The sequence below is a fragment of the Bolinopsis microptera genome, chromosome 5 (assembly GCF_026151205.1).
Source record: "Bolinopsis microptera isolate Bmic1 chromosome 5, MBARI_Bmic_1.0, whole genome shotgun sequence".
Taxonomy (NCBI): Eukaryota; Metazoa; Ctenophora; class Tentaculata; order Lobata; family Bolinopsidae; genus Bolinopsis; species Bolinopsis microptera.
This window is the reverse complement of record NC_087076.1, coordinates 18,943,271-19,015,359: the sequence shown is the minus strand read 5'-3', so window position 1 is coordinate 19,015,359 and position 72,089 is coordinate 18,943,271. Positions and strand designations below refer to the sequence as shown.

The following is a 72,089-nucleotide window of genomic DNA, read 5'->3' as shown; positions in this document are numbered from 1 at the left end:
TAGATATCGGGTAATCCCTTCTCTCCACCTCAACTCTTAGATATCGGGTAATCCCTTCTCTCCACCTCAACTCTTAGATATCGGGTAATCCCTTCTCTCCACCTCAACTCTTAGATATCAGGTAATCCCTTCTCTCCACCTCAACTCTTAGATATCGGGTAATCCCTTCTCTCCACCTCAACTCTTAGATATCGGGTAATCCCTTCTCTCCACCTCAACTCTTAGATATCGGGTAATCCCTTCTCTCCACCTCAACTCTTAGATATCGGGTAATCCCTTCTCTCCACCTCAACTCTTAGATATCAGGGTAATCCCTTCTCTCCACCTCAACTCTTAGATATCGGGTAATCCCTTCTCTCCACCTCAACTCTTAGATATCGGGTAATCCCTTCTCTCCACCTCAACTCTTAGATATCGGGTAATCCCTTCTCTCCACCTCAACTCTTAGATATCAGGTAATCCCTTCTCTCCACCTCAACTCTTAGATATCGGGTAATCCCTTCTCTCCACCTCAACTCTTAGATATCAGGGTAATCCCTTCTCTCCACCTCAACTCTTAGATATCGGGTAATCCCTTCTCTCCACCTCAACTCTTAGATATCGGGTAATCCCTTCTCTCCACCTCAACTCTTAGATATCAGGTAATCCCTTCTCTCCACCTCAACTCTTAGATATCGGGTAATCCCTTCTCTCCACCTCAACTCTTAGATATCAGGTAATCCCTTCTCTCCACCTCACCTATTAGATATCGGGTAATCCCTTCTCTCCACCTCAACTCTTAGATATCAGGTAATCCCTTCTCTCCACCTCAACTCTTAGATATCGGGTAATCCCTTCTCTCCACCTCAACTCTTAGATATCAGGTAATCCCTCTCTCCACCTCAACTCTTAGATATCGGGTAATCCCTTCTCTCCACCTCAACTCTTAGATATCGGGTAATCCCTTCTCTCCACCTCAACTCTTAGATATCGGGTAATCCCTTCTCTCCACCTCAACTCTTAGATATCAGGTAATCCCTTCTCTCCACCTCAACTCTTAGATATCGGGTAATCCCTTCTCTCCACCTCAACTCTTAGATATCAGGTAATCCCTTCTCTCCACCTCAACTCTTAGATATCGGGTAATCCCTTCTCTCCACCTCAACTCTTAGATATCAGGTAATCCCTTCTCTCCACCTCAACTCTTAGATATCAGGTAATCCCTTCTCTCCACCTCAACTCTTAGATATCGGGTAATCCCTTCTCTCCACCTCAACTCTTAGATATCGGGTAATCCCTTCTCTCCACCTCAACTCTTAGATATCGGGTAATCCCTTCTCTCCACCTCAACTCTTAGATATCGGTAATCCCTTCTCTCCACCTCAACTCTTAGATATCGGGTAATCCCTTCTCTCCACCTCAACTCTTAGATATCAGGTAATCCCTCCTCTCCACCTCAACTCTTAGATATCGGGTAATCCCTTCTCTCCACCTCAACTCTTAGATATCGGGTAATCCCTTCTCTCCACCTCAACTCTTAGATATCGGATAATCCCTTCTCTCCACCTCAACTCTTAGATATCGGGTAATCCCTTCTCTCCACCTCAACTCTTAGATATCAGGTAATCCCTTCTCTCCACCTCAACTCTTAGATATCAGGTAATCCCTTCTCTCCACCTCAACTCTTAGATATCGGGTAATCCCTTCTCTCCACCTCAACTCTTAGATATCGGGTAATCCCTTCTCTCCACCTCAACTCTTAGATATCAGGGTAATCCCTTCTCTCCACCTCAACTCTTAGATATCGGGTAATCCCTTCTCTCCGCCTCAACTCTTAGATATCGGGTAATCCCTTCTCTCCACCTCAACTCTTAGATATCAGGGTAATCCCTTCTCTCCACCTCAACTCTTAGATATCGGGTAATCCCTTCTCTCCACCTCAACTCTTAGATATCAGGTAATCCCTTCTCTCCACCTCAACTCTTAGATATCGGGTAATCCCTTCTCTCCACCTCAACTCTTAGATATCGGGTAATCCCTTCTCTCCACCTCAACTCTTAGATATCGGGTAATCCCTTCTCTCCACTTCAACTCTTAGATATCGGGTAATCCCTTCTCTCCACCTCAACTCTTAGATATCAGGTAATCCCTTCTCTCCACCTCAACTCTTAGATATCAGGTAATCCCTTCTCTCCACCTCAACTCTTAGATATCGGGTAATCCCTCCTCTCCACCTCAACTCTTAGATATCGGGTAATCCCTTCTCTCCACCTCAACTCTTAGATATCGGGTAATCCCTTCTCTCCACTTCAACTCTTAGATATCGGGTAATCCCTTCTCTCCACCTCAACTCTTAGATATCAGGTAATCCCTTCTCTCCACCTCAACTCTTAGATATCGGGTAATCCCTTCTCTCCACCTCAACTCTTAGATATCGGGTAATCCCTTCTCTCCACCTCAACTCTTAGATATCAGGTAATCCCTCCTCTCCACCTCAACTCTTAGATATCGGGTAATCCCTTCTCTCCACCTCAACTCTTAGATATCAGGTAATCCCTTCTCTCCACCTCAACTCTTAGATATCGGGTAATCCCTTCTCTCCACCTCAACTCTTAGATATCGGGTAATCCCTTCTCTCCACTTCAACTCTTAGATATCGGGTAATCCCTTCTCTCCACCTCAACTCTTAGATATCGGGTAATCCCTTCTCTCCACCTCAACTCTTAGATATCGGGTAATCCCTTCTCTCCACCTCAACTCTTAGATATCAGGTAATCCCTTCTCTCCACCTCAATTCTTAGATATCGGGTAATCCCTTCTCTCCACCTCAACTCTTAGATATCGGGTAATCCCTTCTCTCCGCCTCAACTCTTAGATATCGGGTAATCCCTTCTCTCCACCTCAACTCTTAGATATCAGGTAATCCCTTCTCTTCACCTCAACTCTTAGGTATCGGGTAATCCCTTCTCTCCACCTCAACTCTTAGATATCGGGTAATCCCTTCTCTCCACCTCAACTCTTAGATATCGGGTAATCCCTTCTCTCCACCTCAACTCTTAGATATCGGGTAATCCCTTCTCTCCACCTCAACTCTTAGATATCGGGTAATCCCTTCTCTCCACCTCAACTCTTAGATATCAGGTAATCCCTTCTCTCCACCTCAACTCTTAGATATCGGGTAATCCCTTCTCTCCACCTCAACTCTTAGATATAGTTTGGTATCTATAATTTCAGTAGATTGGTTCAATGCAATGGAGGTCATGCTCAGGGTGGCACCAGACAGGTTATAATTCAGAGTGTAAGTGTAACCCTCCCAGATTTGAATTGTGTTGAGCTGCCCTGATCCATACGCTACAAAGGTGGATAAGATGGGTCTTATAAGTAGGTACATCCTCTCACAATTCACATGTATATATAATGGAGGACTCGATTTTAGCTGAATAAATGTGGGTCCCTACTGGGTTGGCTTTTGCATTAATTCATTTCGAAGTCCTGAACGGAAGCGAGCAGTCTCCGCTCCATGCTTTGAAGCCATTGCTCTTTGCTATGACTAAAAAGGGACATTGTGATTAAGAAACCATCTTGGGACCAGCTCACAGTATACTAAACTAGCTGCAATTTAATTTAACCTTAATGTCGTTTACTGTTCTGTGTGGAAGTTAGCCCATTCGACAACCAGATTATCCGTTGAAATGAACATGATGATCATACTTGTAGCTTTCCAGTTGACTGGAGCTCAACTTCAGTACCTTCTACCACGGTCACCAGGGCAAATATCACCAATAAGAGTAACGCAGTCAAAGACTTTAAACAATAATGATAATGCTTATAAAGGAACCTTCGCGATCGACAAAAATCTAAAGACCCTGTCAATGGCCGAGCCTGTCAATGGAGAAGTCTGGTTCAAAGTGGTGTTCGGGAAGAGTCACTTCATTCACAAAATTGTGATCTACCAGCTCTTTTACAACAATGACTGGACTGATTACTTAAAAGGCGGCAATTGGTGCGTCCAAAGCAACAGCAACTACAATAACTGTAAGGCCAAGGGAGCCAAACACGATAACGTCAACTTATCAGTGTACCAAGGAGAAGAACTGCGGAAGTCTTGTGGAACACTCCAGCTGACACAGGGACTGGAACTGGCAGATCAGATCTACACCTTTCCCTGTCGCGTGGTGGGGGACACTGTGAGACTCTCAAAGACCACTGGACATATTTCAGTTGTTGAGATCGTCGTCAGCAGCTTACAAGGTAAGCAGTGAGACCTCAACTTACGGGCCCTTCCGGCCTTCCCCTACCCAAATCTTATCCTCGATCAAAGCCGTGCCCTATTAGGTAACTTCGCCCCATCCCGAACCGAACTTTGTTAACTTTAACTCAGATATAATATTAAATAATAGGAAATTAAATAAACTCGTTTCAAACATAGTGGGGAAGCAATGAATAGCTTAATTAAATACTAACTAAACTCGGGGATTCTGTAACCACTTACCGATAAGACTAGCTTTGACTTGAGAGGACTGAAGCTCGTACCGACCATCGTAGTAGGTTACTTTACAACGGTATTGTCCAACGTTTTCCTCTTTGATATCGAATACTTTAAGGACGTTGTTCTTTGAAGTCGCTGTATCCGTTATTGTCTAAAAATTGTTCATAGATTCAGTCATGATAACAAGCACAAAATTATTAACGAAACGAATCAAAATCCAGAAAGTAAAAGTAAATCAATATCATCTATCAAATAATTATAAATAATCAATTATCTATATTAATAATCTCATTAAATGTGTATGTCTGTCTGTCTGTAATTTACGAATGGTTAAATCAAGAAAACGGTAAGAGATATGGGACTGATGTTTTCGGTATAATGCCGACAAAACTCTGACGAAGCCAAATGATAAATGTTTTTTAAATCGGTCAGTGGTAAGTGTAATGAACCTCGGAATTTCCAGTCATTCTGTGCTTGAATGATTTTATGTTTAAGATATATCTCCTTAAGTTTAGCATATCCACAATTAGATCCACAATTACCTGATCTGACGAGGGCACATTCGCATTTCCGTCCTTGTCCCACGAGAATGCAATACTTCCGGCGAAGCCCTCAGGTTTTTCTGCGTTACAGAACAAGCTCATGGACTTGCCAGTTATACCAAGCGTGGCAACTGGAGCTTGAGTTATCTTCAGCTCGTACAGCTTAGCTTCGTTTGTTGGAACTTCAGTCGTGAAACTGTACAGAAATAATTTAGTTGCTTAAAAATGTGTTTTAACAAGAGGTTATTCATAAGTAGTTTTCCGTGGATCATGAGCAAATATCATGGCGTAAACTCCCTATCAAATAAAATAAGTTAACTAAAAAACTAACCGATCAAAATAAGCGACAGCCTTGTATATGCCAAAGTGTTCAGACTTCACAGACGCGATTGCGTAGAGCGACAGCACCTTCCCAGACAAGGGGTCGAACTGGATGGTATTAGGGTCGGTTAGGAGCTGGCCGTTTCCGTACCACAGTACCTCGTCAGGTTTCTGTGAGGTAGGCATGCTACAAGTTAGGGTCACTGCCTGGCCGACTGGTGCGTACGAGTTGACAAGTTCAGCTGCCACTACAAACAAGGAGATCTCTTGCTTGACAGGCCACAAGTTATCGGCCTGTGTAACAAGCCCTGCAGCACAGTAATAAGCTCCGCCAGATTCTTCCTGGATGTTTTCTATAATCAGTTTGGTGTAGACCTTTTTGTCTTCTTTGTTGTAGTATGACCTCCATCCTGTTAGCTCTTCAGTTCCCCTGAACCATGTCACCTGGACAATACCAGAAAGGACACTGCATTCCAAAGTGACCGTTGAACCCACGGTAGCGTAAACTTTTGTTCCGTTTGTTGTCTGTATTGTGGGCATGTATGCTACGTAGGACGGGGAAGAGAAGTGCTCCGCGGCCGCGTCCACACCAACCACAACTGTGCTCGATGCTATCATGATGGAGTGATAGGTGGTTATGAACTTGTAAGAAGTCTCGGTAGCGTAGCTAGAAGATAGCTTCACAGTGGTCTCACCATCTGCTTTTGCAACTGATGGGGATCCCATGAATGCGTTAGTCAATGTTCCTGCCCAGTTTGCGTACTTTAGAGTCGGTGAGGTTGACAGAAGACCTGCCTCGCTGTAAGCTCTATCAGCGTTATACTCTTCTGTGGTAACTTGCGTATTCCAGACCACTTGGCTTTTAGTAAGGAATGCGTCGACGTCCGTGTAGGAAGTCATGTAATCTAATGGCCAAGTTTTAGCATAGGCTGCGGAAGTAGCAACAGTTCTCACGACAAAGCTGGCGAATTGATTGGTCTTACTTTCGTCGTTAAACTTGTAGTCGCACTGTACAGTGACATCTTTACCTTCGGAGTGCGTTGCTATTGTGGTTAACGGAGCAGTGACTTTCCATCTGGATGCCGTTTCAAAAGGTGAATTGTCTTTTTCGATTTTCAGCGTACCCATTGTAGCTATTTCCACGTCGCTTTCTCCCACTTTCACTGTTGTAGGAGTGACAACAGTCTCGCCCGTTTTGATCCCTTTGATCGTACAAGTGGTTCCGGTAATTGAATCGAGCTTCTCAGTCTGGAGATAAACTGACAGGGGCAAGTCCTCGCTTGCTATCTTTGTGAGATGAAGTTTATTTACTTTCCCTGCTTCTGCCTGGTTGTAGTATCTATACATGGAAGATCTGTAGATTCCAACATAGGCTACGTTAATTGGTAGTGAAAAAGTTGGTTTGATGAACGGTTTACTGTACTCAAACAAGCAGCGGAACGGAGCAGAGTCCGCCCAGTTACCGTCCAACTTCAGAGTCGACAGCACTTCTTGATCGGACTTAAACTCCTCGCCATCCTTCACTGGGTCGGTTCCTTTGTACCATGTTATCTTCAGAAGAGACTCTTCAGACACTTTAGGATGGTCCGCAACACATGACAACGTGTTCTCTGTACCTTGAACCTGGATAGGTTGTGCCTTGGAGGTCAGGTTAAAGCTGTAAACATGGATCTGTTCAGCTGTCAGATTCAACCAATTGTCTTTTTCTAGCTCGATTCGACACTGGTATGTCCCTGAGTTGTTAGTGATCAGTTTATCGATCTTGTGCTCGAAGATGTATGTTTCTCCTTCCACGCTAGAGGCTGATTTGGTGAGGTCGATGAGTTCCGTACAGTTTGCCGGAATGTAATCCTGAAAAATAGTAAGCCATGAAAGAAAATCGGAGATCAAAAATAGCGTTGCCGATAACATTGAGATTTAAGAACCATATCTATTTATCAAAGTTACTAGAAACGTTACATAGATGAACCAAGGTGAAGACTAACGGGGGATGTGATGTTGGTGCAGTTTTTCCACTCCGCATCAGATTGGTACTTCACTATAACTTTGACAGGTGATACTGGGGAGTGACTAGAACACGTTAGTGTCATCGAGGAGTTGACGGTGAAATATTTGCCTGATATCGCGCTCATACCATCTGTAGGGACAATCCTTTTAGATGCGTATTAAGACTACTCATAAAATAGAAGTTTATCATACTTTTTACCCTATAGAGGATAATTATCTAGAAATCGTTATTAAGTTTATTCACGTGTTTAATTGGAAATGGTACTTTTGATACGTTTTCATAAAAAATGTATTTTGAACATGCTAATACTATGGCTATTTTATGCTTATATGTTCTTTTAAACGTATTTGTAAATTGTAGTCGTATTTTAAACGTACTGTGGCAGTCAGGGAGTTTGTTTGTTGTGCTGTTACACGAGCTTGTCGTGAAAGCGTCTGATTTGTTGAAGAAGTAAGTGTTCTTGCATAGGACGACGACCGGGGTGCCGTCGGCGACGACAGAGCCAGCCGGCGGTGTGGTGATAGCGTACTTCAGAGTAGGGATAGTGCATTTCTCTGGTGAAGAATTCGGTGTTCATTATTATTTTGTCATATTATGAGAAGTACGTCAATACTCAATAGCCTAAAATCTCGAACTTCATGATGAATTCTGATTGTTTGAGCACTCTGTCTTATGAATTTGCCCATAAACAATCGATGAATAATAACACATTTCTTACGATGTTACCCATAATGTCAAAAAAATTATAAAAGAAACTAACTAATACAGTCGCTGGCAGAATCAGACCGTGAAGCGAACGTCTCCGTTCCGTCGGGGCAAACTTTACACTTGTTGACCTGGCCAACCTGGTCCATGTACTGCATCATCGGGCAATTTGAACACTCCGTTCCGGACTGAACTGTTCCCTTCTGACATTGCACTGAAGTGGTTGTTGTTACAAACCGTTATCACTGACAGTGGCACGCCGTGCATTTATTTAAACAGACGGTAGAAAATAAGGCTGTAAATTACTTGAACTCTGAAGCCTACTGAATAGTGTATCTCTATATTATATTTTAAACTTGACGAAATCTTCCCGGCAACGGCATAAAAACAGTTAACTTTGGCCAAAAACCGACCTTTCGATGTTGACAATTTCAGCTCGAAAATACAGTTGAAAACTCGCGATTTTTAGCAACGTTGCAGAAAAATGAGATGTAGCTATTATTGTCATTTTAGAATTTTGATTTACAATCTAAAGCCTATAAATAGGCTTTAGATTTTTTATGGCCGGAAGAGTATATAATAAATATTATATACGGGAGAGACTTGAAGTTGCACAGCTCTAGGAGTACGTACCACATTTAGTGTTGTCAGCGGTACTAGTCCCGTACCCAGCTGGGCAGATGTTCTCCACACCTTTATCAGAGACCTCCTTTACCTTCCAGTCCACTGTCTCTTCTCTCTTTCTTCGCGAGACAGGCTTGAACTTCTGAAATAAGAGGAGAAGTTGTGATGAAATGATACTTTTTGGGATCTATGGTTATTCATGGCCACAGTCTAGAGCATTAAAGCTAATGTTAGCTAAATATTAAGAAGTATATAATTAGTTGTATCAATATAATACTTTAAACGCTTAAGTATTAAGATAATCTACGACATTATAAAACTTACGTCTTCGATCATTTTTTTGAATTCAGCAGCTTTCGTATCATAATCGGTGGGATATTCAGCAGTCGGGACTTTGACCTGCACATTTAAGATCGATAAATGACACCATATAAAACAACAACATGATTATCAGGACTTTCTCGAACAAAAATGACAGTGGGTATTCGAAATTTCCCTATTTTCATTATAAGCATCTTTCACTCTGCTTCTATACCTACATCCAGAAACATTCATGGTACCAAACTCCAAAGATAAAATGTCTAAACGACCAAAGCTTTTTTTTGGGCATAAGACCATTTTGGGGGAGGTACCGCCACTAGACTTGTACGAAATTTTAAACTTAGTGGATGCAGGATTCCACAAAACTGGGACAGTACCTCTATGTTAATGTCACAGGATTCAGCAGTAGTGGGAGTAGCGATGATAAAGTCGTACTGACACTTCGGGCAGGCTGAGGAGAGCAGGGCGGACAGAGCATTCTTCATGTTGTTCACGTGAACTTCCTGGAGACAGACAAATCAGGTGGACTGTGGTAACTATGGTATGTGGAGTGTGGTAACTATGGTAACTATGGTAACTATGGTAACTATGGTAACTATGGTGACTATGGTAACTATGGTAACTATGGTAACTATGGTAACTATGGTAACTATGGTAACTATGGTAACTATGGTAACTATGGTAACTATGGTATGTGGAGTGTGGATAAGCATTCTACAGCATTGTCAACTAGTAATACGGTTATATTGTGTGTTTTTAAAATGTATGTAGAGAGGCTATAACACACATAACCCCGGCATGCGCAGGGATTATATTTTAATTTTTCCCGCGACGCGCGGGAAAAATTTATAATAATTTCGAGTGCGAAGCACGAGGGATTATTATGAAAATAACCCCGACGTGCTTTAGCACGAGGGGTTATTTTAATATAACTTAAGCGTGCCGGTGTTATGTGTTATAAACCCCTCCGGGTTAGTGCTAGGACCAACAAATTTGACATTTTACTCTTAATTCTAGCTATATGAGATCATGATCAGTATGGAAAATATGAAATGGAATTGGGGACTACCAAATAAATACAACTAAGGTACTATGACATTTGAAATTGGCGTTATATCTAAACATTATTCCTCAGTCAGAACGTAGAATGAATATCGATAAGGGGCGTCGAGTTAAGCCTGGCAAGCGATAAAAGGTGGAGCTAATAATGATATCGTGTCATGATGATGAAGTTCATCAAAGTAGACGACTATCATACTGATACATGGCTTATATCATGTATCAAACACGACAAAATTAACCGGACAAAATCAAATGTAACCGTCGAGACAAGTTCTGGAACTGGTCCAATTAATGTAAGAGTATTAGTAATGTAAGCAGTGTACTGGAGTTTTGCCAGCGCCTGCAATTAGACCGATACGTAGATCAAGTGTATTTATAGTTCTTACGTCAAGCCAATAGGTCACGTGACATTTTTTACCAATGCGCGTCGTAGTAGTTAGTCACGTGATACACGTCATCAAAACACGTGACAGTGCGCGGTTGAAATTCTCATGGAATATCAAAACAAAACAAATCTTGTTGAGCCAAATTAGCGGGGCGGGATTATAGGAGCTGTGCCGGGGTTATTTATTCAGCGGGAAAAAACTAACAGCGGGAGCCGGGATTATCAGAATCTATTTAGCGGGAGCCGGGATTATCAGAATCTTATTCTAACCCGGAGGGGTTTATAAACTGTGTAGTCATTGATCGACTATCGGTCAGGAGACTCTAAATCAATGCTAAAAACTTTATGAGTTAAGTAACGTGATCAGTACCTGGCTTTCTACGCTGTTACAAACTAGCTCAGTCTTGAGAACAATGTCAAACTTCACATTAGACGGTGTATCTTGCTCTGAAAATGCTACATTAGCCGACAGAGAAATATATTTTGAATCAGCTCAATCGTCGAGACACAGCAACATCACCAATAATTCCAACCAAAGAAAATTAACTGGAGGGTGTTGTAGAAACAAGCAATTTGTTCTTTCAGAAACCTTCAAATAACATGCGTTAATGGCCTTCAGTTGCGAATACTAAAGTAAGTCTAACTAAACCAAGACTACACTCACTGACGCACTCCCCGATGGAACCGTCTGGGTTATTGGGGCCTACGTTGTCCCATATTCCCGTGGTCTGGCACGTGATCTTGGCGGGACTCTGACTGATATACTCGTACCCCTTGGCACACGCTACAGTCACAGTCAGAGGGTACGTTGTCGCAGCGAATGTGAAACTGTACTTAGGATCTCTCTGCTTTGCAACTATTTCTGTTGTATCACATTGTGCTGAGAGAAGTAATTTTGTAAGGGGAATTGAATAGGAAATTGAGGAAGAATTTGATTATATTTTTGAGGGAACATGTGATATAATTATACATCACAGCTGATTGCAGTGCAATAAAAATGTGAAATATAACAAGAATGTGAATACTCACGATTAACAGTGATATTAACAGAGGTGGAGAACGAGTTTGATTTTGTAACATCACTGTCCTCTGCCAGTAAAAGGGTACATTTGTATGTTCCAGCAGAATTAAAGTCCACTTTAGCAATAGTCACCTGGTAAAGTTATCAGGGTTACCAATCTACCGGCTCTAAGTATCTGAGAACATTTAGAACTAGTTAACTAGATTACTTTTATTTAGAACTAGTTAAAGCAAATAATTCTACTAAATTTTACCTCGACAGTACCGGTTTGTACTGTGTTAGGTATCTCCGTCTTCTTCTGTAAGCTCAGAGATGTTAGCGTTTCCTCGGAAGTGTTACACTTTATCGTGACACCGGTCTGACCGTCCCAGAACACAGTTTGAGGCGGGTTGACATACATCTCGGGTAAACCTGATTATTTACTCTTAATTTACTCATTTAATGATTTTTGTCGCGGAGTTTGGTGTTCCTGACAATAAAAGGAGGATATTTTTATATTACACAAGTTAAATGTTTCGAGAAACCATCAACAATGTTGATCACAAACCTTTCTTAACTTGCATGGTCGCCTTATCAGTGTCGGAGGATATAATGGAGGTCCCCTTGATAGGTGACACTCAGAGCTGAAGCTGTAGGACTGTAGCTGTACGACGCGTAGCAGTTTACTTTAGTGGTCTCTGTGATACTGGATAACATGACTGTTGAATCAGTTCCAACAGTTGTGGAGTTCGTGAGCTTCGTTTTCACGTCCCCGACTGTGTACTCCCTGTGAAATAAAACAAGTGTTACACGATGATATTATGTAATAAATATTGGTTGCACGATCACAAAGAAAGAAAAATATTATATTATAATAGTTATAAGAGAATTATAAGAGAAATTACCATTCAAAGGTTGTAGGGGGTGGTCCATTGACGGAGCAAGAAAAGGTCTGTGAATCTCCCGCGTAGGTCGTTATCGAACCTTTAGGGTTCATCGCGTTCATTGCTGAAAGATAACGTCATTAATGATTGAACGTCCGGCGGCCGACCCTGTAGTTGTAATCAATCTAATGATATTGTTTATGTATAATCTGTTCTATTTTGGTCATTTCTAACACTAACTATTTGTAAATGAAACTTCTATATTATCTAAGAGCTGACAGGAGAACTGACAATAAAACGAGATAACGTCATTAACATACATATCGTTTTGAACGTGGTTGTAATCCAATCCAGTTTCAAACTGGTCTCTTTATTCTGAACATAACATGTTACAGACAAGCCATCAATTGCAGCATCCACCCCAGACAGAGTCACCGTGACAGTATGCAGTGCCGGTAACTTCTTCTGATCTTCTGCAGTCTCAGGGTCCGTGACTAGTGTTATCTTATCGCTGTTCTTGTAATCATTGAGCTTGCCTGTCCAGCCTCCTTCCAAGAAGGTCACCTGATCGTGGGCCGTGTTGACGCTTCCAACACACTGAACTTTACTTCCGCCTTGTTACCTATTGTGACCCATACAGTTGGTGGAGCGGAGACAATGCCCGCTAGATTGAGTGTTGCTGCTGTTGTCACACTGAAAGGGAGGGCAGGGTGAAGATATGTGAGTGCTGAAAAATATCCACAGAAAAGGAATCATAAATATAGAAGGAAACCGAACAAAAAGGGAAACATTAATAAACACATAATATCACAGTGACAGTAATACGTCAAGATATGCGTACTCGAACAAAGCACAGACCTGCCAACATTGGGATACACAGCAGTGCAAACGTAGGACCCACTCTCAGCAGGGCTCATTTCCGCCATAGTCACTACGGACTTCTGCTCTGGAAAAATTTCGGAGTGAACTGGTGCACATTTAAAACGCAGGACCAACAATTATTTCCACTGTTACAGCTTAATTCTTAAATATTGTGAAGCAATAATGTAAACTCACTGCCGTCAGCTCTTGTGCTGGTAACGGTGGTGGCGGGTAACAACCCGGCTCCATCCAGGGACCAAGCGATCGTAGGTCGCTCGGTAACATCCATGTCGTCACTTGACTTGGTCTCACAAGTCATCGTCAGCTTTGCACCCCTGCCAAGTCCCGACGTGTCGGTTGGGTCCGTTATTATTGCTGTTATTGCGTCTGGGAAGATGCAGAGTTAATACTTCAATAAGAATGATACGTATTCTGAAGTTTTAAGAATTGGAGAAGAGTTTACGTAACGGTGTGGCTGAAACGACCGAGTGTGTAAAAGCTAAGGTTTAGGAATCTTAACATTTCACAACATATATCAGACCTTTCAATTCGACGAACTGTATTGCAACTGATTGTAACTTTACTGTGTCCAGATCCACAACAAAATGACCCGTTTTGGTGTTGTCAGCGGCCACAAACTGCTTCTTCAACGTCAACTTTACGTTATTTGATCCAAATACAGCCACCACTGCCAGCTTCTCCACAATTGCCTCAGCTTCTCCCGATTTCGGCCTGGTTTGGTTTGGTTTATTACATGACGTGTATTGTTATAATCGGAAAGCCATAAATGATGGATGATCATCCCTATCACTCACTTTTGCCAATTGCTATACCTGGCAGGCTAAAATCAAAATATTGATTGAACTGTGTAGGCCTTTGCTACGGCCTTGATTTATGATTGACCGAATAAAGGAACCGAGTAGCAGAAAAGTATAAGTTTGTTGGATTATTTTTAGGTAATAACGATACAAATTCCAAACAAACACCCACGTGATAAGATTGAAGTAAGATTCTTTAGGGAAGCTAGGTGTTTCAACGGTGGCGGTCAGTGTTCGCTCTTGCCCGTCGAGGAAGTAAGCATTTCCTGACAAGGTTGTCAAGGTCACAACTTCTAGACTTTTTGTCTCCTTTGATCTGAACTTGTATTGAGTTTCGTAGGTAGCTAGGCACCTGTACTCGCCAGTGTGTGCTGTGATACGTGTTATGGTCTTTAAACAGGTGTGAACTAACGCCTCCTTGGTTTCTCCTTCTCCCAGGGTCGGCTCCTTACACTCCTGAAAAGATGAATGGAGATTAGATTGCTATATAATATCAATGCCCTCAGCTGAATTACATAACGTAAAGGAATATCTGGATATTTGCAGTGGATTGCTACTGGATATCCAGAATGTTGTGCGACAATTTCCTGTTTGTAACTAATTATCTCACCCCAATTCCAGCACCAGCTACGTCAACCCATGTGCCATCGGAGGTTCTCTTTTCCAGTGAAACGACCGGAGTTTTACCACTCTTAAACTGACACGTGATAGTCTCCGAAGCACCAGCGTTTTCAATTACAACAGAGTTGGATATGTTCATGAACGTGCCTGTGGAGGGTGAGTTAATAAATATGATCAGCTGATAACGGAGGGTGCTGTGTTTACAGAAATATTGTTTTGTCAGTTTTAATTTGACCTGACTTGTAGGTGCCTCTTTCAGAGGCAGAACCACTTTGACACAGCTAATTGTTTAGAAATGTTTTCGTACAAAGTTACCAGAAAGTAGCCAGAAATAAACATTTCTCACCAATAACATCGACATAAGTCTCCTTGGAAGTGAGCTCCTTGTTCTCCTCTCCCTGCGAATACTCCACCTCTACATAATACTCCCCTCTATTGTCCTTGCCAGCGTTAGTTATGGTTACAGTGCTGAACGCTTCAAGCGTCGCTTCACTGTAGCTGTCCTTGATTGTGATCCCACCGACCCCATCAGTTATAGCAACACCGTCTTTCTTTTCCTCTTCTTTCGTTCCTTCGTCTGGAAATTAACAATGATATTTTTTGATAAATGTACTCATTTGCAATTGGAAGTTTATTTGTTCAATTTGGTATATGTATGTATGTTTATTATATTCAATGCCTATATCTAGTCTTATATTTTCAAAATTTAGTAAATAATAGTGTTGACATTCGACTAAAATGTCAAGAAACAAATGATATAAAATGTTAAGAAGTATCATGCTCATACCCTTTCTAAAAGACCAGGCGACGGATTTTGGCTCATTAGGACCCTTGGTGATAACACTGAGTGTCACTGCTGATCCCTCCCCATTGTAAGAGCTAGTCAACAGATCCATCTGGAAGCTCACAATGTACAGTTCTCCGATCTCCGAGTCAAAGTTGGTGGAGTAGGTTGCTGTCCCGTTCTGGTAGACGTACGTGACTTGGCACTTGTAAAAGCCTGTGTCGTCCGCTATAAGTCTTAAAAATTCAACGGTTGAGAGGGATGTGAGCGCGGGAGGGTCGTAATTAACATCGCTCAGAGACACCCTGTGAAGATTAAAGTTTGGGGTATTGGAGTTTGTAATAAATATCGGAGTATTAAAAGTAGAATTAGGGTAGAATGAATCCCACGAAATTAACGTTGAACTTATCTCCCGATCTCACGTACCTGCCAGATTCTCCATTGAACAGTTTATAAGATTTCCCTTGGTCCTCCGACTTGTACCAGTTAACTAAGGTTGCCTTGTTGTTTCCCTTGAATTTACAGGATATTGTGGCATCGTTTTCCTCTTTGAAGAAACTACTCGTCGGACTTGCCAATCTCTCTGAAGAACAAAGATTTATATTTTTATTGTTTGGATTTTCGATAGTAAAGAAAAACGTTTTGATCCGTAGAACATCCCTCAAAATAGTCATTGTACCATAATTCCAGCTCAAAAAGCACAAAAAGGGTGTAAAATAACGATTAAAAAAGTCAAAATAACTGGATAACTAACGGATAACGTAAACTGTAGCAACGTCAGTTTGTAACACTGTCTCGCTGGAGCCAGTGGTAGGGTTCGTTTTGGTGTAAGTTACACGACAAATATAGTCCTTCTCATCAGACACTGTCGTCTCTGTAGTTATCATGTGATTATTTAAAAAATAAGATTATAGTTCTTAAATGTGACAGTTGTTCATTTTTAATTTCCTTCGGTGAGAGAGCAAGTCTACTGAGATGATATTAAAAATAAGCTATAAAATTATGCTGTACCAGCAATGCTCAGAATGGATCTTGAGCTTCCAGTGCCCTCCTTTTTAATGGCGCTGGCTGTGAACCGATCTCCTGAAACCTTACTCCAAGGGTCACCCTCCGTGGACGCGTCCCCAGAGAAAAACTCCATTTTTGTGGGGGTCTCAGCACCATCGTAGGAGCAGGTTAGTAACGAGGTTTGTCCTTTCAGACCAAATACTGATGCTAACCTTTCGTCTGAAGATTACGGTATGTTTTCAACATTTTTGTGAAAGTTTAAACATTATGATGAAATACCCAACGATTATGTTAAATCTCGAGAATTTCAGACGTCAGTTTTCTCTCATTTATTCTGTATTACCCTTCCTAAAAGCACCTGTTACAAGTTCCAGACAGTACTCAGTTTTTAGAGTTGCTCAAAAACAGAAAAGTTAAACTAATTCACCCAATAAGAGGGTATACTTACATTTGATAATGATGTTGATAGGGTTGGTTTCAACCTCGAAAGCAATATCACCAGTCCTATAAATCCCTACAGCCCTATAGTCCTTCTCATCGTCACTGTTCACATCATTCACGACTAGAGTCGAAGCACTGGTCTTTTCGTCTGTGTCGTATTGTATAGCGCTAGTGGTGAGCTTAAAATTATCTATAGCCAGATCCTTCCAGTCGGAGGCTTCAACGGTGGTGGTTTTAGGAGTACGACTCTGCCAGGTGACGATTTGGGCGGGGGCGTCTCCCTTGTAGACCGCAGTGATGGTGACATCTTCTCCTACCCCAACGTGTTGTGATGTAGGCTGTTGTAGCAGACCTGAATTTAATCATCATGAGAAATAGTATTCAACAATTATCAAACTGCGCTCGTAGTTGTGGCTCCTTTATCGGCATGTCGTCGCACTTCGGAGATCATACAAATGCTCGACGAAATGAATAAAAGTGGAGGATATAATGAAGATTTCAGTTATCAAATATTCATATGAAAGGCTCACCAAGGATAACAACGGACTCATCGTGAGACACGGTCTGTCCGGCTGATAACGCTCCTTCCTTTTCCTCGTAGGTTCCGATACATTGATACTTTCCGGCGTTCCCCAGCTGTGCTTTCTCGACAACATAATTATATTGTGTCACTGTCAGTTCATCTTTCTTGCCTTCTTTTGTTTCAGTAAAAGCTGAAATGATTCTGCTCAGAGAGTTTCCAAGACAACAAATTTGGTAGATTAAATCAAAAAATCAGTTAAGATAACATAAAGAGTGCAAAATTAATATTGTTCTAAACAACGAATAATTCTGGAGTCGTATCCTGATGATTACTGATTAACGAGTTTATTTTCTGGAGACGGCTCAGTGAGAAGCAGAATATGTATTAGGTTGAAATGAAAACGGAAATTTTAATAACAACACTTTCCAGAATCCAGGGACTGACAGTAGACACCCCCATATTCACTTGTATTTCAGAGATCAGTATTACCTGGGTAAGTGACCGCTTTTGTGTCCGTTGAAAGGAACTTTAACTTTACTGCCGGGTTGAACCTCTTTTGAATGGAACACATCAGCTCGAGCTTAGTATCATATACTATCTTAGTGAACTTGAGCTGATCTTCAAACTCTGGGGATTGGGGAACACGGTTAGCTCATGTGTAATTATTATAATCGTTTTGTTAAACCACTTGCTGTATGATGTTAAATAATAAATATCGAGATCACCAAGACTTCGACTTGACCGTCACTTTTGCAGTTTAATAGAATCTCATTTACGACTGACAGATTGGTGTTGAAATATTTAAAGCGATTAAAAGTGTCTTACTGAGGACAGTTAGATTGCCGGGCACACCGCTCAACTCAAAGGAACCATATTGCGGTTTACACTGGTAGGAACCCTCCATGGTGGACTTTATATTGTTCAGAGTAAGTGTCGACACTGTCACTCCATCACTATCTGCCTCTTGAGTCACCTAAAAACATTTCGTTCAGAAATACACTTAAACCCCGCTTTACTGCAGAGGGTGCAGAGTTTGCGGGAATTAAAATTAGCCGCGTTCGGGGTTTTATTGTATATTGGCATGTACACCTACAGGCAGGATTGGATGAAATAAAAACAACCCGAGGTTCATTTTTGAGGAATCCATAAAGTATAAAACTTGATGTGCACTATGTGCTACAAATGTTTTTCTAACTCACAATCTTGTAGTTGTCATCATCTGCTACTCCCTGCCCGTTTGCTATCCAGTCGTATTTAGCAGAGCCTACTCCCTGTGATTTACAGGTGAAGGCTGCTCCTGAGTTGATGAAGGAGATACTATTTTTGGGCTGACCATCCGCAACCCAACCTGAGATGGTAGTGCACAGTTATGTAGTGCACAGTTATGTAGTGCACAGTTATGTAGTGCACATTTATGTAGTGCACATTTATGTAGTGCACAGTTATGTAGTGCACAGTTATGTAGTGCACAGTTATGTAGTGCACAGTTATGTAGTGCACAGTTATGTAGTGCACAGTTATGTAGTGCACAGTTATATAGTGCACAGTTATGTAGTGCACAGTTATGTAGTGCACAGTTATGTAGTGCACAGTTATGTAGTGCACAGTTATGTAGTGCACAGTTATGTAGTGCACAGTTATGTAGTGCACAGTTATGTAGTGCACAGTTATATAGTGCACAGTTATGTAGTGCACAGTTATGTAGTGCACAGTTATATAGTACACAGTTATATAGTGCACAGTTATGTAGTGCACAGTTATGTAGTGCACAGTTATGTAGTGCACAGTTATGTAGTGCACAGTTATGTAGTGCACAGTTATGTAGATGTATCCATAGAGCCAGTTCAAAATGTTTTGAAGTAAAATTTCCCTTATAATTTATATCAGAGGAGTTAGGCAGTGCTGCGGCGTGTTGAATTTTCGTCAATTATAGAACACCGTATAACCATGTGTCTGCCTTGTGCATGCACTCCTGAAACTCACCAACAACAGATATAGTGATGTTCTCAGATACGATGTCTCCGAATGTGCCGTACGTGACCACCATTGAGTAGGTGCCAGAAGCCGCATAGGTCGCGGTTATAGACCACTCAACGTCAATATCGTACTGAGAAAATCATGTAATATATTTGCTTTATACGTTCATAAGAAATTGAATCAAATAACCCCTACATCGAACATAACTTGACTAAATAGACACAGAAAACTTGATAAAAAGTAAGATGAGGCAGTGATGGTACCTGGCGCGTTGTGGTCACTTTAGCTGCAATTTCCTCTCCTCCTTTCTCCGACACCTTAGCTGTAATCCAAGTCGTGTCATCTTTCACAGAGCCAATTTTAGTCAACTGAAGTAAATAGACTTAGCTATGTCGAGCTCAAATTGCTTAATTTTAACCTATTACTGCTATGCTGAAATTATTGAAAAGCGAAGATACTCACCTGACAAAATGACCTAAGCGTGTAGGCAGTAAAATACAGTGTAAAATCAGATAATATCTACTGGTTACAAATCACAGCATTCTTTTCATAATGACTAGAGTTGTTGCATCTCGTAAGAAAAGAAGGATGAAACTGAAATCTCCTTTGTGAACTTACTGCCGCCATTAGTGTTATAGTATCCCCAATAGAATAGGTGCCTCCAGATGGCTGAACCTTGTACGCTGAGACATTTACTCGATTATCATATCAGTTAACGGATAATGGGTTGGCAATAAGTGAATGAAAAAGTTCGAATTGTGGAAGTATATTTGCAACAGGCGTACGTGTATGAAGAAACTCAAAGAACTATAATCAACTTACAAATTTCTGAAAATTGGCCGACATCAGAGGTGATCAAGGTTTTCACTTGCTGAAACGTTACAGAACATGTGTACCGTCCAAAGTTATCTTTCGAAGTGGAGGCAATCTGAGTGAAATAATTTATTGTTGAAAAACAGATCAAGGACGTTTTATTTAATACAAATCACAAAAGCACTATTACAAAGTAATAGTAGTTTTCAGGGGATGTTAGAGGTAAGAATATCATGCAATATCTCCAAACCTCGTATTTATGGACTTCGCTGAAGCCAGCAGAAGTTTCCGTTTCACCGTCTATTACACCTATTTTCTCGTCGTTTGGATCGTTCAAATCCTTGCTGAAAATATAAATATCAAAAAAATGTATAGAAAAAAAAAAAAAATATTGTAAAAATTCACTGATATCAGAAATCAGCCACTATGTAAAATAAAACAGACCACATTCTATGAAACTCACAATGTAACTTTTTCTACCGCGTTGCCCGACACACTTCCAGCATCAACTTCACATCGCAGAATGCTTTTTGCTCCTTGTATACCGTACGTTTCCAAAAAGTGGGCACCTGATCGAATGTTAGATGTTGTAATGTCAATAATTTGACCTGACCTATGTGACCTATGTTGAGTTTCATCAAGACTTGACGGGGCCATCACATCTTCTGATCACCCCATCTTTTCGAGGGTTTATATGTATTGAAATATAAGTAAACATTAAATAAATATCAAATTAATAAATATAAAAATAAGTTAAATTGGACTAACGGGTGACGTGGAGTGATCCTGATTTGTCAGCAATGATGTCGATTAATGGTGTTTCCCAATGTGCCCCGCATTTGTACGGTACCTGTGTTTGAAGTGAAGTTGGTGAAATTTATTGATTACCTTTTTTCTTCGCATAAATTTCTAAGCTACCGAATACTGAATAGTATTTTCACCTGTAACGAAAACTCAAAATCCTCGAATAAACGGCAAGAGCAAGTGGCGATAAAGTGACCCAATTTATTTTTCATTTGATAATTCTATACTACTCGATCAATATTCATTAATCAACCTCCAATTTGTCGGCTGCTTTAGTGGCATCACCCTCGGCATCCGCTGTCAAGCCATTCACAGTCAAGAAAGATGAGAAAGTTTGTTTGTCCTCGTCGTATAGTCCGTCAGATATGACGAACTTCCCCCCTGGAAACATAAGAGTTGCTCAAAACGATCTTTCTTCATAATGTTGGCAAATAATCTTAATCAAATGGCAGATGCCAAAATGTTGTGTTTAGAAAAATTATATGATTTCCTTAAACTTTCATTAGAATTCTCCAAGGGTTAGACAAAATCAAATACATAAAATGTACCTGTAGTGATGACATCGTCCTTGTTATCAACGAACTTGTACCACTTCATCTGGTTGGGTTTGTCACCACCAGTGGAGCATGTGAAGGTGACTGACTGTCCAAAGCCAGCCCAGGTCTCCACTGGCCCCGCAGTTATTGCTGAACAAAGTTAATTGTCAGGGCACATAATGTATTTATAACATAACATTTAGATCTAACATTTCTTAGATCAACCATTTTAACCCTTTAAGTATCATTTTAGTATCATTTTAGTATCCTCGAAATAAATCTGAGTGGTAGAAAAAGAGGAAGGGTCCCAAAACAACAATCTTAGTTCTCACTTCTGACGAAAAGTGTAGCTTCTGTGCTGGTGACTTTAGTTTTAGCGTCGTCAGCGTACTGAGCTTCACAATAGTACTGTCCTGTCAAAATATACTGTAAAATTCAATTGATTTACTTACTAACTTTAGACGACATTTTGTCGAAATATTATATACATATTATTCCTACCTATTCCTATATCTGATTATGAATTCAGATTATGTTATCGGATAAATTTAAATTTTACTTATTATTTTTTAACTGCAAAAGATACTGTATTTATAGTATGTGTCATTTAAAAATCCCAAATCCGAAAAAAAACAACCCTTCACCTTTGTCAGCGACTTCAACTTTCAACAGAACCAACACAGAGAGAGTGGAATCAGTTTTCTCAGTAGCAGTGATCGTCCTTTTCTCGGCCTCCGCAACCAAAACATTCTCAACGTCGGTATCCTTAAACCAAGACACAGTCGGAACAAACTCCGCGTTTTTGGTGACATCACAAGAGAAGGTTGCCGCAGCACCAGCCTTTACATTAGTATCAGTTGGAGCTGACAAGACACCAACGTCTAGCACTCTGCGGTGAGATGAAGTAGATATTTAACAGATCTATACAGTGTATGGTCATGAAAATCTTGAAAATCCAATCGAATAATACATCGAATAATAATGTACTAAAAGCTTGAAATTCACAGGTCAGCAGGCAGTTTGAGTAGATTTTTTAAATTATCATCTGTTTTTAACAGTCAGAACTCAGTATTGACTCAAAAACTTTTGAATGAAACAGAACGAACAAATAAACTCACTCAAGTACAATGTCTTTAGAAGTGACATAACCGGCACTGTAGAGCCCCTTGCAGAAGTAATTACCGCTCAAGTCCTCTGTAGCACTGCTCCAAGTTACTGTACTCGTTGTTTCAAGCTTGGTGGAAGAGTATTTGGTCGAGTAAAGCTTGCTATCTACTGTAGTGTCTGTTTCACCGGTCTTTTTGTACCACCTAATCCAGGTGGCCTGAGCGTCTCCTTTGATCCTGCAGGTGAGCTTAGCCTCCTGGAGCTTCCTAGCGTATGTCTTCACGGACACCTCGGTTACTCCAACCATAATGATATTTTTGATACCCCCAATAAGAGTACCTCCAGCAAAGGCGAACTGTCCAATAGTATGGGGATTGTAGGTCATGTTACACTGGTACTGGCCAGTGTAATCCAAGCTATCTGCTGTCCAGGTGATCGTGAATTGTCTGTACCGTGCAGAACCCTCTGTTATTGTTTCACCTTTGCTTGTGTATTTGTTCAAAAATTGTTCCCCGTTGTGAAGCCAGGAAGCTTCGGGAATAACTTCAGTTTGGTACTGTGGAGCTGAGCAGGTTAAGGTGATCACTGAACCCAGAATGTAGTTTTGTGATTTGGGAGAAATGTGGAAATCTGAAAGAGAATGGTTATAGAAATGTCAAGTGGACACGGCTTTTCATTCTCATGACGTTTTGAAACTATCTTTTATTCCTCAATAACTTGGATTTTGGAAGTCGATTATCATTATTATCGATCATATCAAATTGGGAAGATTTCACATTTCAGTTTCTCTACCATAAAGATGAAGAGTAATCTCTTGGGATTTCTTGCGTTGTTTGTCAAGATCAGAGAAGTACGAGCACTGGTATTTCCCAACGTCGCTGGGGTTGAGATTGGAGATGGCCAGTTGACTGGTCACCAACTGATCGGCGTATGAGGTGGTTGTCTTGCTGTTTGAGGAGCTGAGTTTGGTGTCGTTTTTGTACCTGAATTAGGCCATTAAGTTAGTAAGATACTGAGCCAGGGGATTTAATTTATATTTTCAGCCATATTTTATGTACATTTTGTCTTTTTAATGTACATTTTGTCTATGTCTGCCGAAGAGATTGCCCGGTAGATTTTGGAGCATGTCAGGATGTAGCAGAGTATAATTTAGATATGTAAGAAGGTTGTTATATTGCCATAATTTTTGATACTGGCGAAAACTCGTGGAATGAAATACTCAAAAACGTAATGGATCAATATTGAATTGAAAAAACAAATGAAAACTTAAAAAATATTGAATATACATACCAATCAACAGCTGTGGTGCTTTGTTTTTCTATAACACAAACAAGTGTGACAGTAGTACCCTTAACTCCGTAAGCATCCTTTGTCATGGCAGAATTCTTGATGCCCTCAACAAAAAGATTCGATGGCGAAGAGGTAACATAACCAACCGATCCATATTGCACTTTAACCTGATGAATAATTTTGGTTTTTGGACATTTCGACACCCATATCGTTGTATCAAGCAGCCAATTTCATAACCTATGAAAAGTATTACTTTAAAAAAATACCTCGTAGGTGCCATGATCTGAGAGTGAGAGATTGTTGATAACTAACGTATATTTCCACGCTGGTATTCCTAGGTATTCATCTGACTCCCTCTGAAGTTATGAATTAATTAATTAATTAATTAATTAATTTACAAATTTAAACCCCTGAAATGCTATATAAAATGAGCGCTTACGTCTTAAAACACCCTACTATGGGATGTTTAATCTTTGGCAAAAAGTGTAAATATGGTTAGGCACCAAAGGCTTGCTCAAATGTCACAATAAAGGCTTAATACAAGTTATTGAAAAATCACGCCCCCCCCCCCCGACCCTCAACTTATAAACTGACCGTCTCCTTGATCCGAGCATCGTCCGCCCATGTTCGCTTAATTCCACCCACAGACCACTCCGTAGTAGGTTCCGCTCCGTTAACCACATTGAGAGCTCGAGAGGCGTACAAGACAAAGGTAGCAGTGCCACCCAATACTCGGGTAATGCTGTCTGCAGGTGCTAGGATCCCTGTAATGGAATAACATGTTGGTCACAACACTTAGGGAGAGTATGGAAAATCAAAGAAAACACAAACTTCAGTGATACTGACGTTGAGCTTTTAAAATTAATATAGCAATCCTTTATACGGGAGCAATATCTACGTTATTAATACTCACTCATCTGTTGAAGTTCCACAGTTTTGGAGTTAGCTTGGACTGTGAAGCCGTCCCAGGCAGCTTGACAAGAGTAGAAGGAAAAGTCGAATGTATCAGCTTTTTTTATGACGTATTTGCTGACTGCTGATTTGGTTGACGTCTGCAAGGAGGGATTAAAATAAAATGAAATTGTTTATGCTAATATCGGTGGCATAGAACATCGCTGTGTCATAATTAAATCCAAATAACAAATAAAATTGTATAGTATTGTGTAGTATTGTGTAGTATTTTTCCCTATATTTCATATTTTACAATTCCCCATTTAAAATTTCTAGCTATCGTTTTTGATGTTCCTCCTCCTCTAAGTCTTATTAGTAACACGTAAAAAAGCAGTCTGTTGACTATCAGACAAAAACCACATTTTCCTAACCTCGTATTTAGGTTTCTCAGGCTGGTCTGGTAGGTAATTTCCCTGCCTGTACCACGAAATAGCATCAGGGTCACTGATCGCATTAACATTGCAGGTCATAGTGGCTGTACTGTCTAGAACTCCAATAGCAGGCTTCAACTCTATACCATACAACGACCAGAAAGCTTTATTGGAGCTAATCTGAGTTGTGGTTGAAGTGGTCCAGAATGCGGTGCAATAGTATTCACCAGAGTCAGTTGCAATGGTCGGGTTTGTGTAAGCCAGCACTCCAAAACTTGTTTGTTTGCTTTCGTCATATCTGGGGGTTGAGGAATTTGCATTATTATTGCGAGAATTAAAAGGCCCAGAGGTAACATGTAGGTGCGGTAATATTTTGCAAATAGCGATTCTGCACCTGCAAAATATACATTAACAGTAAACCTTTTTTATGTGCGGCAAATTCGGAGAAAAATAACACCGCAATTAAGTTGAACAATTTGTAGTCTTTAATTACTCTCAGGTTGGATTATTCAACTGCCTTTTAAACAGCTAATTACAACACTACAAATCTATTACATTTATTGAAGACGCTACAGAAGGAGTTTATTTAATGTAGTACGTTCTAATCCTTCTTGCGCTTTAAAATGGCGCGTTTGTCTTGTCTCGTAATATGTATGGTTATTGTCTGGCATAATATATAATAATACATATTATATAAGGGTCTATAATAATTTTTATAAGGGTATATAATAATATGTAAGGTATTTGATTCCTGGAAATTTAAGATGTGTATATCTTTATAATTTCCCTCATAGAAGGTTTTACAATGGGCAGAATTTATAACTAGGGCAGTATTCATATCAATATTGTTTGATAATATAAGGACACATACCCGGAGACAGATTGGATGATTATTGAGGAATCTGTGAGTTGAGTGTTCCCTGTGGCAGCCACCTTCGTCCATACCACCTGCAGACAAGTAGCTCGTATTATTAACCTCCCGTTATAAGAACCACGGTGTAAAAATTAGTAAGAGTTTGAATTATTGGAAATTATTGCACAAACGTCAAAGTTCTGAGCTATTTTTTTCATCCACTCTCGTTGGTTTCTAGTACCATATCGTGCAATGTTCAGCCAAACAGCCGTAACAATCCCTACCTTTTCAGGTTTGTCTCCCCCGATGGTACAAGAAATAGTGGACTTCTCGCCCACAACACCGTAAGAGTTGACAGGATCTTTACTAATACCCCGTATGAACAAGGTCGCTCTAAGACTGGGGATAACCCCAACACTCACGCGCGTGTACCGAACTTTGCAGAAATAAACACCAGCATCTCCAAATGTCACCTGAGTTAAATGAGCTGTTAACGGTTATTTTCTAAATCACTTGGTGGAATAACCAATGATTTTGATCAGACAGTTATAAGAGGCTGTCAAAGAAGTTAAGAAGTAAGAGATGAGGAAGTCGGAAAACTGCGAACCCTTACGCGGGACAGGGATGTATGGAGGGGGTTATCTGGCGTAGATCGGACTTAGTTCCGACCTAGTATTAGCAGTGAATAGTGATAAGAATGATAACTTAACTGAGATTGTAAAAATAACTTAAGCTGAGAAGTGGGAGGCTTCTCAGACCACTCAAACGAACTCTGACACTCCCAGAGGAACGTTTTCTTACTTTAGAAATGGTCATTGTAGTCGTCCTGTTTCCACTTGTTTTCTTATCGTCTGCAATTCCGGTAGTGATAACGGTGGAGGACCCCTCCTTGAACCATGTGATTGACGAAATTGCCTGGAAACAGTTAGTAGGTTGATAATGATTGGTTAATGGTTATTAATAACTCACTAATTACTAACCACTATAATTATAGGGATGTAAAATTAGTTTTAAAAATATATGGATACTCATTACTCCCACAATGATCGTTATTATCTAACTCAAGAGTGGGTGAACGTACTTCGCCTTGAGGAGCAGTAGCAACGCAGGAGAACACGGCGTTAGATCCCAGAGTCACGTACTGATTTTCTGGGTTCTTCTCCACTCCAACATCTAAACATGGTAAATTGAGTCAGTGATCGGTACTGTTGTCACCTGCTTAGTGGTCATTGTTTAAGTTTTCCCACGCTTGATAAGCTAACAGTTCAGTTTACAAGTTTATAAATGTGCAGTCAACCTTCTTATGTATTGACTATTGTTATAGTGCATACTAAACACTATAACAATACAATACATATATATACATAGTATCAGTGTGACTCGATGATTATAAAGTCTAAATATGTTGTAATTTACCTCGCTCATTCGGTTTCAAGTCAAGGCCCAGAAAAATTGCGGCCACAACAAAAACGAACCCCATAGCAACCACTGTGGCACAAACCCCCTTGGGAGTGATGACACCCATGGTTCAACAAGTTAAAAACAATAAAAACTTCAATAAATTACTACCAATAATTTAGTCTACAGCATATGGTGAAATTACAATTTCGCCAAAATACCATAGTATAGCCAAATGAGGAAGTTGGAAAAGTCTTCAAGTGAACATCTTACAATAAACCCTGGATCTTTCAGCTTTATACTTGTTTAGTTATTGTCATTACATTTGTCATGCTAACTTTTCGGTTTCTATCGCTTAATAACCACCATCGTTCAATCCTTCACATTTAAACGCTACCTTACTGCTTACAAACGAAAAACGAGAGAAGAAGCCCAACTACAGGACTGCACAAATGTCACATACCTCTGATGAGAAGCACAGCATCGTTGGAATACACCTCGTTATCCCCCGTTTTGTTTACTCCCCAGTAAGCTTGGCACTTGTAGGTCCCGCTGCTGAAATCTGAAGCGGACGGGAAATGTAGCGTGTTTGTTGTCTTCTTCCATGTGTCATCGTACGTTATTGCCTCTAAACCAGAGCTCGCCTGTGGAACAGAATGAAGGTTAAGATGTCTCACAAGTTACACTGCAGAATGGTTGCAAAAAGTATTGTCCTCATCAAGCTGTCACCAATAAAACAGTCAGTTATCCATCAAGTGGATAAGATGGAAATGATAGGCTACCTGAAAGAAATCACTTACTCTCGTTCCGTTGACGAACCAAGTGATGGTAGCCATCTGATCTCCGATTGCTACGCACGATATCGACACAGTCGCTCCAATCTTAGCGTACGTGCTCACAGGATCCTCCAGGAAACCTTAAAGACAACGCGAAATTACAAGTGAGTCTTTGAAACATATGCTGCCCACAGCCCACACTCCACACCGTGTTATATTTTACACAACAATCATCAAGCACTTTTCCTTATAACTTTAATTTAGTTTAAACGTTCTGTTCTAGTAAAACGCCAATTAAATAAAATTCAGTTTTATGATGTCACTTGAATTATAGACCCTGTTTGAAGACACATACCTCTGACATAGAGGTAGACTATGTTGGATTTGTGTGTGTCCGGCTGGTTACCAATGTACGTTCCCTTACACTGATACGGTCCCCAGTCATCTACACTGACTGATTTTATCTTGTATTTGCTTATCAGGGGTTGACCGCTAGTACCTGTTATTTTAAAGTAAATTAAAAGGTTTTGAAAATAATTCCGTCCCAGTCATGTTATCATGAGTGAAGCTATATAGATTTTGTGTGGTCTGAATATGTCATGTGTCTTTGAATGCATTTACAGAAACCCTTTGCATGAACAGTCTAGCTACTCAGAATTAAGTAAACCGATAAAATAAAGTTAATTATTAATAAGTAGTAGTAGTAAGGGTTAACTCTGGTTTACCAGATTCGATGCCGTTGGTGAACTTAGAGCCGTTATGTGCGTAGAACCAGTTAACCTCAGGGTTACCAGTAAATGCGTCAGGACTATCTGCTACACAATGCAGTGTTACTGGTTTACCCACCATTACTGGATCCGGCTGATTCAAGTTTACTCCTGAGATAGGGTGAGTCAAATCAGGGGCTTCAGCGGAGAGAAGTTAGCGTGAAATGGAGAACAATTGTGATGGTCTGTCACAGAGAATCTTCTAATTTAAAGAAATCCAAACGAGCTAAAACTTTTGTTGGTCCTGGTTACTTACCCCTGAGATGTCAGTATAAGTATTTATGACATACTTATACCTATACCAAATACAATTATAAGTATATAACATACCTATACCAAATATAATTATAAGTATATAACATACCTATAGCAGTATATAACATACCTATAGCAGTATATAACATACCTATAGCAGTATATAACATACCTATAGCAGTATATATAACATACCTATAGCAGTATTTAACGTACCTATAGCAGTATATAACGTACCTATAGCAGTATATATAACATACCTATAACACTGATCATGATATGGTTACTGCTCCACTCGTCACCAAGACCACAGAAATAGTGCCCATCGTGGTACTCAGAGTTCAGGTTCAGTAACGTTAGTGTCACGTTATAGACTACATATTGGTCCTGTAAAATCATTCGTGTGATTGGGAAAATGCTACCTACAATCTACCGCACCTTTACAATATACCTTTACAATACACCTTTACAATACACCTTTACAAGATACCTTTACTCTGCCTGAGTGAAAATGTTCGGGGAAAGGATTTTGTTGTCATAAACATTTCAGCTATAGATTTATAACAGTTGCACCATGTAACTACTACACTTGATTTATATAACGTAGAACTAGTCTTAACTAACAGTTATAGTCATACTCGTCTATTTATTCACTGTCTATAATTCACTGAGCACTTAGCCACCTAGGAAAAGCTAGTTTTCCACGTACAATATTGATGTGGTTACACAGAATTCTTCTATCACACAATTCTCCGATACATGTTAATAATAACACACCTCACGATGTTAGTTTATTTGGTGGCACACACAGCAAACTATATATAGTTTGTATATATAACAGTTATATATAACAGCTGTATAACAACATCAGCTGTATAACAACATCACATACGCACCTCTTCTTTAAGAGTTTGACGAAGGTCCAACTGGGTGTTGTACGTGTCTACCACGACAGGACCGAAAATGTAGTTCTTTGAGGCATTTGGTCTAGTTTGAGCGTGAAGCCAATCATCTTTACCAAAAGCATTACTGAGATGATATCCAATTAGAAAATGTTGGTATTTAAGAGATTTTTGTAGGGTTATATTAATTAGATAGTAATTTGGAGAGATTTGTAACAAATCAATTCGCTTTGTATTTGTGTATAATAATGTAAGTTAACGTACGGTTTGCGGTAAGAGAAAAGGCCGGACGTACTCGCTGGCTGCGAGCCTGAAATGTTTTTCTCTGCATCCTACAAGATATCGTTGCGTTATCTCCCTCGTAGACCAATGCCTTGCCTTGCGCAGTCACGTCTGTGATGATAGTCTACTTTTAGTCACGTGAAAATTACATTTTATTATGTGGAAAGAGTGCAGTGAAAAAGTGAGGGTTGAACTATGGATATTGTTTTTTGAAATGCAGTTTCAGCTATAACAAGTACAATATTATTCAGTTATTAAATTTGGAAAAATTTAAATTACATTTTTTACGACCCAGATTTATGTATTTAAAGTTTAACGCCTAGATTAACACATCAACTGACATGAGCACTGATGCTTGGGAAGCGAAGAGGCACAAGCGACTGTCGCATGTCTCGCATAATCGATGGAATAGTACTCGTTACACGATAGAGATATCGGTGTTCCCTCTTCCACCTGTAGGAAATATATCGTCGACATTTTGTTTTTATCTACTGTTATGAAATTGCTAAACTGTTAAATAAAACATTGTAGATGATACAAATCCTGAAATCCATAACATCAAGAACGCTTGATCTTGCGGGAGAAAATCTAATGTGGTTCAAAATCACCAGCAACTAGATTTGGATGGCCGATGCTCATGTTAATTAACATTAAAGTGTCCTAAATTCTTTGATGTTAGAACAAGATATCCTACCTCATAACCGGAGGGAGGGTAGGATACACCAAAGTAGATGGGTGGCACAGTACATATCTTGACACACTGTTCCTTGGAAGTGGAACCTATACCAAGAGTTTGGGTACCATCAGGGCACTTTTGACAGAACGTTTGTGCAGCTATGTCTTGGAACTCGTTCTTTGGGCAGATCTCACATGTTTTCCCGTTGCTGTACCACCCTTTCGAGCAGGACACTGCAAAGTTCATTAAATTGTAAAACATTTTTGGGACTGGGGAAAGGGGACGGAATTTTGTGAGGCTTACCGAACATTAGGCCCCCAGTTTATTCACAGCAGAGGAACAGAAGATTTCAGTACACTTACCGCATTCAATACTGCTGTGAGGAATTGATCCGTTAGAACAAGTAGCTAGTCCAACAGTAGCTGATATAGCAGGCGTCTTCAGTGTGACTTCGTTTACCACGAAGTTTGAGTCCCTGTGGATGATGGTTACCGTTAGAACGAAAAATTTAGTCTTCCATAAATTTAGTTATAATTTTGACAAAAATTGTTGTAACCCAAACTTATTGAGGCTAAATTTTTCGGCGACTAATTTAAAAGCAGACCAAAGTTTCAGTAGAGCGTATATGGATTTACGTACTCTAGTTCGACACGCAATATAGTTTGACAATTTAAGTTCGCCAGATGTCACCCCTGTCGAACTTCGGTACGTGTCGAACTGGAGTCCAGGTAGCGTACTCTAGTTCGACAAATAATTTCTGCTTGTAATCCAACGGCTATTGCCGGGTCCTCATCATAGTATCACAGGGTTCAATGGCAGATAACAAATTTTCTGACATCTAGCAATAGGGCCTGTCATGATATCAGGGATCGCTTAGGTTCCACCAGGATCTGGTAGTCCTCATAATTCTGCAGCCTCTATGTATCGTTAACTCGCACAACTCCGTAAGACCCTTGTGAGTTGGGCATGTGAAAATTTGCAGCCTTCCAGACATTGATTGGGTTAACGAGGTGTCGTACGTCACCTCAAGATCGGGTGACAGGGGGCTGACCAGGCCAGAACCCAATTGATTGGGTCTGAGGTCACGTGATTATGAGCCTGAGGGCACGTAACTGTGACGTCACCAGAGCTTGTTCTCCATTTCCCGCTAATTGGACCAGGTGAGCTTGCATGCTTGTGAATGTGGGTGTAAGTACAGCTGTACTGTAGTTTATATCTAATCACTCCCTATTATAGAAACCGTAAATTTATTTTCTGACAGAAGCTAGAAATTTACCAAAATATCGACATTGTTATAAACTTATTTTGATGACCATTACTAATAATATATAGCTAAGTTAGATGTCATAAATTCGTTAACTAGCTTGTGAGTATAGATAGATTAGGGAGCGACAGGCTCGTTAGTCAAAAAATAGCATCTACATTAATAATCTTAAGTATTAAGATCTAAACAGACTCTTCTTCATGATGTTGTTACACGAATTATGAATTAGGGATGAACTGGTTCATAGGATTAGGGTAATAAAAATTACTAGTTGGTTTGTGTGTAGATAGTAGCTCTGTGCGGCTTCTAGTGATAATAGAAAATTATTATAATTATTACGTAAGAATTATTATAAAAGTTATGTTTATATAGAAACAAGGAGTGTAACTTACATATTGAGGCACTTTTCTTGTACCTATCGAGATTGACTCGGACCGAAAATTTTCTAAATCGAAATTATTTTCAAAGTTTTTCTGGAAACTACTTTTGTTTATGTTTCATGCTTCCCTGAGCATTATGAGCCGAAAATACTTTTTCGGTCCGTACAGCTACATTCGAAAGGCTGTGGATGTGATAAGTTCAATATAATTATAAAGAACGTGATATTTTGCCCTCGGATTTAAAGGAGAATGCGCAAATTTGGTCCTCAGAGAACTGGAATAATCGCAATTTGTCGCGAAGATCTGTTTGTCTATCTCGGCAAACGTCAAAAATCGCGATTTGTCGCAGGGAGTGGGAAAATCGCGATTCTGCACGTGCCGCGATTTCCTTTTGATCTTGCCACTCCTGTCTCTTGATTGATGATTCATGCTTATGATGATCAGGAACACATCTGGTCCAATTAGCGGGAAACGAAGAACAAGCTCTGGTGACGTAACAGTTACGTGCCCTCAAGGCTCAGGCTCAAAATCACGTGACGTCTTACGGAGTTGTGCGAGATAACGATACATAGAGGCCGCAGAATTATGAGGACTAGATTGGCGGTGGAGATGCAAGACATTCTTGGCCTGGTAGCACTGTAGCTCGGAACCCAACCCAAGTAACCCAAGTAAGTAACTACCAGATCCTGGTGGAATCTAAGCGATCCATGATATCATGACAGGCCCCTAATCTAGCAACCAGCGGTTAGAAATTCCAGAACCTTTCAGTATAGTTTTAATTGTCCTGTTTACCACTCAGTTCTGGTCTAGCTTACAGGAAAATATATTGATATCTTACTGTCATGTTTCCGGTTCAGCAGCCAAATCTCTAGACCGGTACTCGGTTACTAGTCGTTTGTGATAATATAAAGTGTGGTATGTGGTAGATATTTAATATTTATACTTTTATAGAGCGTACTCTACAATCTAGATCTATAAGTATAAAACGGAGTAGTTATCACGAGTTATCACGATTGTCTTTTATCTCTCCACTAAGTCTACAATTCTGCTAACTCCTCTTAATATTGCTTCTGCGGAACAGTCCTGGCTTCTCAATACTACTTCTCTCCTTCCGCGGAACAAGTGGAACGAAAAATCTAGATTATAATCTGATCATAAGGTAAAACTGGTAGTTGGATAATATCCAGTTGGAAGAAACAAGGACAAATGAAACAGGAAGTTAGGAATGTAGGCACATTTTCGGCTTCAACGTCATCTTCAGGCTAAAATCGGTACATATGTTAGTATACAATTATAAATGGTTCTACACTAGTTAAAATGCTAAATTAAAATTACACACACTGAATACAGGTTTCATTAAGGGGTATTATATCTATATTAAATAATTATAATTCAGAGAATTATCTTTGTACGTACGATCAGATGAGAAATAGGAAGTTGCGTAGTTACCATGGTAACGAGGATTGTTACACGCAAGTGCACGTGCAATGATTGTTTTAACGTTATTTTGATCGGTTTTGTTGATATTACGCTGTTTTTAGTACGAGCAACATTTTAATTGGCTGTATCTTCGGTTGTGTAGGATATTTTATTGACGCGATTTAAACTTACTAACAAAAAATACTATCAATATTAGTTTCCCCCCTGGGACCACGGTTTTCTAGTCTATATTATAATTCAGAGAATTATCTTTGTACAATGTACACTGTACACTGTACGACCGCCCACGTGCAAATCAGACGAAAAATATGAACTTGCGTAGTAACCATGGTAACGAGGGTTATTACACACATGTGCACGTGCAAAGATTGTTAAAACGGCATTTTTATCAGTTTTGTTGATATTACGTTGTGTTTAGTGCGAGCAACATTTAAATTGGCTGTATGTTCGGTTGTGTAGGATATTTTTTGACGCGATTTAAACTTATTAACACTTTAACAAAAAATACTATTAGCTTCCTCCCTGTGACCACGGGTTTTCTAGTCTTACTTATAATTCAGAGAATTATCTTTATACGCACACTGTACGCTGTACGACCGCCCACGTGCAAATTAGGTAAACAGAATAAACAAATAGAAGTTGCATAGTAACCATAGTAACGAGGGTTTTTACATGCACGTGCACGTGTAAAGATTGGCGAACGGCATTTTTATCGGTTTTGTTACGTTGTGTTTAGTGGGAGCAATATTTTAATCCTTTAATCGGCTGTATCTTCGGTGGGGATGAATACTTTTTGAAGCTAATTAAACTGACTGCCAAAGAATACTATTAGTTCCTCCCTGCGACCACGGGTTTTCTAGTCTATATTATAATTCAGAGAATTATCTTGGTACCGGGTTTGTACACTGTACGACCGCCCACGTGCAAATTAGATGAAAAATAAGAAGTTACATAGTAACCATGGTAACGGTGTTAAAAGTGCACGTGCAATATTGTTAAAACGACATTTTGGTCGGTTTTGTGGTAATTTTCGTTGTGTTCAGTGCATTCTACATTTTAATGGGCTGTATACTTTGTTGTTGTGACAGATGTTTTTTGATGCGATAAAAATTGTCTACCAAAGAATACTATTAACCACGGGCTTTATAGTATTACATAAAATGGTGATGCAAAACCATCAATTCAACCACTTACCACCGACCGATTTAAAAAACCTTTACCATTTGGCTTCCTCATAAGCTCATAGTTTTGTAGGCACTATACCGAAAAAAACCAGCCCCGTAACTCTTACCGTTTTCTTGATTAAGCCGCTCGGAAATTACACACACACACACACACACACACACACACAGAAAACACACAAAAAACACACAAAAAACACACAGAAAACACACAGAAAACACACATTCTGGGATTATTAAGGTGATTGAGATAATACCATTTGATGAAACCTGTACTCAGTGTGGGTAATTTTAATTTAGCGTTTTTAAAGTTTTTACTAGAGTAGAACCATTTATAATTGTACACTAACATACCTATGTACCAATTTTAGCCTGAAGATGGCGTTGACGCCGAAAATTTGCCTACATTCCCAACTTCCTGTTTCATTTTTCCTTGTGTCTTTGAACAGGATATTAGCCAACTTCAGTATTTCAATCATGAGACTAGCTAACTACTCCATCATTTGATAAGGTAAATCACTTTGTCTATAAAAATAGACAAATTGAGCTCAAGAAAGACTCATCAGCAGTTGGAACTGTAGTACGTTTTTTTAATCAAGTAGATCAGAGCAGTTGGAATTTGTGTTACCTGGACAAATAGATTACCAGTCTGTAGGACTAGGACTATATATTATACGGATATTCATATACTGATACTGATATACTGATATAGTCCTACTCCTGCAGGCTGCAGGTAACCTAATTTTACAGGTAATAAACACATACCTTTGCTGTGACTCAAGGAAAATCACATACTACCTTTTGATTGTGGAATTCGATTAAAAGTTCCTTGAGATCCTTGCACCTCTTAATATTGCTTCTGTGGAACACTCCTGGCTTCTCAATACAAATAGAGCTCAAGATAAACACAGGCATCATTTCTATCAAGCAACTTCTCAAAGATGCTTCACACCCTCTCTCTTCTCGCTTTACTCTCCACCGCCTGGACTGCTTCGCTCACCTTGTACGAGCACGGCAACCGGGGTGGCAAGTCAACAACTCTGACTGGACCAACACCTTTTTTCGGAACGGAGTGGAACGATATCGTGTCGAGCCTAGTAGCAGACGGAGACTGGGAAATATTCACAAACGCGAACTACCAAGGGGATGGGTTCACTGTCCAAAGTGGTGTAGTCTACGACGATTTGAGTATTTACAACGACGATTTCTCCTCAGCAAGACCAGTAGGTTCAGCAAGAGTACCCTTGCTCAAAGTATGGGGGAATCTGGATTACACAGGAGACTATAAGGAATACACGGAGGAGAAATGGTTCTTGTTTGCTTGGAACGACAAAATTAGATCGGTGTGCGCTTCAGTATGTGACTGGGAGCTATACGGTGACTCTAACTACAGGGCAGAAAAAAAGGTGATCCAACAGGGCGTGTGCACTAGCTTAAGAACCAGCAGAATCAATTTCGCCAATCAAGCTAGTTCTATTCGACCAAAATGTTAGAGCCACGATCTTTGGAAATGTCTATTGATGCCCAGATACGAAATATCGGATGTCATCGGAGCAAACGATGGAAGGATGGAGGTAGTTGCTAGCATTTGGACCAAAACTCTGTCTGCTTCATCTTTTTAGATATTTTACACCCGTTCTTAATTTTATCTATCTCTTTAATTTGTCAGTAAACCAATAGTATTTTTCTTATAATTAGTGATATGCTTGTCTCATTTGTTCGTGTTAGCATTCTAACGCACTGAATTGATCAATTAATTATTCTTAAAATTATCATATTATATAAGTACGGAAAATAAATCTTATAAATTTGTCTTAACCGAACAGACACATCGATCATAGACTAAAAGTGGCACACAGCATAAACATGTCATGATTCAAAAGTGGTCACTAGCCAGCTACTTGAAAAGCTCCCTCTTGGTCGTCCAATACGTCAAATTAAGATTGGCTAGTACCATGTGGTCACTAGCCGGCTACTATCTGTGCTCATTAACGTCTCACTATCTTACTATATTACTATATTGATATATATTATAGATAAAGCGAGACGGTATAATGTTGCAATTTTACTGACACCACGACATCAATTTTACGAGATTTCCGGCAAAAACCGTATGAAGAAATAAAGAAATCACAAAATAATCGTTGTCTCTTGATACCACTTTAGAGTTAGACGGGTTCCAGCTACTCCAGCTACTTCTATCTAGAGAACGTGTTAAACTTAATACTGCTGTGTAGATAGGGGGAGGGGGCGGGGGGGTCATGAGTATTTTTGAGAATTTTTGAATCTGAGAATTTGATCATTTTCACCGGGAATTCACAAAAATGTCTCAAAAATTATTTTTGAATCTGAGAAATACAGCATGGATTTCTCATTTTCCCAAAAATTGTCCACTCAAAAATAGTGATATACCAAATCATTCTTCATATCAGTGCAATGTGGTCCAAAAATACTCAAAATTTATTTTTGAGAATGAGTTTTTTTTCACCTCTCCTGGAAACCCCCCCACCCCCCCCCCCCCCCCCCCCCCCCAGGTCGTGATAAACTTTGTAAATGTAATCTTAACGGGAGCTGATTGAGACAGTTGATCACTACAAGTTGGTGATCAGCTAACCTTAGACTCTATAACACAATTGAAGATAATCTGATAATGGCGCTGCATATAAGCCTGCAATTTACCCATATTTGTTCATGATTTTATGAAACCGAAAATCAGTTTTTCGCCAATAACTGAAAAGGCATATGGTACTTCTTAAATCACATATAAATGTGCCAATTGTGGTTCTTTTGCAGTCTATCCGAAGACTCATGCCGAACTAGAGTCCCGGTAGCGTACTCTAGTTTGACAAATAATTTCTGCTTGTAATCCAACGGCTATTGCCGGGTCCTCATAATAGTATCACAGGGTTCAATGGCAGATACAAATTTTCTAACATATAGCAACCAGCGGTTAGAAATTCCAGAACCTTTCAGTATAGTTTTAATTTTCCTGTTTGCCACTCAGTTCTGGTCCAGCTTACAGGAAAATAGATTGATATCCTACTGTTTCCGGTTCAGCAGCCAAATCTCTAGACCGGTACTCGGTTACTAGTCGTTTGTGATAATATAAAGTGTGGTATGTGGTAGATATTTATATAGCGTATTCTACAATCTAGATCTATAAAACGGAGTACGAGTTACTACGTTAGTCTTTTATCTCTCCGCTAAGTCTGCAGTTCTGCTAACTAACAATAGAGTACGGTAAATTTTACACCTGTACAGCATTGGATAGAGGTTAAAAGCACAAGAAATGTGAGACTTAATACTTAATACAACTTTAACCCGGTGATTGGGTATTAGAATTATAGCCCGCGATAAGCACATTAACATCTGACTAGTGACTAGTGACTAGTGACTACTGACTAGTGACTAATGACTATGCTCCTTATCGAAGGGAGATGATAAAGCACATCGTCAAGACACCTTTCCATGTTGCACATTATCAAGTAAGATTATCAGCGCGATAATGTTTACTTAACTAGAGCTCAAGACAAACACAGGCATCATTTCTATCAAGCAACAAAGATGCTTCACACCCTCTCTCTTCTCGCTTTACTCTCCACCGCCTGGACTGCTTCGCTCACCTTGTACGAGCACGGCAACCGGGGTGGCAAGTCAACAACTCTGACTGGACCAACACCTTTTCTCGGAATGAAGTGGAACGATATCGTGTCGAGCCTAGTAGCAGACGGAGACTGGCAAATATACACAGACGCTAACTACAAAGGGACTGGGTTCACTGTCCAAAGTGGTGTAGTCTACGATGATCTATATCAGTACAACGACGCTTTCTCCTCCGCAAGACCAGTAGGTTAACTTGATGCCCGGATACGAAACAGCGGATGTCATCGGAGCAAACGATGGAGCTAGTTACTAGCATTTGGACCAAACCCTGTCTGCTTTATCTTTTTTAGACATATTTGATATTACACCCGTTCTTGATTTTATCTATATCTTTAATTTGTCAGTAAACCAATAGTATTGTTCTTATAATTAGTGATATGCTTGTCTCATTTGTTTGTTCGTGTTACGCACTGAATTGATAAATTAATTAGAATTCTTAAAATTATCATATTATACGGAAAATAAATCTTATAAATTTGTCTTAACCGAACAGACACATCGATCATAGACTAAAAGTGGCACACAGCATAAACATGTCATGATTCAAAAGTGGTCACTAGCCAGCTACTTGAAAAGCTCCCTCTTGGTCGTCCAATACGTCAAATTAAGACTGGCTAGTACCATGTGGTCACTAGCCGGCTACTATCTGTGCTCATTAACGTCTCACTATCTTACTATATTACTATATTGCTATATATTATAGATAAAGCGAGACGGTATAATGTTGCAATTTTACTGACACCACGACATCAATTTTACGAGATTTCCGGCAAAAACCGTATGAAGAAATAAAGAAATTACAAAATAATCGTTGTCTCTTGATACCACTTTAGAGTTAGACGGGTTCCAGCTACTCCAGCTACTTCTATCTAGAGAACGTGTTAAACTTAATACTGCTGTGTAGATAGGGGGAGGGGGCGGGGGGGACATGAGTATTTTTGAGAATTTTTGAATCTGAGAATTTGATCATTTTCACCGGGAATTCACAAAAATGTCTCAAAAATTATTTTTGAATCTGAGAAATACAGCATGGATTCCTCATTTTCCCAAAAATTGTCCACTCAAAAATAGTGATATACCAAATCATTCTTCATATCAGTGCAATGTGGTCCAAAAATACTCAAAATTTATTTTTGAGAATGAGTTTTTTTTCACCTCTCCTGGAAACCCCCCCACCCCCCCCCCCCCCCCCCCCCCCCCCAGGTCGTGATAAACTTTGTAAATGTAATCTTAACGGGAGCTGATTGAGACAGTTGATCACTACAAGTTGGTGATCAGCTAACCTCAGACTCTATGACACAATTGAAGATAATCTGATAATGGCGCTGCATATAAGCCTGCAATTTACCCATATTTGTTCATGATTTTATGAAACCGAAAATCAGTTTTTCGCCAATAACTGAAAAGGCATATGGTACTTCTTAAATCACATATAAATGTGCCAATTGTGGTTCTTTTGCAGTCTATCCGAAGACTCATGCCGAACTAGAGTCCCGGTAGCGTACTCTAGTTTGACAAATAATTTCTGCTTGTAATCCAACGGCTATTGCCGGGTCCTCATAATAGTATCACAGGGTTCAATGGCAGATACAAATTTTCTAACATATAGCAACCAGCGGTTAGAAATTCCAGAACCTTTCAGTATAGTTTTAATTTTCCTGTTTGCCACTCAGTTCTGGTCCAGCTTACAGGAAAATAGATTGATATCCTACTGTTTCCGGTTCAGCAGCCAAATCTCTAGACCGGTACTCGGTTACTAGTCGTTTGTGATAATATAAAGTGTGGTATGTGGTAGATATTTATATAGCGTATTCTACAATCTAGATCTATAAAACGGAGTACGAGTTACTACGTTAGTCTTTTATCTCTCCGCTAAGTCTGCAGTTCTGCTAACTAACAATTGAGTACGGTACATTTTACACCTGTACAGCATTGGATAAAGGCTAAAAGCACAAGAAATGTGAGACTTAATACTTAATACAACTTTAACCCGGTGATTGGGTATTAGAATTATAGCCCGCGATAAGCACATTAACATCTGACTAGTGACTAGTGACTACTGACTAGTGACTAGTGACTAATGACTATGCTCCTTATCGAAGGGAGATGATAAAGCACATCGTCAAGACACCTTTCCATGTTGCACATTATCAAGTAAGATTATCAGCGCGATAATGTTTACTTAACTAGAGCTCAAGACAAACACAGGCATCATTTCTATCAAGCAACTTCTCAAAGATGCTTCACACCCTCTCTCTTCTCGCTTTACTCTCCACCGCCTGGACTGCTTCGCTCACCTTGTACGAGCACGGCAACCGGGGTGGCAAGTCAAAAACTCTGACTGGACCAACACCTTTTTTAGGAATGAAGTGGAACGATATCGTGTCGAGCCTAGTAGCAGACGGAGACTGGGAAATATACACAGACGCTAACTACAAAGGGACTGGGTTCACTGTCCAAAGTGGTGTAGTCTACGATGATCTATATCAGTACAACGACGCTTTCTCCTCCGCAAGACCAGTAGGTTAACTTGATGCCCGGATACGAAACAGCGGATGTCATCGGAGCAAACGATGGAGCTAGTTACTAGCATTTGGACCAAACCCTGTCTGCTTTATCTTTTTTAGACATATTTGATATTACACCCGTTCTTGATTTTATCTATATCTTTAATTTTTCAGTAAACCAATAGTATTGTTCTTATAATTAGTGATATGCTTGTCTCATTTGTTTGTTCGTGTTACGCACTGAATTGATAAATTAATTAGAATTCTTAAAATTATCATATTATACGGAAAATAAATCTTATAAATTTGTCTTAACCGAACAGACACATCGATCATAGACTAAAAGTGGCACACAGCATAAACATGTCATGATTCAAAAGTGGTCACTAGCCAGCTAATTGAAAAGCTCCCTCTTGGTCGTCCAATACGTCAAATTAAGATTGGCTAGTATCATGTGGTCACTAGCCGGCTACTATCTGTGCTCATTAACGTCTCACTATCTTACTATATTACTATATGCTATATATTATAGATAAAGCGAGACGGTATAATGTTGCCATTTTACTGACACAACGACATCAAACCGTATGAAGAAATAAAGAGATCACAAAATAATCGTTGTCTCTTGATACCACTTTAGAGTTAGACGGGTTCCAGCTACTCTAGAGAACGTGATAAACTTAGTCACATGATACTGCTGTGTAGATAGGGGGGGGGGGGGGGGGGGGGGATCATGAAAAATTATTTTTGAATCTGAGAAATTCAGTATCGATTTCTCATTTTCTCAAAAATTGTCCACTCTAAAAACATTTTTGAATCTGAGAAATCAACATGCGGATTTCTCACTTTCTCAGAAATTATTTTTGAATCTGAGAAATTCAGCATCGATTTCTCATTTTCCCAAAAATTGTCCACTCAAAAATAGTGATATACCAAATCATTCTTCATATCAGTGCAATGTGGTCCAAAAATACTCAAAATCTATTTTTGAGAATGAGTTTTTTTTTCACCTCTCCTGGAAACTTTTCTCAGTGAGAGTGAGAATTTGGCATTTTCGTCGGGACTCTCAAAAATGCTCATAGTCATTAGTCATGCCAGCAGGACAGATGTCGCCCGATCATAAGATTATGCTTCTTAGATCACCTATTGACGGGGCATGTTTTACATTTTCTTAATGTCCTGCTAGTTTGTTGACCAGCCTCATAAAGCTAGCTCCATGAGGCTGGGAAGTGGGCAGCATACGTACAATTTATCGCATATTCTTTACACACCAACCTAACCAGCTGAGATTGGGCGACATCTGTGATCTGTCCGACAGCGACATCTGTCCGACTCAGAAAATAGGTTATTGGGACGATTTTCCTACCGTACGATTTTCTTGAAACTTTCCATAAAGTATGATGGTTATAGGACGGATAATCTGTGTAAGTTTAAGCGAGTTTCTATGTGCCAAATTTGAGATATCACCTCAAACACAAAAAATATTCGGTGGTTTGCAGTGTTTCCAAGGAACATATCTGGAGATCCAACAATACGATTGTCTAGAAACTTTCTAGATAGTAAGATAGCTTTAAGACAAATAATTTGTGCAAGTTTGGGTGAATTTATATGTGCCAAATTTGAGATATCACTTCAAACACAAAAAATGTGCTGTCGGACAGATGTCCTGTTACCTGCTAGTCATTATAAGTGACTAGAATAAGTAAGTTAAAGTTAAACATACGTTATGACGCTCCTGACTTCTCCATCGATTTGTGTCAGCCAGATAGAGGTTTCAACTTTGGTAGAAACTTCAAATCTCATTTGTAGATAGTAACCATATCCAGTCTGAAGCAATGATGGTTATGTGAACATTTTGAAAATTGTACATCCAATGGATCTGGATTATGCATACTCATAATCAATTGGATAATTTATAATAAAATTCACACGAATCAATTGTAAAAGTTTGTGAAATCAAATAAAAAACAATGAAAAACTATTTTTAAAAATGTATAAAAACAAACTGACGTCTTCATAGCACTCGTTGAATATAATGAAGCACGAGGACTGTCGCTTGCATGTAAATCTATCGGCAAACTGTGCAAAGTAAGCGTCCATTGAGGTCTTCACATCGTTAACCTCAGCTGCATTCTTGCACCTAAAAAGGAACAGACTAGAAGAGGAGGAATAAAACTAAAGCTTACAATTTAGACGGGTCTGAGAAGGGACTAGATAAATGATTTTTGATTTTCGTACATAAATAAGGGGAAAGAAATGAGTTACCTTATCGGATGTTATTTGATCGGACATTAAAAGGAACGCTTGAAGGACGCAGGTATTCATTTAATATATTTAATTTAACTACCTTGTCGGACTTTATTTGAACGGACATTAAAATGACCGTTAGGGTCTCCAGTGTCCAATTAATATCCGTTCAAATAAAGTAAGATAAGGAATGTGATCACTTATTAGTCGTGTATCAATTGTGTTATGTGGTTAATACAGCGTACGAATTACTGCATACTGGGACGCCACGAAAGCCTCTTGTTTCTCCACATAGTTTCGAATTGTTTTAACTTACAATGGAGTCTGAGGGGAGTCTGAGGGGAGCTAGACACCAAATTTTAAAGATCATTTGTCTTAATCAGTTCTAGCTTCTATTAAGATTACATACACACATAGCCGAACAACATGAGATAAGTGGATTACAACCAAACGAACGAACGAATTATAGACTTCAAGTTCGTTAAGGATCGTTTCTTGAGATACCACATTTAACACTACATTTTTGAATGATAGAATTAGGGGTTGATTTAACGAAACTTTCAGGAAATCTACGTTCAAGACTCATATCTATAATTTCTGAACTTTTTTTGACACGAATTACGTAATTTATTGAAGAGTTACATGTTGGCAGCGTCCAATTAATGTCCGATGACCGATCAAATAAAGTCCGATAAGTTAGTTCTAGTTTCCTTACATGATTGTTTCGGAAGCGAAGCTGAGCAGAAATTGGATATTGTAGAAGGCGGGTTTCGTCTTAACTGAAACAAAATTAATTTATATAAAAGTAAATGGAACGATACAACAGCATTTTTGGGTTCGAAAATTGAAAGCTGCAGTAATTCAACTATGCTTATGTTAAACTTCTAAAATGCCAATTTAGTCAAGATGAATACATATGTTTGAAGGAACAAATATAAAATAAAAAGTGGAGAGAATAGCTTACACATGCAAGTGTCAATAGCTGGAACCATGTTGGTCTTGTTCTGTAACTCCGAGTACTTTTCACTGGTCCAAAGTCCCGTCTCTCCGTTACATGTGTACGTGTTGTATCTGCAGCATTTAATGTTAAAATTTAGTGGAAATTGGACGAGGCCACGAGTGTGTACGTGTTATATCTGCAGCATTTAATGTTACAATTTAGTGGAAATTGGACGAGGCCACGAGTGTACTGTACGTGTTGTATCTGCAGCATTGAATGTTACAATTTAGTGGAAATTGGACGAGGCCACGAGTGCTTTGACCTGGTGACAGAGGCAACATGTAGGTGCGGTAATATTTCCAACACTGTGTGTGAACAAGTTAAAATGCCTGCAAAATATACTATCAAAACTTAAGTGACAATAGGAAGACTTTTTTGAGGAAAAATTGATGTACATGTGTTTTTTCAGATTTTCATTGTACATAGGCACTGAGCGCACAAATCTGACAGATAAGAACGAATATTGGCCACTGGTGCGGAAAAGTGTGATATTAGGCGAATAGTGCAATTCCGTACCAACTGCACTTACATGTTACCTCTGCCTGTCGCCTGATGATTATGATAACTTACGAGGAGTAATTTTGAGACCGAATGTAGTTGTTGCCACAAGACAGAGTGGCTTTCTCGCCAGATGCGCCTGACTCGTCAATCTTAATCTGTCCTCCATCAGGCGTGGCTAAGGCGCTGCACTTACCTAAAAGTTTATTTGAGATGCCAGTCAACAAGAAATGCGGGAATATAATAATGTCTACAAAGTTTACGCATATCCAAAATAAATACAAAATACAAAGAACGTAATAAACTTATCCATATGCATCAGATGACGATACACGATTGTTGAGAAATAAACTTTGTTACACATCACAATTCACGGCAATCTAAAGTAAAACTCGGAACTCACGGTAAACTGTGAGGGATTTCCTCATTAAGCTAGTTTCTCCGTATATGAGCTGAGCTTTGCTGGAGTAGGAAGCCCTGCAACCATACATGGCATCATCCTTCCACGTGGCTGACTTTATATCGTGCACAGTTTCATACTGGAAGAAAATATTATTTAGATATTTAGATATTTACTTTAAGGTCCTAGTATTCCACTGGCAACATGCCAACAGCATCTTGACAGGGATAAAACTATTTAAAACTATCAAAAATATATAGCAAATATATTCAGAAATGATACCCATTTTACCCATTTATGGATTGAGATAAAAATTAAAACTCACATAATCGGCACTAATCTGCTTGCCAGGATAACCTGCGGCTCCGTTAATAGTGTGGCCGTTATTGTAGATGTGAGTGGTGGGACTTGGAGCAACAGCAGTCACACATGTGAAGGCAGCACTTTGACCTATCTTCACTGCTTTAGATGATACCGTAAAACTTTCCAATCCTGCGAAGGAAAGATTGATGACACTCCATTAGAGAGGATTGATAAAAATAACCAATCGACTGAGTAGCTGTCGGGAGATTATTTACCCATTAACTTCTATTCCTATTTCAGAAAAAAGTACGAGCTGTTATGAAACTGTTGTCAAAATGCTAAACTAACCGATTATATTGATGTTCCATTTCTTTGAGTCAACAGAACCTCCCTTGAAGGTACCCGATTCAGAGTAAACTACAGTGCACTTGTACTCCGCCTCGTCCTTTACCGACACGCCATTCTGGACCATCTCGTTCGTTTTCCAAAGTCCGACTTGTGTCGTGGTGGTTACAGCGTCTTTCTTTTCTTCCCTGAAAGAAAACAATGCAGTACACTCTAAATAAGGTATAGTAGGGTTGGAGTTATCTTTTAGCTCTTATCTCAGTGAAATTTCTGATAGCAGCTCACGGTTACTAGGACACGAAGTTCTGGGACCTAATTCTTTGGGGCACGAGTGACGAGGTTACTGCAACTCAAAATATAGGGTAAAATATCCTGGCCCCTGAATGACTGTTTGTGACTGCTAAAATGACTTTTCGCAGCTGCTATTCTAAAACCTACCAATCTCCTCCACTTTTCTTCCTGTACCACTTTATCACAGGATCGGGCGGAGTGAGGTATTCACAGCGGAGAGTAAACACTCCACCCTCCAGTATGTATAGGTCCTGGTTATGCTGGGGGTGTCGCAGATCTGGAAACGGTTTGGTCAAGTTTTGAGAAAAGATCTGCAAACACTATCACTAGACGGAAATCTTCACAACGATTACGAAATTTAGCAAAGTGCACTAGAATAAGGTGGGAAGTAGTATTATCGCGTCAAATATAATTAGTTTGATGTCAATATAATATCTATCAAATTAGGTTCAATAACGACTTTCCGTAGCTTAAATAACAACTCACACAAAATAGTGACAGCTGAAGGTTTTGAGAGATATACGGTATTGGCTACTGGCTTGTCATAATTTCCACCGCACACAAAGTTTCCCTCGAAAGCAACTGAAACTTTGTGGTAGGTCAGCGTCACCGTCGTCCTTGCGAAGCCTAGACCCGATGGGGTATCCACTTTGAGCTGTTGAGATAAGTGAAATTAGAGTCACATTTTGCATGGGTGTTGATAGTAACACACCATTCAATAAAACAAATGCCAGCATTATGCATTTAGTTTTAAAAATATATAATGAGTAAACAATAACTAATAGAGATAAAATCGAAAGAAACAATTAAATTGCTATCTGTTAACCTCGTAATCCAGCGATTTTGTAGGGATGCTTTTATCATTCAACATAAGATAAGCTTTAGATGGAGGTGCGTCCTCGTAACTAGCCATAACACATTCGATAACCAGTTCAGTTCCATCGACCGCTTGGAAGGCACTTGGCCAGCTCACAAGACCTGGACAAGAGCAACAGATTAAATCGACCAGTTCAACCCTTATTTCTTGCAATAGTTTCCAAATACTAATTCACATTATAACTCGTGTGTAGTCATGACGACTAAGAATGTATTTAAACAGTCGAATACTCGGTAATTTTTTATTTGCTTTGTGAAACGAGAGTTGACAAGATATTTTAATTGATGGTGCAAATGACAAACCTTGAATAACGACGAAAGCTGTGTTGGATTCTACTGGATATGTTTTCTCGCCGACAATGTAGTAGAAAATACATTTGTAGACCCCTGACTGAGTCGCCTTGGTACCAAATACTTGCAGCGTGCTGATACCGAGTTTGTCTTCTGAGCCCTCAATTGCCGTGTCATTCGTCTGCGATTAAAAGTTATTCTATGTGGAGCCATGAATTAAAAAGGCAAAAATATGGTATTCTATAACTTTCATTAATCATTTCAATTCATCATATAAAATTGTTTTGTAATGAAAAGGGTCACTGCTAGTGTCAAACCGTTGTCGCAACCATTTGAGGGTCAACATTTCCATCGCCCTTTTCCCACCCTGCAACCATTTTAGATACAACCGGTATTTGTGCAGAACAAGAGAGGGTAATATTTTCGTTTGGGTTTGCTGTCACAGCCTGAGGATGGGTCTTGAACTCTGAAAAATAAAACGAATTTTTATTTATATTTTCTCTGACGCTGAACACGATAGAAATGTCTACAATACCTTAGCTAAGGATATCATTTGGATTCGCGAACTAATTGAAAACGCCTCTTACGCAGGACTTTGAGTGTAGTTTCTTTAGTTATAGTGCCGTAGTTAGTTTCGAAGGTACATTGCATTTTCTTATCGTTCTGATCTGTTTGTAACCCGGTCATTTTCAGGGTTACAAAATCCGATCCCTCGTTGGTCTCCCCTTTAGTGATCGTGAATCTGAGAAAGTATAGAGTTGTAATCGAAATGAAATTTCATGATAATAAAAAACACTACAATCAAAACACTACAATCAATCGTATCAGGTATGGGGAAAGTGAGTAAAATAAAAATACAATTCAAACAATTTAGTTGTCTTACTTGTCTTCAGATGCCTCCAATTTCTTGCCGTCAAATACCCAAAAGCGATTCTTGACAGCGTAAAATGTGTCCACTGTGCACGAGACAGTGAATTCAGTACCCACGCCGCCAAAGGCGTATGGCGAATAGTCAATCTCTGAAAAAAAGCTGACAGTGAGAGATAAAGTGACCATTTCTGTTAAGAAACCAATATTGGTTAACGACCAATTACGAGTTGCAGTACTTAGTGTGACTGTACAGAGAGAGAGAGAGAGAGAGAGAGAGAGAGAGAGAGAGAGAGAGTGACTGTAGATAAATTTCAAAAGTGGTCTTTAAGCGAAAAACGGCAGAACTCACGGTAGCAGTCCTGGACTGAGGATCTCCCACTGGCTAAAGTAGTTTTCTTATCGGGGCACGCTGTGCATGCAGATTGTCCTCTTTTGCTGTTGTACTCTCCAATGGGACAGGGCTCACATTTACCTGCCGTAAAGAAGTGTCCTGTATCGCACGATTCCTCGGTCAGCACTGGAAAATAAGGGGTCGTTAGTGTACTATACGTGCATTTGCTGGGACAGAACTGCAAAATTAGGGGCTGGCAGTTGTTCTCATCAAACGCATGTTTGGGACAGCACTAGACAATAACTACCAGAGAAGGTGAATGGATTTTAAAACTGGCCATCAAGTTATACTTACAAACTGACAAGAATGAGAAAATCGAGAGAATAACAATATGATGGGACGCCATTACAAATGCGAATCAGAAATGAAACGATTTCAATCAAATACTGGGGTTTTATTTGCCCATAACTTATCGACTCTAGATTTAAAATAACCAGAACGACAAATAAAGTTCCAACAAGCTTGTAGAGCTTTAAGAAATTTATATTGAGGTGATCAGTGTAAATGTGCGTATAATGATGGATTATGGCGGGTGGTTTATCTTTAAAGATTACAGAAGGTATGTACTTGCCCGCAAGTTTCATACACTCATTTATTTTCCTAAGTACTATTGATACCAAATTTAATAAACCAAATTTTGGCAGTATGTGAAATTAATCTTATAAATTATATCAAGAATTTGATAAAGCCATGTCTGGTCACATTTCCAATTCTCAGAAACTAAAACAAACATACCGCATTTGGTGCCACCGAGAGTGTATTTGCCAGTATGCCCATAAATATTTGGGCAACCACCGTCAGTGAATTTGGATTCGGAACATTCAAAAGACGTTGCCGTGCTTGCTCTAGCATTGGTACCAAAATAGTTGTCACTTTGCAGATCAGCTGATTTGATTGCAGCTGTCAGAGTAGCGGCTTTGCTACTCAATGAGCTTACCTGAAAGAACGAAAGTCACCAAACATTTCCGACTACGAAATTGATGCAAGATCTGTCAAATTATAATATAGATTAAGATATGTATGCAATCTCGGACCTTATTTTTTTCTAAACATTATTCAAAAATCGAAAGGATGAGGTGCACTTTAAAACCGATCCTTCACACATACCAATTTATTAACAAGCATGATGGTGATAACGGAGTCACCACCGTCAATCTGGCAACTGTTATCCACCCAGAGTAGGTAGGTCTCCGCATTGTAACTCTGGTCTATGTTCACTTGGTTCACAAACTTGTCCACAGCAGTCTTCCTGGTGGCCAAGTCGCTCTCTAGACACAGTCCGGAATTCCAATTTAATTGGCACATTTGTCTGTGTGACGTCATTATTACTGAAAATTAAGCGTAAGATTGGTGACGAGACATGTGAAAGAACATTACTTCATAGCACATGAATGGATAAAGTCTGTAATTTAACTGTTAGAACAGAGACATGATGACATCATATCAGCCAGCAGCGACTTAGTAAACCATCAAATTGGTATGTAAGTAGTTTACAAATACAATATAAATACCTGTCTATGGACGGTTGGCTCTTCAGCCGTCCAACGCTGGTTGGATCAGGTTGAATACTGAACAGTAAATGACAATTTTTGATAGGTAATGATTATTCCAAATTTTAACGCGTCGCAAGGAAAATATACTTACCACATTCTGGATTTGTGGCAGATTTTTCGAAAGGTAACTGGCACTCGAACTCTTCTACAACATTGGTTGAGCTGATTGAATTCCCAAGACCCGTTAGCGTAATTCTGTAACTATCCAATTGGGTATACTGAAATGTAAACAAAGTATAAGTTTAATTTTAAGTTAATTATTATAAGTCATCATTAGAGTGATTGTAATAAAAGCCAATAAAAGCCGATTTATAACCTTTCCGATTTCTTTAACAGCCTTGTTTATTATAAGAAGATCATCTAAGTTTCCTCTGAGGAAGACTTCCTGGTATATGTAAAACGTAACCGGACCAGAATCAGTTGCCTTGATGGCCGTGTAGTCGATAAACGACATCAAGCAGTTGGCTGAAATTTAATACATGTTAGCACAAGAATAAATAAGATTGCCGAGAATTATGCGTTGCAAATTTGTATTTGCTCTTTAAAGTGTCACTGATTGAAAGTTTTACAACTTTGTCTATCATTGAACGATTCACTCACAATCACAGTAAGCCTTGCTAAGGGCCTCCACAAGGGCTTGAAAAGGGTCTTCACAGACCGTCAAACGATCCTTGTAGGTTTTGCAAACATTTGCGTCAATTTCAGCCTTGATATACAATTTAGTTGGTATCTCTGAAAAATTGAATATATAGTAAGTAATTGAAGTATAGTTAGTAAGTATAGTTAGTAATTGAAGAACAAATACGTAATTATATGCAATGATGCCAAAATGTTCTCATTTAACTTTAAGGTGCCAATCATAAATAAAGCTATGAAGAATAAAAGAGACGTAAAAGCTAAGATCAAGGAGAGAACCTCCGATGTATGTTGTCTTGAGAGAAGTAATGCTACTTCGAGTAACAGCTGCATCACCACCGGGCTGAAAGTATGAATAAATGAGAACTAAAATTTGATAAACTGGAATGTTGCAGTTGTACGTACGATATAATAGTTGCGTTTTATTTCGAAATCAGAATTCTGTAATGCCAGCTATTTCAGATATGTATTGAAATGATGTTGTTCAAACCTGGACTAGTGCGTTGTAACAATATTTGCCGTAAAGAGAGGCGTATATTCGCTCCAGCATTACACATGCGTTCTTGTCGGGATGAGACTTGCACGAAGATGCGTCCAGCTGAAAGAACATTCATATGAATAAAGCGTTTTAACCACTTATATTCCACAACTCTTATTTTGACTTATTCAACTTAAAACATTATTTCAATTTCATTTCATTCCATAATACTCACAGCAGTTCTGAGAGTTTTAGCGTAAGTTTTAAGTTCACAGTTAGTTGGTTGATGTGCTTCACAACTGGTACCAACGTCCACAGAGGTGAAAGCTTCGATGATCACGCAGCCGTCACTATCTGAATAGTTATTTTTGAGTACATTTTTAGGTCGCAAGTTAAGGGACTATTTAAAGATTCTGCCAATAATCGCATCTTTGGCATAATTAGCAAAGAAGTACGCACCATCACTACAGTAGGGGATATCGCAGTATTCCCAGCTGGGAGAAGTACCACCAGCATTGTAGCACCATGGGGCTGACGCTAGAGTGTTACTAGGGGTGGTGGCCACATACCGGCAATAGTTGTGAGCACCCGTCCCACTTCCAACTTGCCTGAATAGACATAATATTTTAGAAATCTACATACAACACCGGGGAATTTGAGTTAAATTTCAGGAAAAATCATCATCAGGAATCGAAGATTAACTTCAACAGCTGATACTGTTGGACAGACGTAATGACTTTCCAGTGTTTCGTTATAATACACTGCTCAGGAAAATGTAGAATATTTAAAAACCGAATGTGCCAGCTATAATAACTCGTACTTACTTTGAAATTGCAGAAACAGTGTTGGGAGAGTCTACATTCCAGGCTTGACAATTAAGATCAGATTTGGTTTTAGAAATCATGCCACCATACTGAGAACCAGTCCCACTGTTTTTATTTTTCATTTTACAATCGAAGGAATCTGAAAATGAAGTTTTAACGTTCAAACTAAATTCATTGAACAGTAAAACCCCTATTAAGCATACCTCGATTCGACTATACCAGACACCAGTGTATAGTGTATAGAGTATAGTGTATAGTGTATAGTGTATAGTGTATAGTGTATAGTGTATAGTGTATAGAGTATAGTGTATAGTGTATATTGTATAGTGTATACTTACACTTTGAGTTGCACCGGCAAGAGTAAGCGGTTTTTAGAGCATTCTTAATCTTGCAGATGTTAGCGTTCTCTACTGGTGTCTCGCCGGGAGTGGCGTCCCAGTTGTTACCCACCGCCAGCTTTAATACCTGAAACAAAAATTATCGATCAATATGGGAATGTTATGTAACAGAATACAAAAATGAAATATACAAAGGAACGGTAAAGTAGTAGGCGTATTTAAAGATTTGCAAAAATAAACCCAAGGCATTTAAGTCGAATAACATAAGAATTGTTAGAACGGAGCGAAACATCAAAACAAATTCCATGATAAACTAATGAGAGTATATTAGTAATCTTACATCGCAAAGGTATTTGTAGCGTTGATCAGATGAAGAATAGAGGTCTTTGGCGTTCCAACATCGAGTCTTAAACATGGGTCCGAACACTGCTAACCAGTCCAATGAACTGGACGCCGTATCCGGGCACTGTTCAACTTTCGCTGAGGGCAAGGTGTTATTTTTATATGTGTTGTTGGGGCTTAAAGTTGTACTTTTTAAATATTATGTTATATAATAGCTGGAACGTACTTGCTACTGTTTTGAGACCAGATGCAACTTTTTCACAGCCCTCGTAACCCAGGAGTCCGTAGTAAACACCACATGACCCCGCCGGAGATGCTGAGATAAAACTTGGTATCAATTGACTGAAGTTATGGAAATAAAGACAGTGACATGTCTCGGCCAGATATCCGAAAAAGTGAAGTTTCTTTTCGTAACACCAAGACACGCACCACTCTTCATATCAAGAGTCATGAGGAAATTGATCATCTTGTAAATACGTCCACGTCTTCGAAGCATATTTTAGTAAACCTAATCGGGAGGCGCGGGAGCTGGATGTTAAAGTAGAATAATAACAAGAGTACATGAAGTAAATTAACACATACCGACTAAAGGTTGAAGATACTGTGCTGTAGCCAAACCATGAGTATTCAGGTTATTGTACCAGCTGTGTATTTCATCTGTCAGCCAAGTTAACTGAAAAAGTATATTGCTGAGGAAATTAAGAATTAGTTTAAGTAATTAAACGCAATCAGCCAATGTCTATTATTGTGAAAATATGGAAAACCTCGTTCTCAGCCACATCACAACTTACGGTCTGAGTAGGGAATGAGACAGGAAAGGTGACCAAGTTGGAATGGTCAGTTCCATTGTAAGTACACGAAGTCAGTTCCAACTCCGTCATCTGGGTACAGACATCCACGTTGCCTTCAGTTTCGCCTTTTATGACTATACTTAGCTCGTGGTTGATATCCAGCTTTCTACCCGTTGGAATCGCAGAATCTGAGGCCAAGATTTGTTGAGAAGAATGTATCAAAGCTTTTAAGTCATGCAACGTTAGTGCCAATAGGACTTGCTTTAAGAATCCCTGGATAAACCCGCCCAAATCTCAACTTTCCTTAACGATATCCACAGTACGTATCTACTATATTATATCTACTGGTTTGAGTGAAGAAGCAAAAATGTTTAAAAGAGTATTAATGCCCCAACAAAATATGCATTACATTTACATACCAACACAATTCTCAGACACAGATCCAGGTACGACAGTGAACTCTCTGCTAGTACAAGGTACGCAGTATCTCTGTCCTTTAACGTCCTGGTAGGTGTTGTATGGACAAGGCTTACACTCGAAGTTTTCCTCGTATGTTCCCTTGTCGCACTGCGCTGAAATTGTCAACGGATTAAATTTATGAGTCGGGTGAAATTACCTGTCAAATAAGACTGGAGTTAGAGAATTGACTAAAATACCGGCGCAGGAGTAATGACTTAATAATTAGTAGGGTCCTGGTAAGGGTAATAGTTTTATCTTGATCAACATTAATATTGGTTTAATTTTAAAACTGCTTTCGTAAAAGATAATATTATTCTTACAGCATATTGATTCATCTTTGTATTGACCAGCATCGCAAGTGAACTCAACAGTACCAAAACCAAACCCTGTTTCATCGACTGCCGCCATGTTCCTGAAAAACAAAGTCTCTACTTCAAGTCTTATTTAGCTTTACTCAGAATTGAAATTCATATTGCATTCAAAACATCGTCTCTTTTCAACCTCTTTACAGTGGGTGCTGGCATCAGACTCTCAAAAACTTACTGAACAAAAGCTGATGCGAAAGCTTTGACCTTATCTTCAGTCACATACTCCGAGGCTACAGAATCGGCACTCGAAGTGGGAGTGATTATCGAGACCTAGAATGTAGCTTGTATTACAAAAACTTTAATCAAACGTGAGTGGACTGTGAGGACATGTTAAATCGAAAATAACAAGGTGACCATGAAGCTCCACATACCGTAATTCTGCTTTTGTGGGTGTCAGTTTTGTAGTCACATGATTTGAATTGAGGGTAACAGGCGTGCATTTCACACACAGTCTTGTTGTACAAATATTTCTGCATCTCATGGTTCACCCAGCCCTTCAGCATTGAACTTTTCTGTGGTGATATTTGATTTAGAGACTGAATAGGTACATTAGGTCTCGGAGTTATCTTTTTAGTGAATAGAAGCAACTTATTACAGAATCGTTTTATACAGCTTAAATAAATCTATTTTCCCTGTTAACTGATAAGCAATCGTAAGAAGATCATTCTGGTTGAAGTAACAAATCATAAATCAATTACATAATTCACAATTAACAAACGATTAAAAAACAATTAACTTTATACACCACTCACATATGTATCAGTGCAATAGTTCTCCCGCAACTCAAAATATATAATTTTCTTGATTGATTTTGGCTTAGCCAATTGAGACGTTGCTGAAATTGTGTTATACCTGAATTACTTTGATGGTATGTATGTAATAAGGATACATGCGTGAGTTAAAGCTTCCCAGTTTCAAAAGTTCTGCGGATATATTTCATTTTTATCTAATGTCTCATAGATTTGTGACTTACATGAAGAAACACATCCGGTTGTGGTATTGGTGTCCCACTTGTAACCGGGTTTACAGTCCATAACCATATCCAGCGCCACGGCTTCGGGGAATATATCCAAACTGGACAACAGCTCATCCCATTCTACTCCGAGCTGAAGAAACATGTTGAGTAAGACTCATCAAACTCCCAGGATACTATCAAAGGAACATCAATAATCATCCATTTTCTTCCAAATTATCAGCTTTGAGCGAATATCAATTAAATAGGTTGTGCCTCGGGGTTAGTATGCAAAAGCATCAGTTCAGTTTGGATTCGTGGATATCCAAGTTAACTCTAGATTTATTTGACAAAATATTGTAATGTATTAGGATAATGTTTCCTTCATTCAAATTTCTGATTGTTCCTGAATAGACTTAGTGAAGATAGATTATAATGGAAATAAATATCTGAATAACGTATCGACATTTCTACGTCATACTTATATTCTTAATAAATGTAATTAATTGTAGTTGTGAAAATAGTTTAAAATAGTAATAGGATAAAATAAACTAACGGATTTGAGGTTGATTTTAAGGGCGGTTGTTGATTCTATTTTATTAGCATAAACGATGTCCAATATGAACTTATATGCGTCCCATACTCTTTCTTCTGTAACCTTGAAGTAGGTAGAGGCCTGCGAAGAGTTATTAGTATTTTATATTTCTCAAACCAAGCAGTGTACGAAGGTTCTAGTTTACCAGTTTTGATTTGTTACTAAGTAAGCAGAACTGATAATATTTTGCATGCCAAGAACACAAGAGGATAAATTGCAGCGAAGGATCAAGAAAAGATATTAAGATGTGGAATAGTTTTAAAAACGTCGACTTTCTCAGAATTTACCGTGAAATGTTTGCTGTGAAACTCATGGTTAACAGTTTGGATGCCGAAAGGAGTAAACTCAGATATACTCGACAGCAACCTCTTGAACGACACTGAATAGTTTTTATCATTAGATGTGATTAACAAAAACAAAACCAAAATGCCCAAAGTTTTAAGATAGATAGAAATGTCTCAAAAATCAAAACTACTCACTGACAGTGGAGAATGTGACGGTGGCCGTGTCAGTTGTCTCAACCTTTATAGCGCTTATCGGAGTTTCAAAGTTCTTCTCGCAAGCCCCACCATCTTCAATCCTATGGACAGCAACAACTTGACCATCACATTCCAACACAAGGGACACATCACTCTTCCAGAAAGTCCACGTTTTCGAGGTCTCAGTAGGCCAAACCAGGAATTTCTTTGCGCTGGACACGCATTTTGCGTTCCCCTTTCCCGCCAGGATATATGTTTGGGTATGAAGGTCTAATTTTAGAATGAGAATCGCTGTCCCGGCACCATCAGTAAAGGACACTGCTACCATCTTGCCCACAGCCTCAGACGTTGTCATTAGCTGGAGACCAAATTGTGATAAATCGAAGGGGATCTCTATGTTTTTGTTGCCCTCGATAACCGCTACTGGAACACCCGTGTTGATCCATTCTGAAAAGGATGATCAGTAGATATGGTCATAAAAAAAGACATAGTAATGAAACCGTCAATTTACAGTCAATATAACAAAACTTGAGAGTAGTTCAGATATGATAGACATTAAGACGGAACGTGTTTACTTACTATCAACAGGATCGTATCTGTATTTCCCATTCATAGCATTAGTCCTCGAAAATTGATGAACTTTCTCGATCGGATCAGCTGTAATTTCGAAATGTTGTGACCCCACACCGTCTTCAACGTGGAAAAATCCAGAAATAGTTTTGTTAGCAACTTTGGAATTAATACATAGAACATCGCTAATTTTCACGTCCAGATCGAGGCTAGTTTTCGTTCCCATGGAGTCCCACGTGACCGTGTCATCAAATTCTGTTTTGCTGCCACTAGCGCACGTGATAGTTGAACCGTCTGTCGAGCCTGTTAGGGAGTTTTCTTAAAAACAAGGAAATATAAATACGAAGTTATCCATCCAAATATTAATGAGTTAGATCCATTCAGAATCCAGGAAATAAAACCTTCATAACTGATCAGTTAACTTACCTTTTGTGAAGCGGTATTTAAGGTTTAACCCGTCGAAATTAGAGAATGAGAATTTAGATGGTACTCCAATTTTTGAACATTGTCCACCTCCGGTCATGTCTGCGCGAGTGAACTTATGGTCCGCTTTCCCCTCTGAAACGACATGGGTCAAGGCCATGTTCGAAAAAAAAATTGAACATCAGAACATTGCAAATACTGCTCATTTGTTAATCGACCAATCAAAAAATAAAAATAATATCATAAACTTCTGTACCATTGACAAGGAAGACAACTTTAACAGAAGCGGTATCCGTATTTTTGAGGTGAAACTTGGTAGTTGTCTTACTCCACATAGCTGTACATGCAGCCGACTCAGCCAGCAACATATTCTCGATAAGTTTGCCATTAATGTAGAAAGCGATAGAGTTAGTCCTTTTCTCCAAAGAGTACCTCCACTTATCACCGGTCAAGGTCAGTGCTTTCGTCCCGGAGCGGCAAGCAAGCTGGTAGGTTGGTGAGGATCCTAAAGTGATGTGCAAGCCACCAGAGACGGAATTGTCACTGGCAGTAAGGTCGAATTGTACATTTTTATTTGAACCAATGCCATCAGCCGACTCGATCTCAACAGAGTGGGTAATAAAGTTGAAATTCACTGAAATATAGAAATATAGAAATGAGCTCAAAAAGTAAAAGTATATAAAATATTTGAATGATCTTAGCTTTCAAAAGAAATTTCAACAAAAGTAGAAGGAGAAACATTAAAGATTGATTATGTTTTGCAGTTTCTGACTACTTACTTGATCCACTGAATGTTTTAATAGTTTGAGTCTCACCACCCAATTCTTCGTGCCCGTTGGGAGGCGTATAAAGTAACTTAGTTATACCACTAACCAGGACCTTGAGCTGCAACATTGGTAAAATGTTTTTAGATTGGCGTGATAACATCAAACTTTTAGAGCCTCTTGAAATACATTTACCATCACAAGACACATATCTAAAGTTATTAGTAAGATAAATACTCGATATATCCATGTAAGAACTCTAACTTTATTTCAACAGTGAAAGTACATGTTATGTAAGGAAAATACTTGAAGGGTACCTCAGTAAAGGACCATGTATCAGTCAGAGGTTGCCAAATAACACGCAAGACCTCACCAACAAGTTCATCGCTCTCAGGGTAGCAGGATACAGTGGAGCCTATTGTTGCAAGATTTGCGGTACAATCCATCCAGTCCGTCTTGCCTCTAGTGCCTTGTATCTGTAACTTCTGTTTGTCGGAGGTTCCACTACCACTCTCAGATCTGATCTTGATGGTGATTTGGTACCTGACTGAAGAAAAGGTTGCTCAGCTTTAATGTATTGTTAATACAAAAAAGAACCGCATAACGATGGGACTTTGCCCTAAGATGAATAAGTATATGAAAGAAATTCCAGCTCAAATGTACTGTTATCGTCATTAATACTTACTCTTTGAACACGTTGGTACTGGACATGATTGAAAGACTGGAGAAGTTCCAGCACCATTCAAACACCAGACACCACTTTCCTTTCTGGGAGAACACATTTGTTCACATTTCGGTTCATTACATTACAACATCATATTATTTTATGTCATATGAATATGATAAATATCTATGAATCATGATATTCCATAATCTGAATTCACAATATTTCACTTCACTATTTTCTCTAAAATCATTTAAAAGCCAAATGAAAATGTTCATGAAAGAATAGAAGAATACAGAAATGGAGTTCATGCTATTATTGCCTGAGTAAATTAACTTACCCATCTGGATTACGGCAATAATTTGCATCCAGTCCTTTATTTGGATTCCTGTAAGAATATAAACAGCTAAGAAACTGTCATATTTCAAAAATAAAAAACAGTCCGACCATTTTAACCCAAATCCTTAAATTCAAAACGGTAACTATCAAGATTGGTACGTTAATCTCTCAATGAAGTTAAAGGACAAAACAAGGATCTCACTTCTCAGGAGTGGTTTCAGTGTGAGCGTTTGGCGACTGCGAATCCCATCTCTGACACGTGTGTCCACTCTGTGTCGTCGCTTTTGTCCCTCTGTATTTTTCACCTTTTGTGTCACTTTCAGCGATACAGTCTGAAGTTCATTTTGAGGTGTGATTATTAGGTACCAGAGTAGTGTAATGAGACTTGGGGGCTCATTACCTTGCTTCACGATCAATGAAGATCGCGATGCATGAGACAATCAATACCAAGAATGATATAGAATCACAGTAGGATCACTATTATATACTTATATAGCCTTTTTTGTTAGATTTGGCATGGATTAAGATGTTATAATGATAATATGTTAGCAAAAAGGAATAACAGCTAATACCTCTAAACTCCTCATCAGTAGTCGCTGGAGCAGCCAAGAGAGCCGAGCAAGCTGGGATACTACAGGCAGATTTATCAGATGTGGAGGTAAAGCACCAGGCCTGGGACCTATCATCCCCCGGATTCCGGCAATATTTGTGATCTCCCAGTCCAGTGTTGGGATAACTGAAGATGTATTGATGTTGGTTAAGCGAATAAATGTGTTATACTTAGATGATGAGAGTCGAGAGAATTCCACGCTAAAAACTGTTGTTTAAAACTGACTTGAAGTACTTACTCAGTAGCTTTAAACCCAGACAAGCCACTATTCAGCCAGCTGAGACAAGCTTTACCCATAGAGTCGGTATCCTGGTATCCTCGGTAATCTTTTTGTAAGGATGTCAGAGCGCAGTCAACTAAAATGTATGGCTATCAGAGATGGTTACAGTAAACTGGGATATTGTTTTTTTTAACTCTTCGGCGAAACATTTAGCGGTCAAAAGTGATAAATATGAAGAGTAAAAATGTAAAATTATAAAATTAAAAGGTTATTACCAGATGTATGGACGGTGTACTCAGTTGTTGAAATGTTTATTGAAGCTAATCTCGACTTATCCTCATTCAGTACAGTGACTGACTTTTCAATCTTACATTCATCAGCCGCTTTGCCGGTGTCTGCGCTTGCAGATACGGCAAAGTTGAGGGTTTCAGACAAGGTTAAATGGAAAATTTCAGATCCTGCGTGAAACGTGATGTCAATAATTTCATTTATAGATTTAATGTTGAAACATCGAGCAGATCATAAAACGTTACAATTTTAGTGTGGAATTCAACAAACCCGAGTCATCAAAGAAGTTTATCTTTTTGTCCTCGTCGTTTGAACCACTGTAAATAATCTCCAGTATGTAGGAAGGATCAGCTGAAGCGATTCTGCAGTCTGCGACGCTGCAGTCTGACTGCACTGTAGTCGCAGCAGTGTATTCTGAGGTTATATGTGATTCAGTGTCAAAAAACCTATTATCATCGAAAATTTAGCAGCTTCAAACTACAATTGATATTCATAATGATGATTACCGATATTACACTTTTACATTCGTTGCTAAATTGTAGCTCTCTTATCAGCAGTTTTGTGTGCGCGTTGAATTATCTCTCTGGCTTTGTAGATTTGTATACATTGTTTGTACATTTTCTGTACAACGTGTACGATGCCTTTGCCGCTACAGAATGAACACTTGGATATGCTAGATGATGCTATGGTTATGAATGGCCAGTTCCTTACGGAGTATGTGAATCAGATACACATGGCAACTAACAGTATTTTCAAGGAGATTAGAAGTAAAATCGGTGCCGAACACAACGATGATGTGCAATTTGACAAACTGAACCAGAGAAGTGTGCCTAGAGAGAGGTTATCAGAATGGCTAGAGACAGTGTGCTGTTTGCTGAACGATTATTGTGGTCCATTGTTACAATCTGCCACAGAAACAGCTACCGACAACAGGGTGTTCAGGAAAGAAAAAATAGTAGATGCGAATAAGATCATAGAACTGCAAGAGAAGTTACTCTCTAAGCAAGAAGAAGATATGACAAAAATCAGTGATCTGCAGGAGAAGTTAGCTTTGAAGAAGGATGACGAGATTGGAACTGTGAAAAGTGCAGCTCAGAAAGAGATTAAGACCTTTTCGTCTCTGTTGAAAAACACGTGCAAAAACGCCTTTGCACCGAAGAAAATCCAAGCTGCAGTGAAAAGGGTTGCCCTAGAAGAAGATCGAAGTAAAAGTCTGATTATATTTAGGATCCCAGAGACTGAGGAGAACTTGGATGCTAAGGTATCTGGTATTTTGTTGGACCATCTCAACGAAAAACCAAAAATTTTGAGATGTTATAGAGTTGGAAAGGACACAAGTGAACGAGTCAGACCAGTTAAATTCACTTTGTCAAGCTCAGATCAAGCTCGTACCATCTTGAGCAAGACTAAGTTATTAAGACATGTAGACGGGTTTACTTCTGTTTACATAACTCCTGATAGATCAGCTGCAGACAGAATAGCCTACAAGAAAGTTGTCGTCCAGCTACTCAATAAAAGGACAGCAGAGCCGGACAAAGTTCACGTAATCAGGAACTTTAGAGTCATTAGCTCGGAGAAGGAGCCTTGAGAGTTTTATATTTTCTATAAGTACAATATTATATGTTTTGATTCATTGATTAATTAATTGTTGCTAGGGCCCAATGTTATTGCGGGTGTGGTATTTACTGCACACTACCGTGTTTTGGTTACCCCTCTCTCAATACATAATTTGGGTTTCGATATTCTGGGATAGTGAAAATTAGGGCTATATCGATTTTTTCCTTTTATAACTGGGTTTATTTAGAAGCATTCAATTCTGTATAATTATGTATTGTTTGAAAAGTTTTAGATAAAAAAAAAAAAGATACTGTTTCATTCCTGTATAATATAAGTTTCTATAATGCAATGCTCTACAAGTTTAATCACTTTTTCAAAATAGTTAAATTGCATACCAGTACATCGAGTATATTTGGTGGTAGAAGAATGATGAGTTTCAGAGTAGAACTCCTTTTTCCCCATATCCAAAACTGAAAGACATGAAGTCACGAAAAAATACGGCGACCGCATTGCTTGAATAAACATTTTTTATACTTATAAATGACCAAATTTTATTAAAGAATAGTCACTGAAAATTAACTCAATAACGAAACCATACTGAAATCAAGGAGAGGACCGCCAGTGCTGTCGAAATAATCAAGTTTTACAGTGGAGGAGCTGCTGGAAGTTGAGCACACGTCCAGTGAGAGAGACTTGTCTATAAGCTCTATCTTCTTATCGTTAGTTAGACTCGAGTAGGTGCCGATAACTGCAGATATCATGGTTTATTTTTGAGGAACCAATACTAGATTATATTTAGATGGCGTTTTAGGGGAATGGAAAATAGATGGTTAATCAAAAGAGGTGGTAAATTCAGCAAAAATTCACATGAGTTGACATGTATAAACCTGGTAGTTGGGTAAAACGAAGTACCTGAGGGTATACTGTTAAAAGATGTGAGATTTCTTACGTCTGATCAATTTTAAAAGGCTGAGGGAAAATTATGTATGGAATAAGTAATAAGTTGTAGCTTACCTAGATGCATTGATGTGGTCAAGTAGAATTGGGCACCATAGAAATTTTCTGCCACCGATAACTTTGATTCTGAAAGAAAAATTGTGAAAATTAAAGTACACTTTATCGAAATTTTATCGAAAGAATACCATCGATTAGGGGTGATCCCTTCTCACACAAACGTTATTAAACTGTATTAAATACTAACTTTCAAAGCAAGTTTCACTTTGGCCTTTGCTTTCTTTGTCAAATGCCCAACCAACTGTGTCATGACTACAATCGTGGCACTGAGTTGCATCTTTCAAATACTGGTTCACTGGACAACTGAAATTTATTAATATGCAATTAGTTATCGTTCGTAATTGTGAAGATATGTAAGATATTTCATATAACAACCAACAAGTGTGATCCTCGAGGGAAATTAAAACGAATTAAAATAATTCGACTGAACCACGTAGAATGAATGGATTGAACTGCATCATTAGACACATTATGGGCTATGGCGCTAGTAAGGAGGCAACTTGAATCTAGCATATCGCTTGAACTAATTTGTAAATTGTCACTTACGTTTCACATTTGACAGGGTTCATATCTGCACCTCTATAAGTACCAGTTGGACAGGGCGCTGAAATAAATTCATTTTAGATTAGTGTGGAATCATGTCACTTTTTATTGTACTCAGGCTTCAGCTTCTATTTTTTAATAACTTAGACTATTTCATTGAAACAAAAAACACGAGTTTTAATTCTTGCATCCGAAAGAATTTTTGATCACTAACTTTTACATCCGCGAACTTCGCAATATTCCCAATCATGGGCAGGATTGGTAGAATAACACCAAGCACCATCATCGTGGCTACCAGGGTTACGGCAGTAGTTGTATTGCAGTCCTTTGTCCCTGTGCGCAGAACTGGATAGGGGGAACGTTAGCTATCATTGTGGGAGAAATCTAGCAGAACAATTTGGATAGATGGTGAACCAAAACAAATTCCTCGAGAAAACTTTCTTAACACCTACGGATTCAATGAAAATGTTGATCAGACCATAGCGACTTTAATCGATGCTGATGAAATAGATTGGGTCTATAAGATTAAATTCAGTAGATCTTAATACAATAATATTATTCTTACTTCGTTGGTAAGTATGAGCTGTAAGAGTTGTCATTCCAATTCTTACAGGCATAACCTGTCTTGGTGGTAGCAAGAGTACCCCTGTAATCCGCTTGTTTTCCCTCCCAACATGCTGTGAAGCAGGAAAAGTGTTTTAATTTGAACGATTTTTTTAGAAGTTTATTATGATCCATAATACAGTATAGTACATTCAATTCACAACAAGTGGACTGAACTGAAGATGAGATCAGAAACCAAAAGAAAATGATTAATATGACACATTTTGAATGTTTAACCCTTTTGTATCGAAGAATATTGATTTAATGTTTAAATTTTGTACGTATTAAAATATTTAAGATATTGTTCGCCTGAAACTGATGCAGATTTTGGAAAACACAGCTAAGATATTAATATTTTAAATTCCGTGCAACCTTTCCCTAGCTCTTACTTCTCGTGATGAAGCGGTAAACACCTCCATTTGTAGTTAGGTCCTCACTAAAGTCTATCCTGTTCGGGAACTTGTCTGTCATGAAAGTTGAACTGTAAGTCACCCTGAAGAAGATATTCGTCCAGTTGGGAAATATACAATATCCACGTGAATTAAGGTAATCCTTAGGTTTTTACGGGATTATTCATTGTTCAAGTTTAAGTGACAGTTATCGACATCCGTTAAAATTACCACGGACCTAAATACCGAATTTTAAAACTTAAACATATGCCGATTAAGTTTTTCCATTATAAATTATGGGTAAAAGGTTGAATGATAAAATGTAATAATTGTTCCTAACTTACGTGCCAGACTTGTATCCAGTACTGTCTCCAAAAGTCACAATCATTTGAGATCCCTTGAATTCCGTTCTCATACAAACCTCAGTGCCATCAACTATACTAATCTCTAAACCCGGCACCTGATGATTCTCAGTCTTTTGTTTGTTCTGAGGAGGACAAGTTAATTTAATAGATGAAATTGGCAAATTTTTAACCGTCACAAATAATAACATCGTCAAATCAACGGTAATGTAGCAAATATTAACATATGCTGCCGAAAACCTCTGAACACATTTTAAAAAACAATATAGGGGGCTCATATAAGATACCGTAACATAGAATGTTCCGCGCCACGTGGGCGCATTAAGAGATACTGTTTCCCCCTCAGGTGTCGTGTATGTTATGAAATGTACATCTGCTGTCTTCGTCTGAAATAATATCGCGATATCAAGAAATGCGTATAACCCCCCTTTATTTGTACTTGAATCTTAAACGGAACAAACATTGCTGTCTTCATACTTCATTCAAAAGTGTTGCATTGGTTCACCAACAAAAGCGGTTGTGCAAATCGATCAAACCGGTTGTTTGAAGCAGAAATCGACTATGCTGTCTGCGGTCCATTGATGATAAGCCTTATCCATAGTTTTGTATTCTGAAATAAGATGTGTTAAAAAATAACCAATCATTGCACTTTAGTAGTGAGTAAGCGAGCTTCGACCCTTATCGTTAAAAATAGTCAGCTAAAAGAGAATTATGAGTAATACCTCCGACCACAATCTCGCTTGTCCCAGTGCCGTCGTTGTAATATCCAGGTTCTATCCCACTGCTCACTCCATTTTGGGCTTTGTTCACTGTCGAGGTGCTCTGAAACAGTTCTCGTATAATTTAAGATTCGGCTGGTATTACTTCACGAAACAGCTGATCGTATCAACTGGACAAGTGAAAAGAAGATATATTCTAACCAAACCATGAATCAATACAAGACTTTTAACCAGGCTATAAATAGTTAAGGAAATAACAGATAGCACTAGTAGCAATCCCACGGTTAGAATGTTTTACAAATCATTAAGAAATAGTAAATATCCCCTTACGTCCATATTCCCTTTCCATTCAGTCGTGGCCTCTTCGGAGCTCGATAAAATGGCTTTCACTAGGTCGTCATAATCCAGCCCTTCAATACCCGTGATAACGTGGGCTACTTGAGTTCCAACTGTCGACTGGAGGGTGTAGACCCATTTCATCTTCATCACGAACTTGAACCTGGGATGGAGATTTGTTATTATATCAAGTACTCTGGGAATCAATTTAGTTGCATCAGGAAATGCAAAAAGCAAACTAGTCAACACAACTTGTGTAAATGGATTTTACAGTTTTAAAATGAAAGAGAGCATTTTCATCAGAATTGTAATCACGTTTTTGAGTCTAGATTACTGCAAGATGTGATGTCGAAAAACAAATCACATTCTCCAGCTTTTAGACAGGGACATTTGCCACCACAGTCATCAAGTTCTGAAAAAAAAATCGATAAGTTACTTAAATTGTCAAAAGAAATGTTACAGACTGTAGTACAATAGAGCTTAAAAGTTGAACGTGAGTTGAACACCGTTCTTCACACGAACAACCTAGAAATCAAGAGAAAATAAAAATCTTTCTTTATTTAAAATGACATACTTGTCTTTATCTCAGTCACCATATCAGGCATTCTGCCGACCTCACAATGTGACTCACACCACTGCCCATTCATTTCGATGTAAATATTCTGATAATTCTTTCCTGAAAAATATTATCTTGATGGAACAATAGCTGAGCAGTTAGTTCAGCAAATAACAGATGTGCACCCTAAAATTAAGTACAGGAAGTGAAAAATGAAGTGAAAAATTAAATGAAATGAGGTATTTATATCCTTTCATATGATTAACCAACAACACAAGGAAGGTGGTCAACCATGGCTGACTGTGAGTGATGCAGATGTGAGTAAATGTATATTGTGTAAATGTGAAACAGCATACAGGTATGTAAGAATCACATTGTCTCATTACCTAAATCTCTTCCCGGATCCACACAACTACGAGTGGGAGTATCGTAGACAGTGTATGATTCAGAACACTGCGATGTTGCTGATTTGATAGTTGAAGTCACTCCAGTTGGGGACAATCCACTTGAAGTCCCAACCGAACTAAATGTAAATTCTGAAAGAAAACGATTTCGCTAGAATTTTCCATATTATCTTAATCTTAGTATTATTTCTATTGAGTCAATTATTACAATGATTTCTTATCATGCACATGGTGTGTTATCATCGGCACGAGCACTAGTTAAAAGAAAATTGTAGTGAATAATAACGTAGAAATAACACTAAAAACTCCTTCCTCCTAGGTATATGACCTATTGCAAAGGAAATTTAACCGCTTCACTTACTTCGCAAGTGTGACAAAATGTCTGGACCAAGGTGATCTTTGAATATTAGTTTTGATCCAGTTTTCTTCATCAAAGGAGAAATGCTACTTGTATCATCTATTGTTTTCAAATACTCTTGTAGCTCACATGCAGAAACGTCGTCACTGTTTTTATACGTACAATATGAGCTCTGACAAGATCCTTGAGGACACTGAAAACTCTTTAATGTTGCCCACAAAGTGGGTGTAGATGGTAAGTCCACAAGTGGGAAAAATGCTGTATTATCAAGGTCAGCACTTAGATCAACACAAAAATATCTCGGTTCTTTCAAATCAGGGTCCATCGGACCTTCGTAAAAGAATAATGATTTGCATGAGTCATCCAAAACGCAGTTTGAAACGCATTTGTACAAATTCATGTCTTTACAGTCTTGACCCGCATCCTTAGCGTCATATAAATTTTTTTTCGTCCCACCAAGAGTAGTCCCCACATCGCATAATTTGAATCGAGATCTGTCCGATTGATAGACATACATCCACTCATTAGCATCATTTTGATCCCGATTATACCACTCTTGTATATAGCTGTAGCCAGCAATCGCAGCAACGTCCACTGAAATTAGTTATTTTAGCCATAAATGCTTATTACTTTATTAAGAAACGTATCCTTACCAGTAATCAGGAATTAGGACGCAGTGAAACTATCGGACTACGATGTATGGGGACTTGCGACCCCATGGCAACATTAAAATATATTGACTCTGTTACATCGTTTCCTGTTAATATAAAACTCCGTTACAAATTGAACTGGTTTTTCTGGAATACAGCTAAAGAGTGCTCAATTTCAGAGCACTGAATCTAGCACTTGTTTAATACGAGCCGAGTATATACAATTAAGGCTAAACGATAATACAAATTTGTTTTGTAATCTATGATATGTAGAGCACATACCTATTGATTTGAATGTAGAGCTGCTATAAATTTTAGGGAGTAGCCATGTCGAGTAAGCGCTGTCTGACATCGTGTCCAAAGTTAATCCCTGATGATTTATAGGTTTAAAATTAAAAAAAAGAAACGATCCTATGCAAAAGATTGATAGGAAGATGGCAGATGCCAGTTTGTTTGGCAAGTGTCCGATTGGTCGTTAAAATATATCCTTTCATATGTCAAAGTAAAAAAATCCGATAAAAATGGCAATTTAATTTTAGAATCTTAAAGACAATTGTCTGATTGTCGCCTAATTTTTTGCATCGTAATACTAAGTCTAATTAGAAATAAAATTTGTCAGAAGCTACAACTTGTAGACCTCCGAAAATGATAGTGTTTATGTTTACCTCTGCATTTCTTTGTGATTCCACATTAAAGTTGTAACCATCCACAAATACATCGTCAAAGGTAATTGAAGATCCTAGTGTTAGAACATTCGTCCCAATATTTACAGAGCAACTGACTTTCCTGAAATAGTAAATGATACTGTTATTGCTTTGAAATTATTTTTAAACAAGTGTAACCGGCCTTCGGCCGTGATTTCACTGCCGCAGTTAAAAACGGTAGGAGTCAAAACTCGCTGAGTCAAAACCCGCATTAGGTGAGCAATTCTATTCGGAGTGCCCTCGCGTATCCAATAGTATTTAACATAATCGCATAATCAGTTCTTTCTCGTGGAAAATTAAGTCATTATTAGGCACCACATTCCATGATCATAAGGTCCGTACACCCTGTACCACGACTATTACACCTCATCACTCCCGTCTTCAACCGCTCTTCATTTGTATTTAAATCGTTTCAGAAATTAACCCTTATTAACTGCGCACTACACCCGTCTATTATATTTGAAAACATGCATTACAATGTCGTATGAAAGTATGGACTCTCTCTACAGTCGAAACAGACCGCAATGAGCGCTCCCTGTTGTGGAACAGTCGACAAGACTGGATAGGGAAAACCCTTTAGGGTAACCTCCTAGGATTCTTCACCAGGAACTTTCGCTAAATCCCATACTAGGAACTCAACCCAGGCCCATCTCCGCATAGAGACATATCTCCCAGGCTTTGACCTTGCTCGGAAGTCCCTTGTCTGCCCGCAGAAGTACTACAACGGAAGTGGGTTTGCTCTGAGACAGGTAGTGACAGCTTCAAGATTCCAGGGGTCTGTTGCATCGATATTTATTATTTTATGATTTCGTATATACTTTGGGAGTCCTGGCGTGCAGCTAGCAGGAGTTGCATTCTGTGGGCACGGTGATAAGGCCTCCATCTTTTAGTAAGAGGCCAGAAACCGTTGACCAGAACAGAGAGAGAGAGAGAGAGCGCTCCCTCCCCTAATAAGCTTATAGTATTACATGACAGTGTAATTATGATATATGTACCAACGCTACATAATATGCAGTAATGAGAGAGAGGAGGAGGGGGGAGAAAATGTGAGCCATTTTATGTAACATTTGTGGTACAAAACCATCAATTAAATACACAGTACAGTGTACTGCGGACGTGATATACATGGCGCCATGGCTGGTCATACAATTATCTAAATTATCACGTGAGTAGGTTTGATTTGGGTTAGAGAACGTTTTTTGAACGTTTTTTGGACGGTTTTTTAAGTAAATGGAAAAATTTGCGTTTTTTGCATTTTTTAAAGATCCCATTTGCGTTTTTCCTAACCCTGAATTTTATGAGGCACAACATGTCCTAACATTCTCCACCGACTACGGGCCAATTTGTTTGACAATGGTTCAGCATTGCAGCGTTGTACATAAGAACTGATATGACTGAAGCATTTTACAGTATTATACGTTTGTTTAGAGGCAGTTTATCACTCCAGGCTTTCTTGTAGTTATTGAAAGCAGCATATCCCAGGTTTATGCGACCACGACGCTGAATATATCAGCTTTGCTACACAAGACGGACCCTAGAGCGATACTTTTTTTCTCCATGCTTCATTCCCCGAAAATAATTTTCCATCACTGTTAACTTAACCCGTACTAGCTAAATAAACATGAGTGAAGTCCGTTTTGTCTTCATTGACAAAGAGGTTACATTTCTCGAGTATAGCTGTTGCCTGGTGCAAAATAGCTCTCAAGTTGTCTCCCTCTTCATCATTTAAGTCGACATCATCAGCATATTCAGTGTCAAGTGGGAGGCCAGCAATAGTAATCGGTGGAATAGGCTAAACTGATTGTTATAGTCCATCTTAGTTCATTCAAAGCACCAGCTAAGACAAGGGTGAACAGACAGCCGGATAAACATTAGACAGTCACCCTGGAAAGCTCCAAGCCCCAGGGAGGCTGAAAGAACTCAGCTGAAAGAACTCCATTGACCTTCACCCGTAGCTTTGTGTTGGACAACAACAACCGGACAGTCCTCAGCTCATCCTTAGTACATGATAACATGAGCCACACAATTATAGGAGTTCGAGAATCGTAGTGCGTTTTATCGTATCAAACGCACTAGACATGTCAATGCCCATTGCCCATACGATGATACTCCCATTATTTCCTTTGGACAACTGACAGTAGAACTCGCTGACACCATAAAATATCAGCACAATAACAGGCGCGTTTATACGCACAGTGCACATTGTGAAGGCATTCACTTTTTCTTATATCCTATTAAAAGTAGCCATAGACAGAATTTTTCTGGCTGCATTGAATAAGGTGAGTGGACGTAAATTCTTCAGAGGACCAATGGGGTTTTTTTGCTTCTGTAAGGGTGTTATATTAGCCTCTCAAATGGAAATGGTGAAAGTATGTGTCTCGAAACAACTGTTGATGATTCCAAAATGTTCATGAACTGTACTATTAGAGTACTCGTTAGCTCGTTGGGATATTCCATCAGGACCATTAGCCTCCCATTTTTCAAGCTAGAGGTGGCTGCATGTATTTCAACTCCAGTAACAAATAATAAATAATAAATAATAAATAATAAATAATAAATAATAAATAATAAACAATAAATAATAAATAATAAATTATAAATTATAAATTATAAATTATAAATTATAAATTATAAATTATAAATTATAAATTATAAATTATAAATTATAAATTATAAATTATAAATTATAAATTATAAATTATAAATTATAAATTATAAATTATAAATTATAAATTATAAATTACTTTGCAACTTAAAGTTAACACATGTATCAGATCAAAACTGAAGTTTTAGAAGAAAATTATTCAAACAAACTCAGTAATCATACGCTGCTAAAATGGACGACTGGGGTCAACAAGAGAACTTCAAATATCCCGATATGGGGAGACACAGGAAGATATCCCCTTGGAATACAATTGAGTAAGCTCTTTCTTGACTTCCACAACAGACTCGTCCTCCTTGACAGAAAAAACTCACCACAGATTGTTCGCCATGCTTTTGTAGAGCAAAGAAACCTAGAACTGACCTGGTTCCGAGCATCAAGAGCGCTGACCGACGCATTTGACCCAGGAGCAATTAAACGAACAATTGTCTCGAAGAATGCTCCCATGCCGAACAGCC

The 72,089-nt window shown here is 38.9% G+C and overlaps 2 protein-coding genes across 2 annotated transcripts; both read right to left on the bottom strand.

The window, feature by feature from the left end:
- Positions 1-12,880: 12,880 nt before the first annotated feature.
- On the bottom strand, positions 12,881-29,910 carry LOC134815518 (titin-like). Its single transcript, XM_063824058.1, has 44 exons — positions 29,899-29,910; positions 29,535-29,661; positions 28,978-29,130; positions 28,608-28,751; positions 28,277-28,392; positions 27,940-28,120; positions 27,160-27,251; positions 26,880-26,993; positions 26,363-26,551; positions 26,097-26,173; positions 25,226-25,523; positions 24,817-24,955; positions 24,498-24,667; positions 24,170-24,259; positions 23,904-24,070; positions 23,406-23,596; positions 22,625-23,243; positions 22,151-22,395; positions 21,839-21,919; positions 21,519-21,656; positions 21,224-21,351; positions 20,935-21,016; positions 20,630-20,735; positions 20,417-20,510; positions 20,176-20,281; positions 19,972-20,036; positions 19,617-19,721; positions 19,360-19,483; positions 18,576-18,724; positions 18,202-18,349; positions 17,866-18,003; positions 17,384-17,566; positions 16,861-17,205; positions 16,416-16,631; positions 16,159-16,278; positions 15,831-15,987; positions 15,408-15,709; positions 14,967-15,197; positions 14,610-14,767; positions 14,172-14,455; positions 13,723-13,913; positions 13,377-13,568; positions 13,179-13,266; positions 12,881-13,013 (listed from the first exon to the last, which is right to left on the bottom strand). Exons 1-44 carry the CDS (start codon positions 29,908-29,910, stop codon positions 12,881-12,883), a joined length of 7,188 nt encoding a protein of 2,395 aa, XP_063680128.1.
- On the bottom strand, positions 28,608-49,589 carry LOC134815920 (uncharacterized). The gene is made up of 25 exons (XM_063824528.1): positions 49,376-49,589; positions 49,040-49,207; positions 48,704-48,839; positions 48,408-48,562; positions 48,138-48,286; positions 47,833-48,001; positions 47,480-47,631; positions 47,140-47,308; positions 46,801-46,930; positions 46,366-46,550; positions 46,040-46,206; positions 45,718-45,853; positions 45,387-45,510; positions 44,781-44,887; positions 44,532-44,595; positions 43,580-43,709; positions 43,293-43,396; positions 31,497-31,609; positions 31,153-31,367; positions 30,800-30,911; positions 30,441-30,569; positions 30,171-30,303; positions 29,535-29,661; positions 28,978-29,130; positions 28,608-28,751 (listed from the first exon to the last, which is right to left on the bottom strand). Exons 1-22 carry the CDS (start codon positions 49,425-49,427, stop codon positions 30,218-30,220), a joined length of 2,952 nt encoding a protein of 983 aa, XP_063680598.1. The 5' UTR covers positions 49,428-49,589; the 3' UTR covers positions 28,608-28,751; positions 28,978-29,130; positions 29,535-29,661; positions 30,171-30,217.
- Between the last annotated feature and the right edge of the window lie 22,500 nt (positions 49,590-72,089).

Bases quoted from the DNA above. Each gene is read 5' to 3' on its own strand.
- LOC134815518 (XM_063824058.1), bottom strand. The intron at 26,174-26,362 runs GTAGGGATTGTT...ACTTGTCTGCAG, and splicing joins GGGGAGACAAACCTGAAAAG to GTGGTATGGACGAAGGTGGC. The intron at 15,710-15,830 runs GTACGTGAGATC...TAATCTTCACAG, and splicing joins TTCAATGGAGAATCTGGCAG to GGTGTCTCTGAGCGATGTTA.
- LOC134815920 (XM_063824528.1), bottom strand. From the start codon at position 49,427: ATGGCGTCCCATCATATTGTTATTCTCTCGATTTTCTCATTCTTGTCA. The intron at 44,888-45,386 runs GTAAGTTATCAT...TAAATGCTGCAG, and splicing joins CGGTCTCAAAATTACTCCTC to ATACAACACGTACACATGTA. The intron at 30,912-31,152 runs GTAGGATATCTT...TATTTCCTACAG, and splicing joins ACCCTCCCTCCGGTTATGAG to GTGGAAGAGGGAACACCGAT.